This window comes from Manis javanica, chromosome 14, assembly GCF_040802235.1.
Source record: "Manis javanica isolate MJ-LG chromosome 14, MJ_LKY, whole genome shotgun sequence".
NCBI classification, from domain to species: domain Eukaryota; kingdom Metazoa; phylum Chordata; class Mammalia; order Pholidota; family Manidae; genus Manis; species Manis javanica.
The window spans coordinates 63,220,527-63,292,615 of record NC_133169.1 but is presented as its reverse complement, the minus strand read 5'-3'; the positions used below and the strand labels follow the sequence as shown (position 1 = coordinate 63,292,615).

Sequence of the window (72,089 nt, the reverse complement as noted above, 5' to 3'; positions counted from 1 at the left end):
TAAACAATTTAGAGGTGAGAAAGAATTTGCTGTATTATACATCTGAGAATTAAAGCACAGAAACTAAACAAAGCCAAGAAATGTGTCTTTCATGTTTGGTGGTATTTAGTTCATGACTAGAGGAAGAGAAAGTGTACATTTTGTTGACTCCTGGAATTTTGAGTTAGAATTCCCACAGGTTAGGAAACAGCTGAAACCATAGGTGGTTGGTCATTGCCATTAGACCCAAGCAAATGGACAAGGAAGATATTATTCTGAAAATATATAAATAATGTGTGATTGATAATAAATGCTTACTTAAAAAATCTGGCCAGTTTTAGACAAGCCACTAACTGAGACAATATTATCCTGATTTTCCCCTTCACTCACTAACGTTTAAGTGCACAAGCTGCACACATATTACCACACCCTTTGCATCCAGTGAGAATGGCGGGGACTACTGAGATGAAGCTGTTAGCAGCAATAAAATGGCCTGGTTTTATTTTCCAATTAACTGTAAATAATGTTGAGTTAAAAGAACTAACTTTTTATGGTTTTCTAAGCTACATCCATTCCCTGCTTCTGGCCAGGAACTATCTATGCTCTGTGTTTTTGCAGGAAACAGGCAGACATGAAGTCAAAGAAACCACTGACCAGTCATATCTCGGCCATAAACTGGTTATGACCTTTGGCCCTGGGGTCGGGAAAGACTTCTGGCAGCCCCTCTGTGTCTGGCTTCTTCAGCTCTGAGATTAAAATAGTGTAGGGACTTTACTCTCTTGCTTGTTGTTCTGATTACAATTAGTAATAACAACTTCAGTATCAACAACCAATGTGGTGATGAATCATCATTGCCAAAACTTTTTTTATTGAAGTACTGTTGAAATACAATCTTATATTGGTTTCAAATATACAACACAGTGGTTCACTGTTACCTATATAATTAAACCCTCAACCCGTCTATTGTCATTGATTATTGTGCCTCTTTATCCCCTTCCCTCTCCCCCACTGTAACCACCAGTCCCTTCTCAGTGTCTATGAATCTATTGTTGTTTTGTTCCTTCCATTTTGCTTAGTTCTTATAGTCCACATATAAGTGAAATGATATGGCATTTCTCTTTCTCTGTCTGGCTTATTTCACTGAGCATAAATAATACTGTGTGGATCCATCCATGTTGTTAAAAATGGCAGAATTTCTTTCCTTTCCTTGCTGAATAATATTCCCTTGTGTATATGTACCATCTCTTCTTTATCCATTCATCTATTGATGGGCACTTAGGTTCCCTCCATACTGGCTATTGCATATAGTGCACCAATAAAAATAGGGGTGCACTTATCTTCTTGAGTCAGGGATTTTGTTTTCTTCAGGTAAATTCCTAGGACTAGAATTATTGGGTAAAATGGTGTTTCTATTTTTAGGTTTTTTTTTTGAGAAATCTCCATACTGCTTTCCACAGCAGTTGCACCAATTTACATTCCGACGAACAGTGTAGGAGGACTCCCCTTCCTCCACATCCTTGCCAGCATTTATTTCTTGTTTCAAATAGGGGCCATCCTAACTGGTGTGAGGTGATACCTCACTGTGGCTTTGATTTGCATTTCCCTGATGGTTCGCCATGTGGAGCTTTTCATGTGCCTGTTGGCCATTTACTTTTTCTTTAGAGAAGTGTCTGTTCAAGTCCTCTGCCCATTTTTTAATCAAATTATTTCTTTTTTGGATGTTAAGGCAAATGAGTTCTTTGGATATTTTGAATGTTCACTCTTTATCAGGTAAGTTGCTTATGAATATATTCTCCCAAGCTGTCAGATGTCTTTTTGTTCTGCTGATGGTGTCCTTTGCTGTACAGAAGCTTTTAAGTTTGATGTAGGCCCACTTGTTTGTTGCTTTTTATGTGTCCTTTTATAGTTTTTCAAAAGTTTCTAAATGTAGATATTATTAATTTAGAACCGTCCTGCTAGAAAATGACAAAACAGCTACACAGGGTTTTAGTAACTTGACAAATGTCTGCAGCTAGTAACAACGAGAAGCTATAAACACACACACACACACACACGCACGCACAGACACACACACTGCACATTGTGAAATGGTGACTACAGATACTTCACATGTCCATCAATGTGACCAGGTGACATTTTCTTTAGTGTATATATTTGTTTACAGTACACAGTTCACTCCTGGGAACCACAATATTGGATGAAATGATCAACTATAGAGGGGTCACTGAGTTCCTTCTCCTGGGATTTTCTGATGACATTAAGATGCAAACCCTCCACGGTGTCCTGTTCCTCGTGGCTTACCTGGCAGCCCTGTTAGGAAATGGACTCATCGTCACGCTCATTACTTGGGATCCTCAGCTTCACACACCCATGTACTTCTTCCTGAAGAACCTGTCACTCATAGATCTCTGCTACATTTCTGACACTGTTCCTAAATTTGCTTTCAACTCCCTGATGAACAGGAACAAAATATCCTTCCATGGATGTGTTTTCCAGGTGTTGTTCTTTGTGAGCTCTGCTACTACTGAATTGTTCATCCTCACGGTAATGTCCTTTGACCGCTACATGGCTGTCTGCCGTCCACTGCACTATGAGACCGTCATGAACAAGGGGACCTGTGGGTGGATGGTGGTGGCTTCATATGTCAGTGTAGGTCTCTTTGGAGCCATGCACATGGCAACAACATTTTCCGTAACTTTTAGTTCCAATAAGATCCATCATTTCTTCTGCGATATCCCTCAATTTATTTTGATCTCAGACTCCAAAACGAACACAAATGAATCATCAGTGCCTGCATTTAGTACAAGTATCTCACTAGCTTGTTTCATCTCTATTTTATATTCCTATGTGCACATCTTCTCTGTTGTATCAAGGATTTCCTCCCTGGAGGGCAGGTCCAAAGCCCTCGCCACCTGCCTCCCTCATCTGGTTGTTGTGACTGTGTTTCTTTCAACAGGTGCCGTGGCCTACCTGAAGCCAGCCTCTGAATTGAAATCCATTGTAGACCTGGTTTTGTCTGTATTTTATACAGTGGTTCCTCCATCAGTAAACCCCGTCATATACAGCCTTAGAAACAAGGACATAAAAGTAGCTCTGGGAAAACTCCTTGTAGTTTTGGTAATTAAATTAAATTAAATATATTTGGGTAGTTTCTATAGAAATTTGTCCTTAGTCCTAACACATATCCCTTCCATGTATCATATCATTAATGTACTATCTTGGTCATTTGGGAACTGCAGTAGAGCTGTCAGTGCAGAAGGTTCTTCTGACAAATGGAAGACACAAAGATATCAGTGGAGCACTATTACTGTGGTATATTTTGGGCAGTGGCTAGCAAAATTTCTTTAGCAATATACGTTTTTTTTTAATCTACACTTCCTCATTATAAAATTACTTTAGGAGGGTATGAGTGATAATATAATATGCACTTTTTTTTCAAATAAACCTGGCCCTGCACAAAAATGAACCTAGAGTTTAGAAAATATGTTTCTTACATTTCCTAGATTTTTAGGGCCCTTACTGCTGTATCATTTCATGTCATGTGGATCTCACCCTGTTTTTATTGTGCCCAGAACCTCAGTTTGGACCGCCTGGCCCAGGTATGAAACCACGGCCCTTGCTGTTCAGACTGTCAGAATGAGAGATCGTTTATCCTTATAATGGAAAAGTGCAGTTTTCCTTTCTCTCTTGGGCTCACAATTAAATAGAAGATACAGATGTGTGTGGATAGACACCTACTCTCTCCTAGTATTTTTACCTTCTTCCTCTTGCCAAGAGGCTGCCCAGGTATGTCCCCCTGCAGGGCAAGGAGACCAGACCACCTGTGACCACACTGTCCCACTGCCACAGTATGTTTACAATACACATTCAGTAAGTGTCTCACGTCAACAGTGCTATTTCCCTGTGCTCTTCATGACACTTGGACATTACAAAAAAGCCTCCATTACAACTGTTTAAGAACATGTGATTTTGTTCTGGGCAGTGTCAGAGGTAAAGTGACATGAAACTTAAGGGACATGTCCTCATGTTCAGGAGCCCCTCATCCTCCCCACTGTGGTGCTCACCAGAATGCGGCTCTGGTGTGGAGTCATATGGGACCATGCCATGGACATCCACTCATCCAGGACACAGCCATCTCATGGGATCCAGCAAATGCCTACCTACATTCATGAAAAGACATGTCCAGTAATTTATGTTGCTCACACTGGAAACTAACATAATGCTGAAACCCAGTTAAACAGTTATATTATGATATACTGATGGTGACATTAGAAAAACATTGATTCAATCACAGTCATAATAAAAAGGAGAGTGACAAAAGCAAACCTCATAGGATGATTCCATTAATAACAGACATGAAGTCATGCATGCTAAATGACAGTTTGAAGTCATTCAATTGTTTCACCTTGAAAGGTCAATGACTGAAAGTGAACAAAAACTATACTGTTGGAATGGTAGTAATTTTATTCTTGATTTGTTGGGCTGTTTCAGTCCCACAGAATGTTTATAAAAATTATCAAGCTGTATGGTTTACTTTTTTGTTAATTATTCATATTATACTTTGGTATACAGTAAAAACCTATAATACAGTATCCAAAAATCAAGAGATAAGTTATCATGAGATGTAATAAAAATATTCTACAGTCTTTCTCATAGATATACCTGACTCATGATTAAGGAACAATAGTCTTGTTAAATTTTATTTATTAAAATTTTTAAAAGATGTGGAAAGAGGGTGACCATTCTAACCTCTTGGTGGGAATGTAAATTGGTGCAGTCACTGAAATGAAATCATTTGCAACTGAAAAAAAATAATACAATTTTAAAAATATTTTACCCATGAGGAAAATGACCTGTTTATTAAAAACTAAAATACATTGACAAATAAATTTAAAAATCACAAATAATTTTTATAATACTCCATGCTTATAGATTAGAAAAATTAATATTGTTAAAGTGTCCATACTACACAAAGTATCTACAGATTGAATGTAATCTCTATCAAATTTCCAATGGCATATTTCACATAAATAGGACAAATGAGCCTGACATTTTTATGGAACAAATGAATCCAGATTGTCATAGAAATCTTGAGAAAGGAGAACAAACCTGGATATAGCATGGTCCCCAGGTTCAAACTATACTGTAAGCCTATAGTAATCAAAACAGTGTAGTATTTTCCTGAAAGGAAACACATACATCAATGAAGAAACTAGAAAGCCCAGATGTAAACCCACATGTAGAGTTGATTAATATATAGCAAAAGAGCCAAGAATATACCTGGGATATACACATGGGATATTGAAAAAATGATCTTGGGAATACTGGACAGCCACAAGCAAAATAATAAAACTATTGCTGTCTTACACACTATGAAAAAATAAATCAAATTGATGTCAACATGACAATGTTAATCCTGAAATGATTAAACTCTTAGGGAAAAAGTTTATGCAGTGAACTCCTGGACATAGGTCTGGAAGATGATTTTTTTGTATATGACACCAAAACAAAGGAAAAAAATACCTAGTACACTCGATTTTTGTCTTTTATTTTAACAGGTTAATTAAAGTATGACTGAAATACAATAAACTGAATATATTTCCAGTGCACAAACTGATAATGTACACAGTCAAGTGTACATACACTTGAAATCTTTACTTCAAGTCAAAATAAACACAAACACGGTCCTCTATAGTTTCCTTAGACCCTGTGGTCATCCCTCTATTTGGCTTTCCCTGTCTCCAAACCCCCAATCTCTGATCTGCTTTCTCTGACTATATATGTGTTTGAATTCTTTAGTTATGTATAAATGAAGCAGGTGCTTGTTTTTGTTTGGCTTCATCACTTATCAGAATAATTTTGAGTGTCATCCATGAGATTTTCTGAATCAACAGTTTATTCATTTTTTGCAAAGTAGTTTTTGAATGTATGTCATATTCACACTTCATTTATCCATTTTCTGTTGATGAACATATGTATTGTTTCTAGTTTCAGCCTAGTAAAAATAAACTACTGGAAAAAATTACTGCCAGGTGTTTCTAGTTTCCCTGCATAAATACATAAGTGTGGAAGGGCTATACCATATTATTGGTTAATTTTTTAAGTTTTCTTGTGATTGTGTGATGAGAATTACACATCCATTCTTCTTTATATCTTAGATAATGTCTCTTATTTGGATATATTACTTGGAAAAAGTTTCTAAAAATCTGTGGTTTGTTTTGTAATGTGTTATTTTTTCTTTTTGCATCATGGCAAAATTTGTTTTGACTGAAAAAATTAAGAATTTCAGTAAACAACAAATATCTTACACAAGACAACAAAGGTTTAAAAATGACAAAGCATGAAACAAAAGGTTGAAATTCTTAATTCCCTTACTTTTTCAAGGAATTTAAAAATAAACTAATCAAACTATTATGAAGTATGAGGAGGGAAGAGACTCATAAATCTTATTATCTTGTAACTGTGGAGTTCAGGTATCAGTTTCTATAAAAGCCAAGTCAAATCTGGAGCCCTGAAAATATGACTGGGCTCTTTACTTGGGGACCTCAAAGCCCAGAAGATTCTATGATAATTCTGGGATCTGTGAGCTGGGCATGGAACAGTAGGAACAAAAGGGCCCCGTGGGAAAGGCTGAACTTGAACTTGACATTAGCAAGTATTTCCCTGATGATTTCTTTTTTCAGTTCCTTGAACTTACTCTACTGGACAGACATGCCAGACAACCTGAGAATTTCTTACAGAAGAGAATCTCTTTTTGATAGAGTGAAGGGGTTCTTTCTAATTCTTTGTTCTTGATTTCAGCCTTCTTGTAAATGTTACATATCTGAAAAGTATGACACATATCTACACACTTTGGGAAGCTACTTCTAGATTTCTAAACAGTGCATCCCCTCCTCAGACAATTTTCTCTGGAGTTGAATTTTATGTTCTTTATGTGGTTTTAAAGGCATCTCCTACTCATTCCATATTTGCAAATACTACTCTTGTTTTTCATCATGTTAAACAAAAGAAATAACAGAAGATAACATGTAAAATAATAATCACATCTATTTCAGCAGGAGCAAATAATAATTACATCAAATTAATCATCCCTCCAGAAAAACTAACACTAGATCCTTATTTTAAAACATAAACATCTGTTTGGGATATAAATAATATTTTAGAAAAACCTAGGTAATATAATTTTTAAGATAAAACCAAAGAAACATGCACAATGAAGACAGAAATTAGCTCAACGGATATATGTTGTATAAGATATAGAGACATTTTAAAGACTTAATATTTAACTTTCAATTATGAAAATTCTTATTCTAGGCAACAGAAAAAGTTTTGCATTTCTAGGTATTGAAAAAACGAAGTTGGTAGATCAGCACAAGGGATTTTAACTCTCTTAGAGGCTTCCTAGCTTAATGCTGAATTGCTTTGCTAAGCTGGTCTTTTTCCACCCAACCAGTGTCACAAAAGAAACACTCTTCCCTGAAGCAGACCTGTGGGTTTACTTCCTGGTCTGATTCCCCAGGTCCCTGACTGGCAGCTGCCCCTCCTGGTCTGCTCCCCCTCCTCCTCTCCTGGGAGTTTTTGGAAGGACTCAGGGGAGACCCCAGAGCCTCAGAGCTGCAACCATGTGCCTTTTCTTAGGCAGCAAGGAAGTGATCTCTCAGTGAGAGGATTACTGAGTTCCCCACAGGTCAGTTGAGATACAAGCCTAATACTATTTCCTGTTATAATAAATTGGATCAAATTTTCCTGAAGAGAATGTTAGAAGATTGGAGAGTTCAAGTCACTTGCAAAATTGCTGTAATAAGGAAACAGTCTCTTTTACAGCAAAGTTTTTCACAGATTAATGCATGGTCAAAATGTAAGTAACCTTTATTTGGCACTTTTGGATAGGATATAATACTCCTTGTCTATAGAAAGGATTATTTTTCTAACATATGATCCAATTGAAAAGTTAGGTGTAATCCTTTCACATGTAGATTTTTAGATCCTGATACAAAACCTATATGATGATCATGAGTTTTATTGAAAATTTTTATTATTTGGTCTCAGACACAGTTAAAGGAGAAATATCCTAGAACCAAAAAAAGATAGTTGTGAGCATAAGTAAAAGCAGGCACACACATATACACATGCATGCATGCTAAAGCATACTCATACATGCATAAATAGGAAAGTATAAATAGGAATGTGGTATGGATGAAACCATTTGTTAAAAAATACACATAAATACAGTAAGTAGTATTTTTTTCTGTCCCAATGAGTTCCTGAATACAACAAAAGTCATAAAGTTAAAAATCAAAATACCTTTCATTACCAACAATAATCTGTAGTTTTTGGTACCTTTCCCTATGTATTCTTAAAACCAGCTTCCAATTTCATTTTGAAAATAAATTCTGATAATGTTTTGTATTTAATTAATGAGAAGGATAGTAAACATTTTAAATTTATGTTACATATTCAAAATATATTCTGATAAGTATGTTTTTATTTACATAAAAATTAACCCTACAGTAAGCCAGAAAGGACAATGACTCATGACCTCTTGCCAGTCAAGATTAAACAATGATTAGAAACATTTATCAAAATTATAATACAGGAGAAAGGGTTTCTCTGTGATTATTTCTTTTTCCAAGGCTCTCTTTAAAATCTGACCCCAGAGTCCACATAGCCTGGGAGCGGCTCAACCTGGGAATGAGCCTGCCCACAATCTGTGACAAATTCTGCATCACTGGTCAGTCACGATCTGTTGAATTCAGAAAATTTCTTATAAATTGGAAAAAGCTGAAATTACAGGTGGAGGATCCTGTCATCTAGACCCAGGGTGAAGTAAACAAATAAACTGGAAAGAATATATCCTGAAAGTGTAAACACAAGTAGTATGTGATGCATACTTAATTCTTATTTAAACCCAGAACTGGAGGGATGTAAACATACCTCAAATTGAGACAATTTTCTTTTCCTGCCCTTTATACAAAATACTTAAGTGCAGTAGCTGCATACGTACTTAAGCACCCTTTCCATCAGGTAGAACGGCAGGATCTACTGAGACGAAATTGTTGGCACCAATTAAATGGCCTGGTTCTAGTTTTCTATACTTTAACATTCATGTTGGGCTAAAATTAAACTTATCTTCTATTGTTTTCTAAACTACATCTATGGCCTCCAGCCTGCCAAGATCTCCCTATGCTGTGTGTCTCCTCAGAGAATAGGGAGGCTGTCAGTGAGAAACCATCCTCTCCCATCTCTGCCGTTTACTGGTTATGTCCCTTTACACTGGGGCAGGAGGTGGAGGAACAGTCACCCTCTCCAAGTCTTACTATCCTCAGTAGTGAAATGACAGTAGTATTGGTACCTTACTCTCTTGTTCACTGTGTGGACTAAAATTTTTTAAAAATAACAACTTCAACATCTTCAGCAGTTCATAGTGGTGATGACCATCACCGCTGCCAAAATCATTTTATTAGTGAAGTGCTTCAGAGACTTCTAAATATGTGCTAATTTAGTACCTAAAACAGTCCTGTATCAAATTCATGACTTAGGTACACAGGGTTCAAGGAACTTGTCAAATGTCTGTAACTAGTACGGGACAACAATAAGGGATACATGATAAATTCTGGTAGCCTTGCTTTTAACCCACTACATTTAACTTTACCTGATGTGAAATAAATACTAAGTAAATGTCTATAATCAAATCTTATAATAAATTATAATAATAAGAAATGTCTAATAAAAAATTCTTATTTTAACTGTCTTATTTACCAGCTGCTTACAGACATTGATATTTACTTAATTCTAGATGTGATATAAAAATATGCCTATTCCTTTTATTAATCTCTCATGGGATTCCACATATAATCTTTTGCTAACTGTTGTAAAACTTGTTCACATATAATGTTAAGCAAATACCACAAGGTAATTCATCCGCTGCATGACAGGTTCAGACTGAAAACAAGAATTTTTCTAATCGCTGATCTGTCCTTTCTCCTTTATTGAAAAAATCTCAGAGTCCTTCTATAAAACTGTAGAGAATTCTTTTTCCCAAAATTAGCTCACTAAAATTCAGAAACGGAATGAATTATTTTATACCTTCTGCACAAATAAGAAATGTTCCAAAAAAATCTGACAAATGTTGAGAATAGACCATGTTTTTTTCTGCTGTGACTTTACAGTAAGAACTCATATTTCCTTTCTTCAAACATTCATATCACAGGAATCTTTTCTGAGTCTTAGAAACTTTGGTGCATCAGTGCTAAGTTACTTTTAGTTGTGGTAAAATATAGGTAATAATTTTTCCATTTTAACCATTATTAAGTGTACAGTCAAGTCATAGTAACTATATTCACACAGTTGGGCAACAATCTCCACCACCCACTTACAGAACTGTCTCTTCTTGCAAAGTTGAAACTGTATTCATTAGACAATGACTCCAAGTTCCTTCATCCCCCACCCTTCCCATCACCACTAGTCTCTGTCTATGGACTATTATTCCAGAGAAACCATATCCATAGAATCACACTGTATTTGTCATTTTGCAACTGGATTATTTTAATGACCATATGTACTCAAGACTAACTCATGTTTAAAGATAATAAAACCAAGAAAACATGTTAATGCATTGTTATATATGCACATAATGATAATATTTAAATAAGTTTCCAGGAAGACCTTGGTTTTGCCTCTTCCTTGGGTTTCTTGAATCTTTTTTATAGTGATAAGCTGAAGTTTCCTGCAACAGCTTGGACAGGAATTTCCAGAATTTATTCCCTCCTGTTAGTTGTGACCCATTGGAAAGCTAGCACAACCATGATGGTGATGACCCCACTGGACAGGACAAACAGTAAATGGTCACCTCATCCATCCATCACAGCTACTCATTAAACAGCTGTGCACCCATCATCACAATAGAAAATCAATGAATCCCTGCAACTTGGAATCACTAAAGTTAATTACACAGCAAAAATTACAACCCTAACATTTTAATTTTTCCTTGACACTATTCCTTTTATTTTCCACCTTTTTGACATTAAGTGGCAAATAATATATATATTTAATTAATGAGTATAACTGATATGGAGATACACATATGTGCTATGTAAATTCTTGAACAAATATTGTTAAATAATAACCAAAGAGAAGATAATTAATATATCCATTAGCACATTTAGGTACCATTTCCCTTTATTTCTATGATTTTGATTACAGAAAACAGTTAACTCCTGGAAACATGGCATTGCATGAAATGAGCAACCACACAGGTATCACTGAGTTCCTCCTCCTGGGATTCTCTGAGGACCCGATGAGGCAAACCCTCCATGGTGTCCTGTTCCTCATGGCTTACCTGGCAGCCCTGTTAGGAAATGGACTCATCATCACGCTCATTACTGTGGATCCTCAGCTTCACACACCCATGTACTTCTTCCTGAAGAACCTGTCACTCGTAGATCTCTGCTACATTTCTGACACTGTTCCTAAATTTGCTCTCAACTCCCTGATGAAACGGAATGAAATATCCTTCCTTGGATGTGTTTTCCAGGTGTTGTTCTTGGTGACTTTTGCTGCTGCTGAATTTGCCATCCTCACAGTGATGTCCTATGACCGCTACATGGCCGTCTGCCATCCACTGCACTACGAGACCATTATGACCAAGGGGGCCTGTGGGCAGATGGTGGTGGCATCATACATCACTGTGGGGGTCTATGGAGCCATGCACACTGCCACAACTTTTTCCACAACTTTTAGGTCCAATAGGATCCATCATTTCTTCTGTGACATCCCTCAGATTATTTTGATTTCAGAAACCAAAATGAATATAAATGAAGTGGCAGTGACTGCATTTGGTGCAAGTATTACACTGGTTTGTTTCATCTCTATCTTATATTCTTATGTGCACATCTTCTCTGCTGTCTTCAGGATCTCCTCCCTGGAAGGCAGATCCAAAGCCCTGTCCACCTGCCTCCCTCATGTGATCATTGTGACTGTGTTTCTTACAACAGGTGCCGTGGCCTACCTGAAGCCAACGTCTGAATTGAGGTCAGACCTAGATATCACTCTATCAGTCTTTTACACGGTGGTACCTCCATCACTGAATCCCATCATTTACAGTCTTAGAAACAAGGACATAAAATCGACTATGGGGAAAGTCCTTGGAATTGTAGAATTTAAGGCAAATTAAATATATTTGATTGTTTTAGAGAGAGGTCCCTCCTTAGTTCTGAGATACAGCATTTTCTAATTTTACCATATAAATAATGGGAATGTATCTTAAAATTATTGTAGTATTTTAGCCACTCTAGAATTTTCTTCAGACACATGGAAATAATACCTGGAGAGATCAGTGGAACACAACTATTCTGGTATGTTTTGGGTAATGGCTAACAAAATTTATTTAGCAATATTAATAAAGATAATTCAAAGTAATCTAGAATTCCTACTTGAAAAGCCAGCATAAGAGAATATTAATAATATTTTTATTTAATAAAATAGTTCTACCATGAGGGTAGAGTGAAAGCAGCAGCCAGAGGCACCAGACAGGGCTAGCAGGCTGTTAGCAAGAAAAATGGCTTCTCCCATCCTACACTGTCCCTTGAATTTTTTCCGTTTTACCAGTCTCATGGGGAATTCACCCCAAGCTGGAACACCCTTTCCCCAAGAGCCATACATAGGAAAACAACTTTATGACCTTGCAGTTAGGAAAGATTACTTCTACAAAACAAAGAAGCAATAACTATAACCTAAAAAGTAATGATGGTACTTAAAATTTTATTAATTTTGAAAAATACCACAAAAATATCAGAAAACAAGTAGCCAAGCACTGTCACTCTAAGAAAAGCTGCAAAAATGACATAAGCTTATATATTTTTCGATGGCTCTGTGGGCACAAGGTGATATATATTTGGGCATTTTCTCCAAATGTCTCTTTCCTTCATTATTAGAAATGCCTGTTAGAAACACACAAACACACAGAAGATGCACACAAACCATCTAAATCTACACAAAATATATACAATATTTTCATATCTGTTATTATGAAATCAAGGAGCTATTTGCCATGTTAAGAATGTCCAAATAAAGGAGACAAATTTTAACTATTAAAATACCCATCTTGTATTTATGTAAATTTTCAACCTGAAATCTCTAGCCTAATATTAAAAAGTAAAGTGGCTATGGCATTAGTGCATGGCTTTTTTTGATATGTTGGCTTTAGAGACCCTGCACCTTCATACACTCTACAGCTCCATGTTTATGGATACAAATCAGCCTTATGTGGAGCGCAAGGATCAGTTGCCCACATCCATTAGTGAAAAGCTCATTTTGCTTAAAACAAATAATTCTACATTCTCATGATACTTGCAAATTCCAGTGCGAGACCTTAAGCCCATACGCATTCTTCCAACTCTTTCCTGGTAAGTGGGACGCCCTGGAATAACAGTGTTTGCATCTCTTGTGTTTCCACTGAGTAAAATGCACAGAGGTGCAGTGTTGTAATAGAAAAGTATATACTGATTATTTTAATAAAAATGAACCTCATTTATCCATTCCTTAGTCCTACTTTTAGAATCAGGCTTTAATAGAATAGTCATGAAATGCTATTGATAAAAGCCTCAAATTTTAGGTCCAAGTATCAGAAAACTGAAAAACCAAAATTTCTGGTAGATTTGCTCACTCTCTTAGTATTTTATGACATTAAAAGAGAAAACTCTCCTGATATGTGCATAAGTACATAGTATCAGTGTGATCCCCTTGGGTTCACTCCATTTATAAAAGATCAGAATAAACTAACCTATTCTGGAAAAAACCCCATGGTTTTTGCTTATGTAGTGATAAATGTGTAGGTGGCTCAGTGGGGCACCAGGAATCTTATTTGAAGTCACTTCTTATCTTCTGATATGGACTTGGAATGACCATCTGCACATATTTTTGAAAACTCATTAAATGCTAGATTTCTCACATAAAAAGAAAAGAGCGATAAAATTTACTCAACATGGATCATACGCCAAATTGTAAAGCACAAAGTATAACCTCCAGGATTAGGGTTCAAGAAGACAGAGCAGGAGGACCCTGAACTCACCTCCCATAGACACAGCAAATTTATGCCTAAATATGGAATAATTATCCTCAAAAATACCTGAGAACTAAATGAATAGCACCTCTACAAGAAAAGACAAGAGACACTTTGAGAAGTTTAAAAGAGGCAGAGACACAGCTTCTCTTAGAAACTGGCAATCAAGAGGGATCCCAAAATATTGAATTCACAGAGTGAAGGGACTGCCCACATCAGACACCTGGACTATGCAGTGTCCAGACCATCACCACATGGCAGCCGCAGATTTATCTCCACCAGCGGGCATTGCCAACCATAAAGAGACACCAAAAGGGTGTCTGCCTCTTGTGAGAGGGACAGACTGCACTTCCAGGCCATACAGATGTGGCACCAAAATGTCAAGTTTGAAGATCAATAGAATGTAACGGAGAACCATAGACCTATGGGGAGTTTACCAAATGGTCATAATTTTACAGTGACTGCTCTAGAGGCAGGAATTGCAGGGACTACCCTCAAGGAGAGAAGCCCTGGTGGACATTTTTACAGTCTCATCCTAACTTGTGGGGATGGAGCTGATAGAATCCATTTCTGGTGCCCTCCTTCTGGCCTGCAAGACCCAGAAAGTGTTCTGCCCACCTTGTGCGGTAACTGGGTTAGGCTACTGCCCCACCCACCCTATGCATAACTCAAGCTTCAGCAGGGCGGGCCAGCACCAGCCCCACCCCATACCATGCAGAGACACAGCCACAACATTGGTCCTGAGGACCATCCTCCTGAATCAGCAGTGAAGGTATAAATAGGCCACATTAGTGCACCAAGCCCAGCTTCCCCATATAGTGCCTGGACTCCAACTGGATTGGCAGTCACCGTGAGCATCATCTTCACTGTACAGGCAGCAAGTTGCCCCCAGAAGGAAGAGCACCCTGAGCTCTGGCCAACTTATGCAGAGACACTACTGCAACTGGGGTGAGAAAGCAGCCCAAACCTCACTCTTTCTTTTTAGTGGCCAAGCTGCAATCAGGTGGCCAGTGCAGCAAGCCCTGCCCTGCACACACAGCAGCTGCAGTCATATCAGAACCAGCTGACTCTCCCAGGCACACAAGAGACTCCCACAGGGTTCCTGGCTCTGGTGTCCAGGGTAGAATGAGCTCTGGACCACCAAACAAAGCTTCTACAAAGACCACTTTTTCAAAACTGAAAGAGGTTGCCACTTCCCCTAATATACAAAGACAACCACGGAGAGGAAACATGAGGAGACAGAGAAATATGTGCAATATCAAAGAACAAGTCAAATCCACAGAAAAAAAACATTAATGAACAGATAAACAATCTGACAGTTCAAACCAATGGTCATGCAGATGCTCACCCAACTCAGAAGAATGGGAGAACATAATGATAATTTCAATAAAGGGAGAGAAAAAAATAAGAAAGTACCAAAGAAAAGTTATAACTGAAATGAAAAAATGTTCTAAAAGGGTTCACCAGCAGAATGGATGAACTCAAACACAAATACGTGATTTGGAAGCCAAAGCAAAGGGAAATACCCAGGCAGAGGAGCACAAGGACAAAGGAATTCTAAAAGGTGAGGCCACCGTTAGGAACCTTTGAGACACATTGAGAACAGCATTTTCATTAGAGGGGCCCCAGGAGGAGAAGAGAGAAAGAAAGGGCCAGGGAAACTGCATGAATAAATAATGGTGGAAAACTTCTGCTATATGGAGAAAGGAACAGACATCCAGGTACAGGAATAACAAGAGTTCCAAATGCCAGGAACTAAAAGAGAAACACATGGAGAAAAATTATAATTAAAATAGTAAAAGTTAGGGATAAAAAGAAAGGAATCATAAGTGCAGAAGAGAAAACCAGCATATTACCTATAAGGGAAACCACATAATACAGTAAGCAGATTTAATAGCCAGAACATAACAAGTCAGAAGGGAGACATGGCATAATTAAAATAATGAAAGGGATGAAAGATTAACAACAAAGAATTCTATAACTGGCAAGGTTATCATTCAGATTGATGAAGAGAATAAGAGTTTTCCAGATTAAAAAAAGCTAAAGGGGTTTGTCACCACTAAACTGGCCTTGCAGGAAGTATAAAAAGGAATTTTCTGAGCTAATAAGTGGAACTAGTTAAAAATAACAAGACATACAAAAGTAAATATCTAACTGGTTAAAGTAAATAATAAAGGTAGTTGATTAATCACAAATCAAGTATGAAAGATAAAAGAACAAAATTATAAATAAAAAATACAATAGTTAAGGGATACATAAAATAAAATATCAGATGTGTCATCCAAAATATAACACATGCGGCAGTGAGTAAAAATGTAATGCTTGGGAATATGTTTAAAATTATGTTACTATCAACTTAACAGAGACTGTGATATACATAAGATGTTATATGTGATCCTCACAGAAAACACAAAGATAAAGCCTATAGTAAATACACAAATGAAAAAGAGAAAGGAATCTAAACATGACACTATGAAAATGCTCAAATAACAAGGGAAACAAGAAAGAAGAAAGGAACTGAGAGAAACTACAAAAAAAGTGAGAAAAGCAATTAACAAAATGGCAGAAAGTACATGCGTGCCAATAATTCATTTGCCAATAAATGGCTAAATTCTCCAATTGAAGACATAGGTGGCTGAATGGAGGGAAAAAAAGAGGCCCTTCTATATACCACCTGCAACAGACTTACTTAAATCCTAAGGACACTCACAGACCTAAAGTGAAAGGATGGAAGAGTTACCATGCAAATGGTACCAAAGGAGGCTGGACTCATATCAGTCAAAATAGACTTCAAAACAACTATCGTAACAAAATAGTTATAACAATTATGAATATCTACGCAGCCAAGCTAAGAGCACCTAATGCTATAAAGCAACTACTGAGATATAAAGGGATAAGGAGAAGCAAAAGCAACGTGATAATAGTAGGGGACTGCAACACCTACTCACATCAATAGATAGATCACCCGGACAGAAAAATCAGTAAGGAAACTTTGACCTTTCATGACACATGAGAACAGAGGGACTTCACTATATACGTACACACACACACACACACACACACACACAGAACATTGTATTCAAGCAGCAAAATGCACATCCTTTCCAAGTGGATCTGGAACATTGTCCAGAGTAGATCAATGTTAGGCCCCAAAAAAGTCTCAGTAAATTTAAGAGGACTGACATAATATGAAGCAACTTTCTGAACACAGTGGTGTACATCAAGAAATCAATTACAAAAAGGAAACTTGAATGAACTGCAAACACATGAAGACTAAACCACATCTATTAAACAACCAAGAAAAGGTCATCCTGTGCCCACTACCAACTATTCCTTTGGATCCTTAGCTGAAGGTTTCCATATGGGGTATTGTGGTCTGAAAGACGAAGGTCTCAGCTCTGGGTAGACACTTCTGTCAACTCAGTTCAACTCTGGGTGAAACTTCCATATCAGCTTTTCTCTGGGAAGCCCTCTCAGCCAGCTCGTCCATCCCGTGGGATTCCAGCAGAAATGCCTGCCTACATTCATGAAGAGGCATGTCCAGTAAACTATGTTGCCCACACTAAAACAAAGTGTCTCTTCATTTTGTCCTTCTTTATTCTCTATATAACTTTATATTTTTACTCATGTGTAAGTTTGTGTATGGGTGGGTGCTTGTAAAATGTTATTTCCTTCTCTGTAAAATGTTCTGGCTCATCTTCATGTTGAGTTCATTATCTTGTTTTAATCTTTAAGCTTTCATTTAATTTTTAATTTAAATAATAATCTGTTTCCATTTATGTTAGTTCTAGTAAGTTTTTTCAAATCTTTACAGTCAAAAATTACTCACACTTTGTTTTATTCTTTTTAATTTTTTTAGTTTTAAAAGATATGGCATATATTAATCTTATGAGTCAACTACTGGAATGAATGGACCACTTGAATATTTATTTTTTTAGATCAATGTGTGTATGTATACACATATATGTATTTTCATGTATTATTCTTTAACACATAATTATATGAACAATAAATTATAACCCATTAAAATTATAAAAATAAATAAGTGTTAAATTATCCATTGCTCATACATCATGCAAATGCTCCAGAATATCAGTGACATTAAAACAGGAAGCTATTAGCTATACACATGATGCATATAAAGCTGAATCCAACTGAAGCATATTTGCTGAATGCTGAGGCTTAAATCACACTTCCTTGCACTTCTAGATAGAGAGAGAGGAAAATGGGTAATCAACAGAAGAAAACAAGTTGACGAAGTTCGATTACTTCCCATCATATATACAATATTGACATACATCTCTGTATTGAAAGGAGAAAATATTAGAGCTAAATATAACTATAAACAACATACTGTATTCACTTTAAAATATACATTCAAAGAAAATGAGTACATATCTGTATATTTGTAATTATAAATAGGTGTAAAGTATAATGTGAAATTCAAATTAAGTAACCAGTATTGAAGTCATAAATTTATTAACCCTTGTACATTTTTGAAGACATGATTGTAATATGCTAAACTTTTCTTCTAAAACACAAATATGTACCAATTATACTAGTGGTGAAAAATATTATACTCAATGTCAAAAACTAAGTCAATCATTTCAAAAGATGAAGATTTGGGAATGTAATAAAAGCATAAACAGACAAGGCTCACATCATTAGCTCTCACTTTTCCCCAGTAAATTCTAACACTTCTTTTCATGTAAAGATTTATTTGATGCACATTAGCTGAGATCATGAGCCAGAAAAGTATAGAAACTTACGCACATATGTGTGTATATATATATATACATATGTATATTTCAGCAATATTATCTGAGAAATTTGAGTTTGTTCTTTAGCAGATTTTAATTCCTGTAGTTATTTGATACAGAGGTTGAATTGGCAGTGCCTAAAATGAACTCTAATAAAACACACATCAAGGAATCCCATATCATTTATATTTGTGTCCTGGTCAGTTATGATGGAAGATTAATACCATTTTTAAAATGTTGTATAAGAAGTAGATTGTAAAGTGAAATTTTTTAAATAAATAAAACAACTAATTCTGCAATTAGACCACAAATTATTAATACATTCTTAGTTTTTTCCATATGTTATACAATCCAAAGTTGTTGAAATAATGTATACACATGAGTGTAGTAAATACAAAGTTTGTGGAGAGGTAGAAGAACTGCCTGTCTATGGAGAAGTGAATCTCCCAGGAAGAAGTGTCCCTCCTCTTTTATTCTCTTTATGAATTGCTTTTGAGATAGAAGCAAATGTTTTATTTGCCACTGTTCCAGGTTTTAGATTTAGATAATACAAAAGAACCACTGTAATCCGCCAGTGCATGCTAAGGAAAGATTTGTTAAACAGTATAGTGCAGGAAGAACACAGACATTTAATGCAATATTAAGGAGATTCATAACACCCAGGCTGTTTCCAGGGGCCATTCTTAGTCACAGAGGACATGTTTCCTCCAGATTGCAAACCAGAACACCTGGGAATCCACATTCCCTTTCAAGTATGAGACTTTTCTGACTATCTTCTCAAGTACCCAAAAGCAGAATGCATGATCAATAAACAAAAATCAAGACAGCCTAACAGAAACCGGGTACAAATATGAATGTGCACATTTTTTCTACCAATGCTTGAAAGCTGTAACTGTCAGACCTGAGGACAACTTCATTCTTTTCCATTAGTATACTTTATTCCAATTTGCTGCAGAATCACCACCAGGGTTCCACATAACCCTGGAGATAAGCACAGATTTGCAACTGAGCAGCTAAATTAAACTTGGACTTACACAAATCTTAAGAATAAAATGCCTTTATTCTTGGAGAAAAATGATATTCCCTTCACCCAGAGCTTCTTAGTGATCAGCTTCTCCAAAGCAGCTCTCATGGCTTTGTTTCTTAGGCTGTATATGATGGGATTAAGGGAAGGCGGCAACAAAATATAGAAAGATGATAGAACATGATCGGTGACCGATGTAGACCCTAAAATAGGTTTCAGATAAGCAATAAAAGCAGTTGAGAAAAAAAGTACAACCACTACCAGGTGTGGGAGGCAAGTGGATTAGGCTTTTGACCGTCCTTCTGTGGATGGAATCTTTCTGACAGTGGAGAAGATGTATATGTATGAGATTATGATGCAGATAAAGCAACATAAGTCCAAGACTGCATTAATAAGAATGAGCACGATTTCTGCAGTCACATTCTCTGAGCAAGTAATAGCTAACAACTGGGGAATGTCACAAAAGAATTGCTGGATTTCATTGGGCCCACAGTAAGTTAGGGAAAAGGTTCCTGCTGTATGTATAATGGATATCAAGCCACTGCTGAGCCAGGACAGAGTCACCATATGCACACACTGGCCCCTGTTCATGATGAGCTCATAGTGCAGAGGATGGCAGATGGCAGCATAGCGGTCAATGGACATCGCTGTGAGCAGGAACAGCTCTGCCACTGCCGCAAAAGGCACCAGGAAGACCTGCATGACACAGCCAGAGAATGAGATGGAATTGATGTGGGTCAAGGAGTTGGCAACAGTTTTGGGCACAGTGGAAGACATGAGGCAAACATCAGAAAGGGACAGATTCTTTAAGAAGAAGTACATGGGTGTGTGCAGGCAGGGATCCAAGGATGCTATGGTGACAATGAGGCCATTCCCCACTAGGGCCAACAGGTAGATGACTACAAAGATCCCAGATTGTAAAAACTGAAGCCTCAATGGGCCAGAAAAACCCAAGAGAAGAAATTCTGCCACCACTGAGATATTCTTCATTCTTGATGAAACGTTCTGCATTTGAAAAAAGAAAAGGTATGGTTAAAGTGGTCAAAATCCTACACCTACTTAAGTTTACTTCAGCACAGCTAAAGAAAAACTGTGTTCCTATTTAATGTTTGTCCCTTGAATGTGTGTGTCCATGTGTATTTGTGTTTGTCTGAAAGAGAAAGTGAGAAGCAGTTTTAAGAGTATATTTTCTCCAACAACATAATCCAATTAATTAGTCATGTGTTGAACATGTACCTTTCTTTTCAAAGTTTCTGTTTCTCTAGGTGTCTAAGTGTTATAATGCAATGGAAGCATATGTACAAATTGTTTACCATATTCACTGCACCATGCTATCTATCCCTCATGGAGAAAAGTCTTAATTTACATGTGAAAGGAAGTGAAGGGATAGATATGAAAAATGCAAACATTGCATGCCATGTCCTTTATCCTTGTGCTTTACAATTTTTGACTTTTAATCAATGGATTATTTGACTAAAATTAATTGTTCTCATTTTCATCTTAAATATGAACTTCACAAAACAATGGGCATTCTCTAAGGTCATTTTATACATTTTTGATATCTATATGCCTAGAAAGATGATAGAAAGATTGGCTCCCTCCAAAAGACCTCTGATTTTTTAAATAAGAGGAGTAAACAATAGCAATCATTTCAAGCAGGTATTTGTCATTTTCTTCAGTGCACAAGTTTTATTAAAATACTCCTTCACTTAACTCTCATAATACTATTAATGTATCTTTTTATTTACTAGTTTTGGTCCAGGTTTCTTTTTATTTTATTATCCCACTAATGCTATGTGTTCTCTCCCTCTACTCTTCTCTCTGCACATATATAAATAAACACACATACACACAAGTTTTAGGCACTGTATGTGTGTGTGTGTGTGTGTCCTGTTTTATACTTAATATACATAAATAATAAATACATAAATAAATAATGATTGCAATTGGATATTTGAAACACAATATATCTGCTCTCATCCTTTACTAGAAGAAAACCACTTAAAACCAACAATTTCAAAATTATATTCACTACAGATTATCAGATTTAATAGTGGAGAAGAGATTTATAACTGAATTATACAAGAATCTATGTCACACATAATCAAATGCTTGGAATTTTAAAATTATTTTTCTTATCTAACCCATAATTTAAGGCACCTTCCCATTTCATATGAATCAAAATTAAGCAATGTTTATTAAGACACTAGCTTATGATCCAAGTTATATTCTATATATTTTAGTGGTATTTATTTCCAAATTAGCTATATTTTAATTATTTCACATCATTATTTTACTTCATTCTTCATTACTTTCTGTTTATAACTGAAATAAAATGTACCTAATATCTTAACCAATTTTTATTGATTCCAGTGAACTCAGCATCCTTTTATGCTTTAAATAGTCCTGTAAATAACTGTTTCAAACTCTAATATGCATTTGGTGTATGAGCTGATGTTTTGCAACATAAATAAGTATATACATATAGTTTTCCTGTGGCCTGTTAGCAAACCCATAGTTTAGAAATCTTAAAATTAACATGTAATAACCCAAGAAACTTTTACTTTTGAAGAATTTAAGAATTTCCTAGCAGGTCTATGCTTTTCTGGCTGAAATCATTATCAACAACCAGATTAAAAGAAAATAAACTCACTAAAGTGTCTGTTCTGTAGAAGATTCAAGACATCAGCAAGCTTTGAGTATTGTTGCTGGTGAAAGTATTACCGATGATTAATCCAGAAGGACATCACTAATTCTGACTTTCAAGAATTGAGAAACTCCTTTCCTGAAAGTCACTTTGATTCTTGATGTCTCAACTTTAGCACAGTTTTTATAAAGAGCAGTCAGAACGAGTATGACGATGATATCAGTTTTCCATCTCCCAAAGGCTTGAACTCTGGAATATTCCAAAGAGAAATGATGCCACTTTCATTGTAATTGACTTACATGATCTGTCCCTCACTGTTATGAGACAAATCTTGGCACTATGCAACCTGTGAAAATAAAGTAGCACAATGGCCTTTCCTTAATTAATGAGTCACTTCCTATGTTGGCATGCAGTCAAGAATCTCCATAATTGGTAAGAAGGCACTGAAGAAATATATTTACCCAGACACCCAGTGAGCTCTTATGGAGAAGAGCCACATACCTGGCACTTTTCCAGGTGCTGGTCATCTTACTCCCAGTACAATTACACTTTTATTAACTTAGTATATTGAAATCACAAAGTCATATTTCCACTTGTAATGTTGGAGTGTCCATTCATATTGTAGAGATCTGGGCTGACAAATAAGTGATTTCAAAGGTTGATATCAGTAGCAGTAGGGGACAGCGAATATGAGAAACCGAGTCAGAATGACGTTTTAAGCAGAGGGCTTAGACTTCTTCTGGAGACTAAGCACCAAGTCAGCGCTCCCCTGCACTTTTATTGTTACAGCAAGCGAAAAGACAGGCATCGATTAATGATTATAGGATGAGTTTTTTCATCAAGCTAAACAATTGCAAGCTAATTATTTATTAAAGTTTCTCTTATGTCTCATCAAGTCATCCGGCCACGTGAGCCTCACGGTGTGATCCTCATCTGGGTTTGCCTCGGAAAGGATCCCGAGAACTGTTTGCAGTCCTCGTCACACCGCTCATGACTCGCACCAGATTCCAAGACACACCACCTATTGTTCTTCTCTCTTAGATTAGTTTCGGATACAAATCATATCGCTCTTTCTCTTAGATTAGTTTCGGCTATAGATTAAGTTTAAGCAGAAACCAAATTACAGCAAGGTTAACTGCTAGGGTGTCTACAGATATCAATCAATATCACAAACTCAAAAACATCCAGTCTATACAGGCAGTGGGGCATATGAAAGATAATTTAACCAACAATTAATTTACTTATACTTAGCATTGACTACATAATAAATTAGCTCACATTTAGAGAATGTTCAGTAATTGATAGGCCGTCATGTACACAAATTCCTTGAGACTGAGTGCAATGCAAATGCACATTACTATGATGTGTTAAATTCCAGAGTCAGTTTTAAAACTCTTGTGAGATTTTTGGAAAAAAGCTTAGTAAATACAAACTGTTTAACAATATTCAGAAAATAATATAAGGTTAGTTTAAGAAGTTCTTGAAATTTGAACTCAAAAGAAAGTTCTTTGAGAAAACAAGTTTCTTTTTCTTCAAGAAAATAAAGTTATTCAAGTTCAAGAAAGAATCTGCTTACTCAAAGAGAAGATCTTTGTAAATCCAGACAGAAGAAATTTAACAACCCAAAAGCAAATGAAGAAAGCAGCCTTCTGCATTTATGGAGCTTCATCAGAGGAGTTAATAAATGCTTTATGGGTGTCCAAGAAGGAAAACATGCAGAAAAAAGGTAGAAAAACTTACTTAAAAAATATAATGACTGAAAACTTCCAAACTCTGGGGAGAGAGATAGACATCTGTATACATGATGGATAAATGCCCCCTACAAGTTCAAATTGAAGACTTCATGGAGGCACTTTGTAATCAACAGTCAAAAGTTAAAGAATAATAGTTTTTAAAACAGCTACGAAAAAGAGGCTTCTCACATACAAGGGAATTCCCACTAGGTTAAATGGAAATATTCATTTTATTGTGTTTCACTTTACTGAAATACATAGCTAATTGCGTTTGTTCCAAAGTGAAGGCAAACCTGTATTGAGCAAATCTTTGGCAATAACCCTCATTTGTAATAATACTCATTTTTGCATTTGTCCACTTATTTCCATTTCCTGGAACTTAATAACTTTGTAAAGCATATAATTACTTTCTAGTGTCTTTTCATTTCACAACAAAAAACTCAGTTTAACATTGCTTTAGGGGATGTTTTGAAGTAATGAGTCTCTCAATGTTGATTTTCTGGGGCTGTTTTAATTTTTCCTTCATGTTTGAAGGATAGTTTTCAGATATAGCTCTCAGTTGGCGGCTTTTTTTTTTCATTGGGGCACCTTAAATATGTAATTTGGCTGCCTACTGTTCTATAGGTTTTCTGCTAACAGATTTCTTCATAGTCTTTTCTGTGTGGGCTCCCTTCAAATGTCACTCTACTCTTGCTGCTTGCAGGACTGTTTCTTTTGTCTTTCAACAGTTTGATTATAAAGCATCTCAGTGGGTGCCTATGTGAAGTTCATTGACATTGCTGGATTTGCAAATTTAAGTATTTCCTCGATTCTGGGAAGATTTCAGTTATTATTTCTTCAAATAATCTTTGTGGCCTTTTCTTTCTCTTTTATTTCTGGGATTCCCATACCACATGCATTTTTTCCGCTGGGTGTTCTCCAAAATTTTCCTTAGGCTCTGTTCACTTTTCTCGTTCTTGTGTTTTTTTTCCTCAGCCTCAAAAGTTCAAATGTCTTATCTGCAAATGCGTTCAATTATTTTTCCTGCCTGTTAATTGTAAGAATAGAAATAGGTTAGCATAAGCATAGCCATCTTAAAGGCCTAGAAGCCATTTTCTGAGTATGTGACTTAGAAAGAAAAACTGGAACTGGGTAAGGCCTTGAAAAACAAGCTAATCATGAACACCAGATGGTGGGCAGCTGTGGCCTTTAGTCAGCTAACCTTGGTCAGCTAATCCTACATACCAAGCTTATCGTGCAGAACCTCCCTGACAATTGAGGAGTGGTCTTATCTTGCTCCTGCCTAACCCCAGGATGTATGTCTTGCAAGAATAATGTGCAGCTGTGGAAAATTACTATGAGTTAAGTGTTTTGAAAATGCTATATAAACCCTTAGCTTTGAGTGCTCGGGGTCCTTGTTGAGACCCACTGCGTCGGGCTGACATTGGACCCCAGCTAGCTGGCTGAATAAAGACTTTGCTTGAATTTACATCTCTATGCCTGTGTAGTTTGTTCTCTGGAGAGGCCTCAGAAGCCCGGACCCTAACATTAATGAATGTATGCTGTTGGAAACCTTTACTGATTTTGTTTCAACACAGTTAATATTTAATATTAGAGAAAATTCTGTTTAGCTCTTTTGTACAATTATTATGTCTTTGTTAATATTCTTTGTCCATATTATTTTCCTTCAGTTGATTTTCCGTGTCTTTCCCTTAGGTTTTTAACATATGTAAGGCAATTTAAAAAATCATTGTCTTACATCTACTGCCTGTGTTCCTTCATGGGCAGGTTCAGCTGTTATTCCTATCTAGGTTCAGCTGTTATTCCTATCATAATACATAATTTTGATTCCTTGCATAACTTGTGATTTTGGTTGAAAATTGGACGTAAAAAAGAGCAACCTCTCCCAAAGAATCCAATATATATATTATAAACCTACTGTAATCAAAACGGTATGGTCATGGAATTAAGAGTTATGGACAGATGGAAAAGAATAAAGTGTTGCATGTGTTAACAACTAATCTTTGACAAGGACTCAAAGAGAAAACAATAGAGAAAATCTCTTCAATAAATTGTACAGAGAAAGCTGGATAGTCAAATGCAAAAGAATGAAATTTGACATAATCTATTCTTACATAAGAAGTAACTAAAAGTGAAAGAAAGACTTAAATGCAAGACCTGAAAATAGAAAACACTTCAAGTAAAATATTGGGAAAACTTATATTGACATGGGCAAGGATTTTTGAATATGACAGCAAATGTGCTGAAGAAAAAAACCAAAAATAAACATTGAGACTAAAGCAAACTAAAAATACTCTGCACATAAAAGGAATGAATAAAAAAAACTATAGTGGAAAATTAAGGAAGGGAACATTATATATACAAATCACATATCTGATAAGGTGTTAAATCTAGAATATAGAAGGAAGTCCTATAACTCAGGGGCAAAAATACCTCACAAAACTTGATTTAAAAATGGGCAGTAAACCTGAGTAGAAATTTTTTCAGTGAAGATATACAAAAGGCCAGCAGGTATATGAAAAAAAAGGTCAATATCAGTAATCATCATAGATATAAAAACCAAACAGCAATGAAATAATAGGATGATTATTAACAAAACAACAAAAGATAACAGTTGTCAAGGATCTGGAGATTAGGGATTTCTTGTATGCTGTCAGAAATGTAAATTGGTGCAGTATTTATTGAAAATTGTATTTAAGTTCCTCAAAAAATAAAAACAACTACCATATGATACATCAACTCCTCTCCTAAGTATATATCTAAAAATAATATATCCACTCTCCCTTGTTTATTGTAGCATCATTCACAATGTCCAAGACATGAAAAAACCTACTTGTCCAATATTCTATAAGGAGAAAAAGGAAATGGGATATAGATGTCCACACACACACATACACACACACACACACACACACACACACACACACACACACACACACACACACACATATACAGGGACTATTCAGGGACTAAAAGAAATTTTGCCATTGGGACAACATGTATGAATCTGGAGGACATTATGGCTGTTAATTCAGACACAGTATGATAAATACTGTATGATTTTACTGATAAGAGGAATCTCAAAATGTCTAGCTAATGGAAGCAGTTAGAATGGTGACTGCCAGGGCCTATGGGATGAGGAAAATGGGGAGATGATACACAAAGGGTGAAAACATTCATTTATAAGGTGAAAAAATTGGGGCATCCAATGTACAGCTTTGTGATTTTAGTTAACAATACTATAGTGTATACTGAAATTTGCTAAGTGAATGCACAAAATAGTGGTAACTGTGTAAGATGATGGGTGTGATAATTATCTTGATTGTGGCAGTCATTTCACAGAATATAATGATATCAAATTACCAAATTGTGCACCTTAAATATATATAATATTTGTGAATTATATACCAATAAAGCTGGAAAATTTAACATATGGCCATCTCAATAGACACAGTAACAGCATTTGACAAAGGACAACATATATTTATCATAAGAATTCTCAAAAAATTAAAAGGATCTTATCTCAGTGCAATTAAGGCCACCTATGAGGATACTAAAGCTCAAACCATAATTAAGAGGGACAATAGAAAGTTTCCCCTATAAGATCTGGTGCAGACAATGTTGCCAACTCTCACCACTTCTTTTCTGAATAATAGTGAAAGTCCAACACAGCAGTTAGACAAGAAAAATAAATAATAGACATCCAAATAGGAAAAAGAAGAAAATAAATTGTGTTTTTCCAGATGATGTATCATATATAAATATGTAACACCAAGAAACTCAATTTAGAAAAGAGTACTAATAAATTCACTAATGTTGCTGAACACAAAATCAACATACACAATATGGTATGTTTCTATAACAAACAATAAACTATCAAAAATTAGAAAACAATCCCATTCACAATGCAAAAAAAAAAAATGAAATACTGAGGAAGATATTTACCAAAAGAAGTTTGGTTTTATTTCAATATTTTTAAATATGCTAAGACTCACTTTTGTTACCCATGTATGATAGCTTTACACTGGAGCGTGTTCTGTGTGTGCTTAGGAAGAATGTATATTAAGGGGCTGTTGGATGGCATATTCTATATGATGTCTGTTAGGTCTGTTTGGTCTAAACTATAATTAAAGTCTAATGATTCCTTACTGTCCAAAGGATCAATCCAATGTTGAAAGTGGGAAAACAACTGTTTCCTGTTTCAAGGACTGAAGTTTTAACTATGCTAGTGTAAATCTGGTATTTATTCTCTCTTCTGTGACCTGTTAATTTCATACTTTAAAAGAAGCCCATAAAATAGGATGAATCCTGCATAGTATGGTTGATGAAATAGAAGTATATTTAGATAATGTCATGAAGACCAAGAACTTCTTTCCTGAGAGTATCATAAAACTCGGTAGTTGTGTCCAGGGATAGCTCCTTTGGATGTGAGTGGCTCTTGGAGAGGAAATATGTGCTATTTTAGGAAAAGAATGTTATACTTATATCAGTTCTTCAGTTTTTCAAAAGTATCTAGGACATAGTCCAAGAACACATACAATTGGATAATTTGGCTAATAACAACATATCTGATCACATGGTCTGTTCAGATTGGGGATGATTTTTGGCCTATTGCTTTAATCTAGGATCTATGGCTCCTGGCAATAGATTCAATTCTGTCTTACCAGCAGCTTTACTGATGATGTTTGTAAAGTCAGATTTTAGAGGCCAATTTGATGCCTGATATTTTGTATTGTGTCATTTGTCTTCATGTATGTTTTGTTTCTCTGACTACAATGTAAGTTTAAGTGTTATTTTGGATAATTTAACATGTTCAGTAAGTAAATAACCCAGTGGTTAATTTTCTCTGATGAGTGTGATCTTCTTCATATTGGAGAGACTTCTATTAACATTCTAAATAGTCCCTAACCTTTTATTTTATATACAATGGCTCTTTTAGAAATTGTGCTGTTTTCTCTCAGGTGCGTCTTATTCTTTCTCTTAAATTCTTAAAATAAATTAAGAATTTATTTTAATTTAGTTAATCTAATTTCCTTTACCTGCATTTTAAATGTTTCCTGCTTAATATGGATTATATTTCTGAAGAGTGGTGGAATTTGGTATTTTGTGTATTCAATAATATGGTATTTGTATTTATAAATATTATATTTTGCTGTTATTTGTTCTCCCCAAATAAGTAAACTGACTACAAGTTCCAATAAAGTTTGGAGGTTATCCACTTGTAAATTTCACCATTGTGTACATGGTGCAGGGCAGATAAATAAGTGATACACCCTTTTAATTACATAAAAACTGGGCAAAATTCTTGGGAACCAGAAATTACTCTAGGATTCCAAGAATTTCATACACAGATTGTTGACCTTTAATGGAATATTCATGTAATGCTGATTAGGGAAATGCCATAATGTATAAGGGCTAGAAACAATGTCCAATACTAGAGGAATTGAAATTATATGCAATAATTCATCAACATAGACAGACAAATAAAAACCTCTCTTTGCCCTGGCATCAAATACAATTAAATAAAAACAATTAAGCCAAAAAACAATGTATATACTATATTTGATCTTTGTGTAGGAGGTATTGTAAATTCATTTTTATTTTATATGACTGTACCCATGACCTACCCAAGATAAAATTGAGAAGAATGTCAGGTAAAATTGACCTATATAAAAGAAAACACTTTGAAGTTTTGTCCATGTAAACAAATAAGAACAGGATAGAAAAGTATAGGTAAAATGTCAGTATTTCCAGAATCTCTCACTTGGCCTTATTGCATCTCCATATCAATAGGTGTTTCCAGAGGGTGGAGAGAAGTAGTCCATCTCCATATGAATAGGTGATTACTTGGTGGAGTGAGGACATATCTGGACCAGAGAGGTTGGATGGGGCCTCTTTTGGCAGATGGGTCATGAGAGACGTGGGCGAGCAAAAGTGGATGACTGCTTGCCCATAAATGGCAATAAATGGATTCTCCCCCTTTATTTCTCCCTTTGACTGATTTTTGGTTTCACAGGTAATTTGCCCTGTGTTGGGAACAGGTTTCCTCCAGAGTTAAAGTAAAATGAAGCATTATGATTTCTGAATATTTATCATTCATATAGCTTTGATTTTTTTTAAAACAAATGACAACTTAGAAGGGAAATGAAATAAGATGAATTATATCCCATGATCTTATAACTGTGGATTATGTGAAAATACAGTTGAGCATAGTCTGACTGGCATGATGATTCCAAGCCTACATGTGGTTCTGCAGGAGTGAGTAGGGCCAGAAGCCCTTTCCATTTGCTTTTTCTTCTGGCTCAGCAGTTAAAGAAGCAAAGAGAGGTACAGTATGGAGGCAGAGGTGATAACCGTTTTTCTAACTGTTTATCTTTGGCAAGATGAGTGAGGAAATGAGGAAAGAAATAAAAATGCCATATAGGACTTTCAGTTCAGGGTGAATGGTTTAGTTTATATTGTTAGAGCAGTACAAAGATATTTATCCATCTTATAAGGAAGTAAATGTGTTCACATGCAGGTTATATTGGATGACATCCTTAAAGGCAAGTGTCAGACCCGTGAAGAGAACACTGCTGTGTTCAAACAAAGACATGTCTAATGCAGATTCTGCTAGTGTCTAAGGAAATCAAAATATGTTAGTGCATATGAAAATAACTTGGCAACAAAAGTACAAATTTGTGATGATTAACTATGAATAGTTATGAATCAGGGGATGGCAGGGAAAATGCTGAGGTGCCAGGTTTCTGATAAAAATAATGAGGGGCCACTACACAATGTAGCTGTTTTATTTTTTCCTTGAGGATAGTGCCATAGATCTGACTTCAGTGTTCTATGTTTAAAGATAATCCATAATTCAACCCTCTATTAACAAGGAAATATGAAGCAGATATATTTTATGTGCAATTCAGTGCACCTCCATTTCAAGGGAACACATGAGTATAAACTTAATATTCAAAGTATAAATGGGTTTTATAAACGTTTTTTAGCAAATTTAAGACACAGGAAAAGGTACAGTCAAATAAATAACATGTTTACAATTTTCTAAGTCAGGGAGTGGCTTACTTATACAGATTACCTTATATACATTGTCATTCCCATTCATAAAATGATGTCTATAAATACACTGTCAAAATTTAGAAAACAACTTACAAGTATGTATTATTCTCTATATAAAACATTCTTCATGTTCTGTCTAATTTCATCAACTAGCCTTCTAGTGTTATAATCAAAATAAAATTAAATACTATTTGAATTAAATTTTTTTTATTGGGATTTCTTATATTGACTCATGTTCACATTTTGTTTTATGCTGTTACAATGCTTTATGAAGACCATTACCAAAACAGATTCTGAAATTTCATAATAGTCTGATTTAATACATCCTTCTATAAAGTCATACTTACTTTACTTCCAAGTTCTCTTATTTCCAGCGAAACCATTATTGAAGCTTTTGAAAGTAAGACCAGACTTGACAAAAATATAAGAATGATATAAAAATGAATACATGAATCAAGCAGGCTTCTTTAGTATGTCTTTAAATTGTACTTGGTGTAGACAGCATACTCTCTCCTTTATGAATATTTCAACATCATGCACTGTTTCTGACTTGCCCTAGAAAAAATCCCATTTATAATTTTGGAATAAGTGGAATAATTAAAGGAGGAAGAATTATATGTACATTCTGCCAAGGAATTGGACTTGAATGACACCACCATTACTGAGATAAGTCTCTCCTTAGTTGTGAGTGGTTAAGAACATGGAACATAAAATATTCTGCTTTGGCACACTGAATATTTTGAGCTGAAGCACTTGAGAAAAAGTGGATGCAGTCAGGACCCCCTGACCTGCCCAGGTCTGTCCAAAAGTAGATCATAACACTTGTTATTGGAAAGTGCTCTCCCTGCGAATCTTATCATTGCAAACTGGGAGTTGATGCCAAAATGGGCCAGTACAACTTATCTTATCTTTTTATTTAATTTTCTCTTTATATTTTTCTATTTCTTAGGTACTTTCCTATAATTTCCCACCCTGATCTCAAGCTCCTTTACTTATTACACACCCACAGCTTATTATTCTTTGTTAAAAGTATATAAGATTATGGTTATAACAGCTTCTTCATGTTCATTTTCCTTATGAAGCCACCTATGGGCACATACAAAATAAAATAAAATGTGCGTGCTTTTCTCCTGTTAATCTGTCTTATGTTAGTCCAATACCTAGTTGAGGCATACAACCTAAGACAGTAGAAGCAATTTGGCCTCCCCTACACGGGGATGGCACACAGAAATTCCTGTGTGAGGACACAGAATTTTTCCCTGTTATTGTGAGAGTTTGCATATGGCTTTTGATATTCTGATGGAAAAGGAAGGGTTGGAAAAAAAGGGTAAGGTGCAGTATGTTTTCCATTCAGATGTACAGGTATTTTTATGATAATTTCCATGATGTGTACTATTAAAAAAAACTAATTGAACATTTGAGAGAAAATTTAGATTTAATTTATCCTAGAAAATGATGTGATGAAGTTAAACTAAGAAAAATTTCAAGTATTGGCATGTGCAAGAAACTCCTGATTTCATTATGTCCTTTTGCAATTACAGTAGGCAATTTAAAGCTTTGGTTGTCTAAAATGGTGCTTTTAGTGACTTTATCTGCCTACGAGGCAACTGGGGATCTTGTTGCCATGCTTAGTATCTTTCAAGATGTCTGGGTGTGGATATGCATTTCTAACAAGCTCCACATTACTCTGCTGCTTCTAGAACACTGCTTATGCTTTGAATAGCAAGATTTCAGGAGGCAATCGAGTGGAGAACATTCATCCTAAAAAGCTTGGATACGAGTTTTTTCTTCCAGCACCCTCGTCATCTGTTTTTGTTACACACTGTGCTGAAAACCTGAAAATTATTGGTTGTTAATTAACATAGAAAGTGAACATAGCAATGGAAAAACCATTTTCTTTTCTTTCATTTTTATTCTCCACTGGTAAATGGAAATGAGTGCTTGAACATTTTTGTACTGTTTGTTCTAAGTTTTTCCTTTTAGTCTCCCTTTATGAATATTCAAAGTATTTAACTTTGAATTTAACTTCTGGTTCTTAAAATCTATATATGTTGAAGATCAGTTATATTATCCAGAAAAAAATCCTAATTATCTAATACTTTCCTACTATTTTGTAAGAAAATCTCCATTTATGTTAATATTCACTATTAAACACATACATGTATAGAACACATGGCTGATCATATACATTTAATACTTTTATTGAATAAACTTTGAAAAACAAAATGTTTATTTAATCAACTATATAAAACTATTTTATATATGTTAATAGTCAACTACCAGATTCCATGACTCTGCTCCATTTAGCAGAAATAATTTTTGTCCCATGATTACTGATAAGGTTAAAATATTAAAACATTCAACTGAAACATTGTATGAGACTAAGCCAGTCTATTTCTGACTGGGGACGGCTGAAGGGCAGTGAGCTTGTGGTATCTACATCTTTATCACTGAGCCATTACACTGTAATAACGTTGAAACAAGATATTTATAGAAAATCTACTTTAAAATAATTCAAACCAAAATGTAAAGTGCAGAGAGATGTCCGTATCAGGTGGTATCAATCTCATAATTTTCAATATTTACTATTTCCAAATGTGGTATGAGAATCCATTCTAAATTGCTTCATAGAGTTGATCCCTCAAATCTTATGTATGTTTCTGACCAAGAGGAACCTCTTTTGTGTTACAACTTTGCTGAAAGCTTTCTTCACATCTTTGTTTGTCAGGGTGTATATGAGAAGATTTACCAACAGGGTGACCACACAGTAGAACATGGAGACCACTTTACCAATGGTGAAGTTGTACTTGGCTGGAGGCAGACATTGGCAAAGATGATGGTGCCATAGCAGATGGTGACAACAGTGAGGTGGGAGGCACAGGTGGAGACAGCTTTCTTCTGAGCCTCCAAGGAAGACAGTCTGATTATTGTTACCACCATGTGTTCATAGGATGACATGGTGAGGAGAAAAGAACTGAGAATCACAACGGAGCTACATGTGTAGCTCAAGGCCTCCACCTAGCAAGAGAGTTTATAGATGGGGTCTGAATCACAAAAGAAATGGTTGACCTTCCGGGGGCCACAGAAGTTCAGATGAGAGATTAGTATGGTAGATAGAAGAGGGGCAGTGAAGCCCCCAATCCAAGACCAAGCAGAGAACTTCAGGCACACTGGAATACTCATGAGCACTGAGTATTGTAGAGGGTTGCAGATGGCCAGGTACCGGTCATAGGCCATCACTACCAGGAGGATGCACTCAGTAGCTCCCACGGAGAAAAAGAAATCGTACTGCGCTATACAGCCAGACACAGAGATGGTGACACCCTGTGACAGGCAGGTGGCCAGCAGTTTAGGTACTGTGACTGTGGTGTACCAGATCGCCAGGAAGGACAGATTTCCTAAGAAAATGTACATCGGCATCTGGAGTGTGGGCTCCATCACAAGTGAGTATGATGATGGTGTTTGCCAGAAGGGACAGCAGATACACAGTGAGAAACATCACAAACAATGTGAGTCTCAGGTAGAAAATACCAGGAAACCCAAGAAAAATGAACTTGATCACTGTGGTCTGGTCTGTCACCTCCATAGCTCATCCTCTCTGATCTGGAACCAACAAAGCCCGGATGATAGATGAGCCAGAATGGGATATTTTAATATTCATTTACTTCATGATGATAAAGGACCGCCAAACATATTATAATTAATGGCTTCCAAAAACATAATTGCTGTCTTTATAAACAGTTTGCATGAATTAGCTCATTTAATTTAAATAATACACCTCCAAGGTAAATAACCTAATAATTTACTCTGCAAATGAAGATATTAAGGGAGGAAGCAGTTTTCCCTCAGTTACATCACTTTAAGTGTTGGGGTAGAATTTGTATCTACGTAGGGGAATATGAATGTTCACAATCTGAGCTAATCCTTGCAGAAATGTGGTTACTAGAAGAACATGGCATTCTCCATCCCAGAGGAATACACACCCTAGACATTAGATGCTGAATACATCCACAGCAATGCTAGTCAGAGACCTGTAGATCCAGGAAAGAAGGCTTCAGAACAGAGCTCCTAAGCCATGCCGGTTTCCTCATGAAGACAGAGGGCTGCTTTGGTTTTAACATTGTGACCCTCATTATATGCCATCATTCAGAACTTAGGGGGAAATTTATACATGAATAAACTGTATATCTAGTAAACAGAATAGTAGTCAACATGTACATGAAAAATATTTTGTTAAAAAGAAATACAAGGAATCCAGATTGGTAAAGAAGAAGTTAAATTGTCACTATTTGCAGATGACATGATATTGTATATAAAAAACCCTAAAGACTCCACTCCAAAATTACTAGAACAAATATCAAAATTCAGCAAAGTTGCAGGATACAATATTAACACACAGAAATCTGTGGCTTTCCTATACACTAACAATGAACCAATAGAAAGAGAAATCAGGAAAACAACTCCATTCACAATTGCATCAAAAAAAATACCTAGGAATAAACCTAACCAAAGAAGTGAAAGACTTATACTCTGAAAACTACAAGTCACTCTTAAGAGAAATTAAAGGGGACACTAACAGATGGAAACTTATCCCATGCTCATGGCTAGGAAGAATTAATATTGTCAAAATGGCCACCCTGCCCAAACAATATACAAATTTGATGCAATCCCTATCAAATTACCAGCAACATTCTTCAATGAACTGGAACAAACAATTCAAAAATTCATATGGAAACACCAAAGACCCCGAATAGCCAAAGCAATCTTGAGAAAGAAAAATAAAGTGGGGGATCATATTCCCCAACTTCAAGCTCTACTACAAAGCCACAGTAATCAAGACAATGTGGAACTGGCACAAGAACAGAGCCAAAGACCAATTGAACAGAATAGAGACCCCAAACATTAACCCAAACATATATGGTCAACTAATATTCGAAAAAGTAGCCATGGACATACAATGGGGAAATGAGAGTCTCTTCAACAGATTGTGCTGGCAAAACTGGACAGCTACATGTAAGAGAATGAAACTGGATCACTGTCTAACCCCATACACAAAAGTAAACTCCAAATAGATCAAAGACCTGAATGTAAGTCATGAAACCATAAAATTCTTGGAAAAAACATAGGCAAAAATCTCTTAGACATAAACATGGGTGACCTCTTCTTGAACATATCTCCCCAGGCAAGGGAAACACAGGCAAAAATGAACAAGTGGGACTTTATCAAGCTGAAAAGCTTCTGTATAGCAAAGTACACCATGAATAGAACAAAAAGGTATCCTACAGTATGGGAGAATATATTCATAAATGACAGATCCGATAAAGGGTTGACATCCAAAATATATAAAGAGCTCACGCACCTCAGCAAACAAAAAGCAAACAATCCAATTAAAAAATGGGCAGAGGAGCTGAATAGACAGTTCTTTAAAGAAGAAATTCAGATGGCCAACAGACACATGAAATGATGCTCCACATCGCTTGTTCTCAGAGAAATGCAAATTAAAACCACAATTAGATATCACCTCACACCAGCAAGGATGGCTACCATTCAAAAGACAAACAACAACAAATGTTGGAGAGGTTGTGGAGAAAGGGGAACCCTACTACACTGGTGGTAGGAATGTAAATTAGTTCAACCATTGTGGAAAGCAGTATGGAGGTTCCTCAGAATGCTCAAAATAGACTTACCATGTGACCCAGGAATTCCACTCCTAGGAATATACCTTATGAATGCAGCACTCCAGTTTGAAAAAGACAGATGCACCCCTATGTTTATAGCTGCACTGTTTACAATAGCCAAGAAATGGAAGCAACCTAAGTGTCCACCAGTAGATGAATGGATAAAGAAGATGTGGTACATATACACAATTGAATATTACTCAGCTATAAGAAAAATACATATCCTACCATTTGCAACAACATGGATGGAGCTAGAGCGTATTATGCTCAGTGAAATAAGCCAGGTGGAGAAAGGCAAGTACCAAATGATTTCACTCATATGTGGAGTATAAGAAAAAAGGAAAACTGAAGGAACAAAACAGCAGCAGAATCACAGAACCCAAGAATGGACTAACAATTACCAAAGGGAAAGGGACTGGAGAGGATGGATGGGAAGGGAGGGATAAGGGCAGGGAAAAAGAAAGGGGCATTATGATTAGCATGTATAGTGTGGGTGGGCACGGGGAGGGCTGTGCAACACAGAGAAGATAAGTAGTGATTTTACAGCATCTTACTATGCTGATGGATAGTGACTGTGAAGAGGTATGTGGGGGGGGACTTGGTGAAGGGGGGAGCCTAGTAAACATAATGTCTTTCATGTAATTGTATATTAATGATACCAAAATAAAAAAATATATATATGTATATATACATATATATACATATATATATATACATACATACACATATACATACACATATACATATATATGTGTATAATTATGTATGTATAATGTATGTATATATATGTATATATAATTATATAATTATGTATATATAATTATGTATATATAATTATGTATATATATGTATATACATATATATATATACATACATACACATATACATACACATATACATATATATGTGTATAATTATGTGCATGTAAGAAAATAAAATAAAAATATTTTTTAAAAGCTTACTATTCTTAGATACTTGTTTTTTAAGTCAGTGTATCCACCAGTTTTTCTACACTGGTTAGAAACAATCAACCATAAAATTTTCTTTTTTTAAATTGGAAACTACAATACTATATTTGTTTCTCATGTACAACATAGTGACAAATGTACATTACCAAATGCTCACCATGCTAGATATAGTTATACCCTGCTACGACACCAAAATATTTCAGTATTATTAGTTATATTATCTATGCTGTGCTTCCATTCCTATGACTACTTTATTTTATAATTTGAAGTTTGTGCAGAAGAGGATGAAGGGGTGGTTGATAAAGGTGAAGGGGATAAAGAGACACAAACTCCAAGCTAATAATTTTAAATTCAAAAGTCCATTAATCCTTTAGTGGACATAGAGTTTCTTTCCATAGCATAAGAACACTTTACATGAGACATAGAGTCATACCAAATATAAGAATACAATATGCTAGTTATAATTATGTTGCATTTTTATCAAAATAAAAAATAGATAAGTATCATTTTCATAAAAACAATTTTTCCAATGGATACATGTGCTTTAGGGCCAAAACATCCAGATGATAGCTGTAAAGTATAGTGGTAACATATTAGTAGCAATAATAAAAACTTTTATATATATATGTATTACTTTCATATATAAAATATTTCATATGCAATATAATAATGTTAGGGGGCTTGAGTTTGCTCTCCTCGGTTCTTGTTCCCATGGCAACAGAGAACTGAAGGGCAGAGACGCAGCAGTGAAGCAGAGAAGAAGTTTTATTTGAATACAGTCCAAAGGAGGAGCAGACTAGAGTCAAGGTAGATGAAGACAGATTTATCATAGGGATTTTTATATATAATAATTTTTTATTACAGGGATTAACTCTATCTTTTCTGGCTCTCTAGTTTTATCTTGTTAACTCTTTGAGTCCCTTTTAGTGGGCTTTACTGGCCTATTTTCCCTCCACCAGCTCATATCTGTTTCTTCCACGTAACAATAATATATATTTTTTACCATTTTTTTTTTAATTCCTATAATAAAGATACAGACTTACTACCTCATATCATAATGAAAAACTGGCTGAAAAAATGTGAAGACGATTGGATTCATATTCACATATTTCTGAATTAAACTTTTATGGAGATTTTGAATCTCAAAATACTATTGAAAAATGTGTACAGATTTTATGCAATAATAATAATGGTCTCTGAGGTGCCCTGTTGACACCATAGAAGTTTTCAAAATATACATTATAAAAATTTTAGATACATCTGGTTAAAATTTAAATTATACTAGTATGGCCAAGGGATATTTTATTTGTCTCAGAAACCCAATCTGTAGATCTTAATACTATAAAAATCCTGACTTTTTTGTAAAACTAAAATTTTGTTTCTTGCAGGCTATATCACTATTCAAAATCTTTGCAAAGTATTATGACTGGCAACCAACCTAGAATTTTAAATTCAAGAAAATTTCAAGGAAAGAACTTAGACTTATTTTTTAAAAACCTTTCCCTGATTTTGTTTCTGGTTCCATTTGAAAATTATTAGCAGTTATATTATCAATTTACCATCAAGATTCCAAAGTATTTCTTACTCCTATTATGAAAAGAATATTACATAACTCTTCTTCTCCTACCTTTAATCACTTATTAACTATTTGGAAATTATATAAGTAGAGGTTTAGAACAGAATCAAGGAAACATCATCACAAAGAGAAATCTATTTTCTTTTGTAAAAGATGTGATGGTTATCTAACTCTGCCTACAGCAAAAATTAGGGTTATACACTCTCTATCTATATAGAATCTTAGGAGGAAACTGGATGATGGGGACATTTAATTTTAAAAAAATAAACACTTTTGTAAATATTAAATAACTTTTACTTATAAAAAGTATCTTACATATAATTTTTATTTATTTGATATTTTAATTTTTAAACTATAGTCACTCATCCCACATGCTAAATGAATGCCTGAGAAAGTATATTGCCTCAGATTACACATTATAAAAGTTATAAAAGAATTGCTACAGAACTCTATTACTCTAGACAAATGAGGAATAACTCAGATCAACCCCCACAGATATACTCACAGCATATATTCTGTTTGAAGTATTTTTCAGGACTGGGATGTTATTAGTTAAATTTCTTTTAAACCCTCCCTTTCACCACGGCTGTGCATCGGAGTCCACCACGCTCAACTGGGTCTCAGTGGAATGAGCCGTGGAAGCTCCTCCCTGCTGTGCCTTTGGCTGTGGGGCACCATCTGTGCTCTAGATAAACACCAAATTTCTTTATTTTCTTTCTTTTTCTCCTCTGCGGTCAAGCTGCAAAGAAAGGCATTACCTCAGATCCCATTGTGAGAAGAATTAGGATTTCATCAATCTTGAGTTTCATTAATCAGCTCTCTTTTGGGACATCCACATAGATTCCCTGAATATTTTCGTCTGGTGAGGGTCAGAGAACTTTCCCCTTAGGATCAAAGGAAGAATAAAGCAACTTTGGGAACCATTAGAAATGCCTTCATGGGAGTGGAAAGAATGTCTCCCCAACTGGCGGCATTAGACGCCACTGCCTCTGGTATTAACCCTTCAAAATATGATTGTAGAATGGCATCTCTCAGTTTTTCAGTCACCACAAGTCATGACCAGAATGTAGCATTCTCCAACATCCAAAGTACAACATACATCAGAAATAGTCTTCTTTTCCAATAATAAAGCCACAAAACAAAATCAAAACTAGACAAGCAAAAACGTCTCTCATTGCTTGACATCTCTTTATAACAAATAACAAAACTAAAAAGCACTTGCTGACTGAATGTGGAAATTGTCACCCACTCTAGCAGATGGAGCCATTTCATGTAACAGTTATGTTCTAGGGCCTTAGTGAATATGTGTAGAGGGTATAAACGTCTGAAAAATCTTGGTATTAGAGGAGAACAAAACAGCTACCTATAAGACTGAATAAAACAAATCTAGATGCTATCTATATGTCTATTAAAGAAAGTATCAACTAGTGGCTGTCAGGAAGTGTAAGTCACCAGGAGATATTTGAAAATGTGTGTAGGTGGTGTGTTTGCAATAACATGGAATGTCAGTTTCATGTATTGGCATGGGCATGAAGAAAATTGTCCTGAAAATACCAAAAGCCCTCTGAAGGTATTAAAAGAGATCCCACTAAGAATCACTATGCTAAGGGTATAGAGGATAATTTTTAAATGAACTTTTAGAGCTGTAATTGGCATATGATAAAATATACCTATTACACATATAGGTTTGATGATTTTTGGCAAATTTATGTAATTACAACTGCTATCAAGGAAGATACATTCTTATTCATTCCAGAAAGTCTCCTCGTGCCTCATGCACTCATTCAATTTTCCCATTAGGCCCAACCAACCAAGGCTCTCATTTTTGTTACTATAGCTGAGCCGTGCTTACTCCAGATTTTTACACATACAGAAGCATAGATCATGTATTCTTTTGTGTCAGGCTTCCTGCAACATCATAATTTAGAGATTTTTCCATACTGAGGTGTTTTGTAAGTCTGTTCAATTGCTGAGTTGCATCCCTTTGAACAAGCACACAATAATTTAAGCATCTGTTTACCTTTTGGTATATATTTAGACTGCTTCCAATGTGGAATTAATAAGAAAAAAGCCACTGAATTTTCATGTACAAATCCTTGTCACAGTCATTCGCCCTTCCATTTGATTAAATAGCTAGGAGTGCCACTGCTGAGGTGTAGTAAGTGCCTATTTTTCTTACTAAGAAATTACCATGGCTTTTGTTGCAAAATTTTACATTTACATATTCTCACCCACCCTTGATATTGCCCCATTTAAATTTTAGCTGTTCTAGTGTGTGTGCAGTGTATCTCATTTCTCACTTTTCATTTCTGATGACTAATGATACATCTTTTCAGGTGTTCACTGGCCATTTATTATGAAATTTTGTCAAGTGCCCAAAAGTGGGCATTTATAATTGATTATTTTACCCCATTATTTAATCGTTCTAGTTCCATTTATAGGTATATTTGTGTGATGTGTTTGTGTATATTTTTCTTTCAGTTTTTATTTTGCTTTTTCATTTCCTTGGCAATGTTTCCTAAAGAGCAAAGTTTTAATTTTCATGAAGTCAATATTACCATTTTTATCTTTTATGATTTATTCTTGGTGGTGTGGGTCATATATGACTTATACTACTACAAGTTTATGATGTTTTTGATATTTCTTCTAGAAAATTGTAATTTCAAATCTTACATTTAGGTAATGAGTCTTTTCTAGTGAATTTTGTGCATGGCATAAAGGGAAATTTCAGATTTTATATTTCCAGAATGGATTTTCTATGCTATTTTAACAAGTACAATACTTTATTCACTGAATTTATGCTTTTTTTGGAAAATTATGAAACAGTGGGTCTATTTCATGACTCTATATGAAGCATTTGGTTATATTTATGCAAATAGCAGTGTTTACTAACAGCACTTTATATTTCTTCTGGAAATCAGATAGTAAAAATCCTACAACTTTATGTTCTCAAAATAGTTTTTCTAGTCTAAACATTTCAGAAACATCTCATAAATTTACACACACACACACACACACACACACACACTGGAATTTTGAGTGATCTGATGCATGAATATGGTATATCTTACCATTTATTTGGCTGTTTGAATTTTTCTTAGCACTATTTTATACCTGTAAGCACAAAGCTCCTCCATATATATTTAAAATTAAAGACCTTCTATACACTTTGCTAAATGAGTTCTATTAAAGTAGTGTTTTTCAAATTTCACTTTCTAATTTTTGTTATAAAAATACAGTTGATTTTTGTTTAATGTCCTTATTATCTTTGATCTAACTAAATCCATTTTCTAGTTCTGGTAGTTTTTAAATACATTACTTATGATTTTATATGTAAGCAATATTATTTACAAATAAGCCTATCTCCTTTCTTTCCAATCAATATTCCTACTTATAAGAATGGGTATATTAAATTAACTTGCCATATTATACTTCCCAGGGCCTCTAGTAAAATATGGGGATTAGATATTGCTCTCTTGTCCTTAATCAGAAAAGAAGGGATTTAGTGGTCAACTATTAATTATTGTATTAGGTACAGGTGTTTTGTTTCTTTTTTAACAAATAGGATGTCTTTCTTAAATTCATGAAAACCATTTTTATTATAGTTTGATAAGTGTGCTTTTTGCTGTTAAAACACAAGAGGTTTGAATTTTTCAAATAATAACCAAAGTGTCTGTCAATACATCTACTGGCTATAAATAAGGAAGATCTGGCTCATATATGCAGTGGTATATTGTTCAGCCATAAAACAGAAAGAAATCCTGCCATTTGTGACAACATGGATGGACTTACAGGGTATTATGCTGAGTGAAATAAGCCAGGCAGAAAAAGACAAATAACTGGTGATTTCATTTGTTTGTGGAATCTAAAAATAAAACAAAAGAAAATGAGCAGAAGAGCAGTAGTCATAGACATTGAGATGTAGCCATTGGTTACCATAGGGGATGGGTTGGGGTGGGAGGGTGAATCAGATGAAGGGGATAAAGAGGCACAAAATCTCAAAACACAATACAAATTAGTCATGGGGCTGAAAGTACAGCATAAGGAATATAATCAGTTCTGTAACATCTTTATATGTTGACAGGAACTATGTTAATTGGGGTGAGGATTTAATAACATATATAACTGCTGAGTACTTGAAACCAATATGATATTGTAGGTCAACTATATTCAAAAAAATTTTTTTAATTATACACATACCCAACTTTGGAGCACCAAATGATATTAAGCAAGTACTAACATCTGAGGGTAGAATAAGGCAACAATAAATAGTAAGGGGAGACCACACTCTCAGCTATAGACCGATCAGACAGAAAATCAGAAAAGGAAACATTGAAATGAAGCCACACTTTAGACCAAATAAACTTAACAGATGTATGTATAGAAATCCCACCCAACAACAGTACAATACACACTATTGAAACATTTACCCTTGGGTATAGAACTTGGCTCCTTAAATAATTATAATTACTCGTGCCCATACCCATACATGCCACCAACATTCCATATCACTGAAAACAGATTGTTCCACACATTTTCAAGTATTTCATGGTGACTTCCACTGCCTCATTTATAACCACTGGTTTACAATTTCTTTCCCTAATGGGTAAATGTTTGATGTACTTGGCATTTATGACTAAGAATTGAATTTTTATTTGATTTTATACAGGGGCTAACTAATGTCCACAAAACATGCTACACAACATATTCTTTTTCTTGAACTATTTAAGCAAGCTTAAAGTTATACTGTAAATTCCCTTATCACTATACATATGTGGATATCATCTAGACTAATTCTATTCAGTCTTCTAGGTTGGTGTTCTCTTCTGCTAACAAATTTCATCAGGTTTTTTTTTTACCATTTGCATATAGGCACTGTGCTCTCATACATAAATGTCTCATGAAGTGGCTCAATCTTGGTATCTACTCTAGTAAGAAGCATAATTTTCCCAAGCATCTGATTAATGCTTTCTCCATTGAATCATTTGCTGTAGAGATGCAAGCCAGGGTTGTTTTTTGCACTGTATTACTGTAAAATGAGATATCCAGGCTAATCTCTTAATTAGCTTTGTAGCTAGATAATATGATTTTCTGGCTGTGTTTATGGTGTCTGAAATATTGAGGAATACAATTCTGCAATCAAAAATGAAGGGTGGATAAGATGGGTAATGGGAGCTAAAGAAACCACGTAGGATGTTATTCCTTCAATTCCTGCGAAGTCATTTTTAATAGTTTCCAGACTTTCTTCTTCCTTTGGTCCCTAAGGAAGAGGACACTGACCGTCTTCAAAGGAAAGTCCTCTGGGAATCTATACGAATGTCTCAAGGTGCAGGGCAAACTTCTGAGGCTCAAAGCTGATGTGACCCCATTCATCCCCACAGGGGGAGATCTCAGAGCAGGCTTTTCTGGGTATCTTGGCCAGAGAGAGGACAACTCAGAAAAAAAAACTGAGGAATTTGGTGTTCATTTATACCATAGATGGGGTGACACAGCCAATGATGCAGCAGGGCATAATTAATTAGCTTTCTTCCCTTATGAACAAATTGAAAGTAGTGTGCTCTACTACAGAGCTTGGTGAAAAGGAGAGTTTAAACAAAATTTTCCCATAATATTCCATTTCTGAAAATAACCAAATGGAATAAAGTCTTGTGAGTATACCTGGGGACACATAAACAATGCCATTTTTTAATTTCCAAGAGAGTAATGGATTTACATAACAGAATATTTATAATTTTGGATATTCTGTAATCTGAGGCACTGTTCTTTCTCAGACATTCCTTTGTCATGTAAAATACATAACTAACTTACATATGAACTACAGCTTATGTCATATGACTATACCTTATAAGCTATAGTTCCACTTTATATGTAATTTTATATATTATAATACATCAATAGTGCACAATAGGAAACAGTAATGGTGTGGCATAAAGCCTTTCACATCTTTCAATAAAGTTTTATGATTGGGAGTTTCCTAAGTGTTTAACACAGAAATGTGTAGACATGAACATAATTGCCATCATGTTTCATTTTCCTGATCTTTTCACTGTGATATAGGAGCTATCAAGTCTGCACCTTTATGGCAAGGAATTTTAAAAATAGTAAAAATTGTATATATACCACAAGTTCTTACTATAGAAACAAATAATTTTTTCTACTGTACACTTATCATGTGGATTATTTGGTCTGACAGGCCATTTCCCCCCCTAGTTTGGGGAAGTTTTCAGCAATTATTTCTTCAAAGAGACTTTCTATCCCTTTTTTCTCTCTCTTTTTCTTCTGGTACCCCTATAATGCGGATTTTGTTCCATTTCGATTGGTCATACAGTTCTCTTAATATTCTTTCATTCCTGGAGATCCTTTTATCTCTCTCTCTGCATCAGCTTCTCTGCATTCCTGTTCTCTGTTTTCTAGTCCATTAATGGTCTCTTGCATCTCATCCATTCTGCTTTGAATTCCTTCCAGAGATTGTTTTATTTCTGTATTCTCCCTCCTTAGTTCTTGCATATTTCTCTGCAAGTCCATCAGCATGGTTATGACTTTTGTTTTGAATTCTTTTTCATGAAGATTGTTTAAATCTATCTCTCCAGGTTCCTTCTCAGGGGAAGATGTAGAAGATCTCAAAGCTGTCTGGGTTAGTCTTGTCTGGATCAAATTTTTTTGCCTTTTCATGTTGATAGGAGCAGTGGTATGCTATTGACTTGTCTGTCAGCTGGGAGAGGTAAGACTCTTTCCACTTGCTACTGGCCTTTCTTTACTGGGGCAACTGCAACCCGAGTGGCTTGTGTTGGGCAACTGCATGTAGACTGGGTCTCTGTATCTTGCCCAGCCAGTGTGGAAGAAGCTCCCTTGCTGTGGGTGTAGCCAGCCTTAGGCAGTTGCACTGCTATGGTGGGGCCCCGGAGGGGTAATGGAAGGGGGGCTGTTTGGCTGTTTACCTCCGTGAGGAGTCTCAGAGCTGTTGCCCAGGGGGTTAGTGTGTCTGGAGTTCCCTGGAATTTCCAGCTGTTGTACTGTGACCCGGGATGCTTCCGTCCAGCTGTGGGGTCCCTGTCCCTTTAAGACTTTCAAAAATCACTCGCTTTTCTTTGTCCCAGGGGCGCCGGCTGTAGGACCTGCTCACAGTTCTTACTGTCCTGCTTCCGTAGTTTCCAGCACCCCACACATGCACTGTACATCTGGGCTCTGGTGCGGATGGCTGGGGCTGGTTGTTCAGCAGTCCTGGGCTCCCTCTCCCTCCCTGCTCCGACTCCTCTCCTCCTACTGGGAGCTGGGGGTGAGGGGCGCTCAGGTCCCGCCCTGCTGAGGCTTGTATCTTACCCCTTTCACCAGGTGCTGGGTTCTTGCAGGTGTGGATGTAGTCTGGCTGTTGTCCTGTGTCTTCTGGTCTCTCTTTAGGGATAGTTGTATTTGTTGTATTTTCAAAAATATATATATGTTTTGGGAGGGGATTCCCACTGTCCTACTCACGCCACCATCTTGGCTCCCTGCCTCATGTGGATTATTTGGAGCTAAAGAACATGTGTACATTACATTCATTGGAAAACTGTTTCTCTACAAAAAGGATTTCTGTATTTTTTTTATTTTAGAAAGAACACTTAAGTATAGTTATAAAATCTGTATCATACATTTAAAAATTCATAAATGGATATATCTCATATTAAATGTTCCTTCATAATAGCCAAGATATAGAAAAAAAATGTATGTCTTTTGAAGATACAATAGAATTTTGACTTTAAAGTTATTTGATTGACTGTTCCCAACCAGTGTAGAAAAATTGGTGGTTGAACTGATTCTGAAACAAAACAAGCCAAGAATAGAATTTAGAAAAATATTTATGAAAAAATCATTTTTGTATAGATGTTGAATCTTACTTTCTGCATTGTTTATTGGTGGTGACATTTCCTCCAGTTCCTGTCTTGCACCCAGACCTGAGAGATGACCTGGGATAGGGGCCATAATGTCCATACTGCAGCAACGCCTTGGGTTCCTAAGGCAATAGGTGTGGCCCAGGAGCTCCATCTGAGATCCAGCCATGGTCACTGGCCTTTGATATTCATGGTGCTGATTTCTTCACCATTTTAAATGTCTGGAATGAGACATACTTGCTGATGGAACAATGTCATGTTCTTGCAACAGCCACTAATTTTATGAATTAATTTGCACTGTAGTATTCTAAAATGCCCCACCTGAGTACAATGTGTCCCACCATATAAAGTGATGTAACTGAGGGAAAATAATGTCTTTCCTTAGTATCTTCATTGGTAAAATATGTTGGTCAAGTATTTACTATTAACCTTCAAAATTAATTTTTTAAATTAAATGACCTATTCCATGTAAAAATGTTTATAAAGACACCAATTATGTTTTTGGAAGCTATTAATTTTAATATGTTTAGAGGTCCTTTATCATCATGAAGTGAATGAATATTAAAATATCACATTCTTGCTCATCCATCATCTGGGCTTTGTTGGTTCCAGATCAGAGAGGATGAGCTACGGAGGTGACAGTAACCAAGTTCGTTTTTCTTGGGTTTCCTGATTTCTTGACCTGCAACTCACATTGTTTGTGATGTTCCTCACTGTGTATCTGCTGTCCCTCATGGCAAACACGCTCATCATATTCACTGTTGTGATGGAGCCCACACTCCAGATGCCCATGTCCATTTTCTTAGGAAATCTGTCCTTCCTGGAGATCTGGTACACCACAGCCACAGTACCCAAACTGCTGGCCACCTGCCTGTCACAGGGTGTCACCATCTCTGTGTCTGGCTGTGTAGCCCAGTACTACTTCTTTTTCTCCATGGGAGCTACTGAGTGCATCCTCCTGGCAGTGATGGCCTGTGACCGGTACCTGGCCATCTGCAACCCTCTAAGATACTCACTGCTCATGAGGATCCCAGTGTGCCTGCAGTTCTCTGCTGGATCTTGGATTGGCGGCTTCATCACCTCTCGTGTCTACCATACTCGTTTCCCATTTAAACTTTTGTGGTCCACAGAAGATCAACCATTTCTTTTGTGACTCAGATCCCATTTTTAAACTCTTTTGCTCAGACACATTCTAGGGGAAGGCCTTCAGCTACACATGTAGGTCTGTTGTGATTCTCAGTTCTTTTCTTCTCACCTTGTCCTCCTATGAACACACTGTGGTAAAAATAACCAGACTGTCTTCCTTGGAGGCTCGAAGAAAGCTTTCTTCACCTGTGCCTCCAACCTCACTGTGATCACCATCTACTATGGCACCATCATCTTTGCCAATGTCTGCCTCCAGCCAAGTACAACTTCACCATTGGTAAAGTGGTCTCTGTGTTCTACTGCGTGGTCATGCCATTGGTAAATCCTCTCATATATACCCTGACAATCAAAGATGTGAAGGTAGCTTTCATCTAAGTTGTAGCACAGAAGAGGTTCTTCTTGGTCAGAAACATAACATAAGACTTGAGGAACTAACTCTATGAAGCAATTTAGAATGGATTCTCATACCACATTTGGAAATAGTAAGTATTGAAAATTACATTATGTAATTGATACCACCTGATATGGATGTCCCTCTGAACTGTACATATTTGCATTGAATTATACTAAAATAGATATTTTACAATGTCTAATTTTGTTTTTAAGAATCTTTTCATACAACACATAGTGATAAAATGATAGCATAAGATTATTTATTGCCCACAAGGTATTCCCAATCAGAAAATGGGCTGGTTCAATCCCATATAGTATTTCTGTTAAATGTTTTCATAATTTATAACTCAATAGTTGCCCTAGGCCAAAAATTGAGACTGTTAAATGGAACAGTGTTAGGCCATGTGGTACAAGGGCTCTTACAATAGTATCTCTCTGTACCTCAAAATAATTCACTCAATAAACATTTACTGAACACATATAAGCCAGGTATTGCTCTTAATTATGGATGTTAATTTAATTATGAATATGGCAGAACTGGGACGTTTTTAGAAAACACAGACATTTAACATTTTTCTCAATAGTAGGAATAAAAAGGAAAATGATAAATAAGATTTTTGTGTTTCTGATTTTGTTTATTTTTATCTTATGTTGCTTTGAAAAGTATGGCTGGGTGTTTGTCTACTTTGCCTATCTTTGCAAAGAACCAGCTCTTCGTTTCACTGATTATTTTTCTATTGTTTTCTTATTTTCCATTTTATTTATTTATGGCATGATATTTATTATGTCCCTCCTTCTACTAACTTTGTTGTTCGTTTTCTTTTTTTTCAGTTCCTTTAGTTTTGAGGTCATATTATTTATTTGGGATTATTCTGGTTTTTTGAGTTAGGCCTGTATTACTGTTTTTCCATCTTAGAACCATTTTTGCTGCATATCCCAAACTAAACTATTTTTTTTTCTGTTTTCATTTGTCTCCAGGTATTGCTTTATTTTCTCTTTGATTTGTTCATTGATTATTTTGAAGCATGTTGTTTAGTCTTCATATATATATATATATATATATATATATATATATATATATATATATATATATATATTCATGTAATTAGTTTTGGTTTTCTTCATGAAATTAGTTTAATCTTTCATAGCACTGTAATGAAAAGATGCTTAATACAGTTTTAATCTTGAGTTTATTGTGCTTTTTTGTATCCTAATATGTGATCTGTTTTTGAGGATGTTACATATGAACTTGAGAGGAGTGTGAACTGTGCTGCTTTGGGATGGAATATTCTTTATATGTCCATTAAATCCATCGATAGTAATGTGGCATTCAGTGCCACTGTTCATTTAGTTTCTTTCTGAAAGTTCTTTCCATTGATATAAATGGGGTGTTACAATCCCCTGTTATTTTTGTGTTGTTGTTTATTTTTCACTATAGGTCTGTTAGTATTTGTTTTGATATTTAGCTGATCCTTTATTGGGGTGCAGAGATACTTATATTTGTCATATATTCTTCTTGGACTGATCTATTTATAATTTTATGTCTCTTTTTACATCCTGTTCATTTTGTTGTTTTGAAACCCATTTTTCATGATATAAGTAATGCTACTCCTTTTTTTTCTCTCTTCTATTTGTATGAGATATCTTTCTTCATCCCTTCAATTTCAGTCTATGTATGTCTTTATGTTGATATTAATATCTTTTACTAGCATATAAATGGGTCTTGTTTCTTTATCTTGTTTTGATTGGTGCATTTAGTCCATTCACATTTAACATAATTACTGATAGGTATGTATTTATGGCACTTTGTTAATTATTTTTGGTTGTTTTTGTAATTCCTGTCTCTGCCTTTCTTCTTTGTGTTATATTTGCATCCTTCCTCTGTAACATGCTTCCCTTGTGATTTGATGATTTTTAGTGTTTTGCGTGGATTCCTTTCTTCTCATTTTTTGTTTATCTATTATAGGCTTTAGGTTTATGGTTACCATATTATTCATAGACAGTTTATTAAATATATAACAGTCTATAATAAGTTGGTAGTCGCTTGATTTCAAACATACTCCAAACATAGTACATTTTTATTCTTATTCCTCCTCCACAGTTTATGTATATGTTATATCCTGCATTTTTTTATTTCATTATAGTAGCTTTTCCTACTTTTGTGTTTTGAACTTCATACTTGTTTTGTAAGTAATTGGTATACTACTTTTACTGTAAGTTTGTTTTCATTGATGAAAAATATTTTGACAAAATATTTCCATCTAAAGTTCCTTTAACATATCCTGTAAGGCTGTTTTAATAGTCATGAATTCTTTTAACCTTTGTTTATCTTGGAAACTTTTAATCTTTCCTTCAGTTCTAAATGACAGCCTTGCTGGGTAGAGCATACTTGGTTGTAGATTTTTCCCTTTCAGTAGTTTGAATAGTTCATACCACACCCTTCTGGTTTGTAAACTTTCTGCTAATAAATCTGATAGCTTTATGAAGTTCCACTTGTAAGTAACTGTCTTCCTTTCTCCTGAGGCTTTTAAGATTCTCTCTTTATCTTCAATCTTTGCCATTTCAGTTACTATTCTTCTTTGTATTGTCTTCCTGACGTTCATTGTATTAAGGGCTCTCTGCATTCTAGGACCAGGATGTCTGTTTTATTCCCCAGACTGTGGAAGTTTTCAGCTATTATTTATTCCAATAGATTTTCTATCCCTTTGTCTCTCTCTCTTCTCCTTCTGGGAGAAGGATATTTAATATCCTCCTGGGGAAAATATAGTTTCATTTGAAATTGTTGCAGAGCTTTCTTAGCATCTTCTCATTTTTAAATATTGTTATTTCCACTGTTCCTTAGCTTGGTTACTCTGCACTTGCCAATTTCTATCTCACTGATGCTTTCCTCACCTGCTGCTGTTTTCTATTCATTCCCTCTAGTGTATTTTTCATTACAGTTATTGCAATTTTTTTATCTCTGAATGGGTCTTTTTCATATTTTCTATCTCATTGAAATTTTCATTGAGATCCTCAATTCTTGTCCCTATTCAGCTGCATATCCCTATGGCTGCTACTTTTAATTCTTTATCAGGAAGATTGTTTATCTTTGTTGCACGTACATGTGTCTATCTTGTCTTTTGTTTGAGACATATTCCACTGAGCCCTAATTTTGTCTAGGTTTTTTTTCTTCCTTTGTGTCAGATAGATCAGCAATGCTGCCTGGTGTTGGACATAGTGTCTGTGTATAGTAGGTGGCCTGTGGTGCCCAGAAACTCAAATGCTCTGCTAGACAGAGACCAGTTTTCTGCTGTGGTTGATTGGTGGCCAGGAGAGTCAGCCATTGGAGGTCTGTGGATGGGGCTTGCCTTTCAACTTCTCTGCCAGTAATGGTGGATCCACAACTAGCCTCTTCTTGTTCTTTGTCTGAAGTGAGGGATTTATTGTGGGAATGCCTGTTATTAATGACAGACCTCTACTGGGCCTAGAGTTGTAGGTGGGGCAGGTCTCCAGGGGAAAGCTGGAGATGAACCAGAGGGGCAGGTGTAGAATATCAGAACTGGTTTCTGAAAACATCTGTCCGTTGGTCTGAGGGCAGCTGGGAATGTGTTCCTCTCTCTAGAGATTGCTCCCTCAGACCCTGCCACTGTAGCACACTTCCAACATCTAGCACATCTTTCAGGTTGCCGCCTCTGTTTTGGGTCCCAGCAGGACTGACAGAGCACACTGGTCCTCCACAAGTGAGAGGAGCCTTGCTCTCCCTCCCAGAGCTCCCGCTCTCCCTGACATCTGGTCCTGCTGATCATCAAGCCTCAATTCAATGTGTAACCTTCTTCATGGAGCTTATCTCCAGGGCCATGTATGTCACATTCCTGATTGGTTAAGCCTCTTTATTCCATTTCTCTCCCTCCTGATTGTCGACTTTTATAAGGGGATGGCTTGGGTCGCAAATGATAATGGCTACGCCCCCTTACCCTTCTCAGTGCGGTCTTCCCTTCCTTGCCAGTTATAGATGGTTTACTATGATGTCTGCAGGTCATTTTCAGGGTTATAGTCAATGTAGTTTCTTCCTTGGTGTACAGGTATAACAGGCGATTGAGTTGACCTCAATTCCACCATTTTTCTCCAAGACTGATTTACTTTTAAAAAATTGTTCTGCCCTATTTAAACGAATAGATTTCCATAAATATTTCACAAGAAGCTTATCAATTTAAACACACACACACAAAAAAATCTTCTGGAGTTTTGAGCCTTCTGAATATGAACATGGCATATTTTACCATTTATTTGACCTTCTTTAATTTATTTTAGCAATATTTTGTAAGGTATTCCTCATGCTTTTTTTTTTTTTTGAGAGGGCATCTCTCATATTTATTGATCAAATAGTTGTTAACAACAATAAAATTCAGTATAGGGGGGTCAACGCTCAATGTACAATCATTAATCCATCTCCAGCCTAATTCTCGTCAGTCTCCAATCTTCTGAAGCATAACGAACAAGTTCTTACATGGTGAATGAATTCTTACATAGTGAATAAATTCTTACATGGTGAACAGTACAAGGGCATTCATCACAGAAACTTTCGGTTTTGATCATGCATTACGACCTATAAACAATCAGGTCAAATATGAATATTCGTTTGATTTTTGTACTTGATTTATATGTTGATCCCACATTTCTCCTATTATTATTATTTTTATTTTTAATAAAATGCTGAAGTGGTAGGTAGATGCAAGATAAAGGTAGAAAACATAGTTTAGTGCTGTAAGAAGGCAAATGTAGATGATCAGATGATCAGGTGTGTGCCTATGGACTAAGTATTAATCCAGGCTAGACAAGGGCAGCAAGACATCCACGGATGCAGAAGATTTCTCTCAAAGCAGGGGGGGTGAGGTTCTGAGCCTCACCTCTGTTGATCCCCAAATTCTCACCTGATGGCCCCCCTGCGACTGTGCCTGTCTTAGGTTGTTCCTCCCGTGAGGAATCTCTGGCTAACCAGTCATTTTCCGGGGCCATACAGGGAAATGTAAAGTTGGTAAGTGAGAGAGAAGCCATATTGTTTGAAAAGGTTAGCTTTTTACTTCTTTGCAGATTTATGCCCTGTGGCTTCTATGCCCAGCACTTGACTCGAGGTATCTTTACCACCTGGAGGAATTATGATACTCGGTAAATTCGATATGAGGCACGAATTCTATTGAAGGGTTGTAATTAGGAAGGAAGAAGTAAAGCTATAGATGTAGCATATGGAAGGAAACATGGGAGGTTTGATTATTTGTTTGACATATCTTCTTGTATAGTACCTTAAGTATGTATAGGTTTTAAACTACTAACTAATTTGCACACACATATTAACATAATAGGAATACGGTGACATAAACAAAGCAAATCTATAATTACCATCCATCTCCAGTGAAGCCAAGAAAACCTTTTAGGCACCCTAGGCATTTGTGAAAATTTATCTATGATATGATGGATATTGTCCAACTGTACTTGAACCATCAGACAAATTAAAGCAGCCCATTTCTGGGATCTGTTCACATCCCATATGTTCTTTTAACCATAGATAGTCTATAGTCATGAGATTTTGGAGTGCTACAACTTGCACCCCTCCCAACTCCTGGTTGAGTTCCAACAGTACAGATCCGGTCAAATTGGTTGTCTCACTGTATGCACATGCCAGCCTAGACATCTCCCTCCTCATTCCTATGGCAAGTCCAGGAGACGGTGGCTGGATGCAGCCACAACCACAGCATCGTCCGGATCCCTGTGGAGGCTTTTTGATGATCATACACCGGCACAAGTCCTCCAGAGAGTGCTGATGCCGGAAGCTCCTCTTCATATCGTATCTTAGTTCATTTTCTGGGTATCCAAGCTAGGCCTTGATCTTCTGCATAGAAACAAACAGACCCTTTGCCCACACTTTGACATGCCCTCTATACCACTGTGCAGAACTCATTGGAGGTCAGCACATAGTAACTCCTTTTTTTTTTTTTTAATTAAGAGAAAGGAATATGATCAGAAAAGAGTACCTCCATAGCTGATCATCTGACACCCTTTAAGTGATCAACATTAAGGATATTTAAAGCATGCGTTGATTTTTGATTTACCAATAGATTTATCCTGTTAAGGAGTAATCCCCCTTTTCTTTCTTTCTTTTTTTTTTTTTTTAATTTTTAATCTACCCTTACATGAAGAATACTATGTTTACTATGCTCTCCCTTATATCAGGTCCCCCCTAACAACCACATTACGCTTACTGTCCATCAGCTTAGCAAAATGTGGTAGAGTCACTACTTGTCCTCTCTGTGTTGTGCAGCCCACCCTCCCCTTTCTCCCTCCCCCCCATGCATGCTAATCTTAATACCCCCCTTCTTCTTCCCCCCCCTTATCCCTCCCTGCCCACCCATCCTCCCCAGTTCCTTTCCCTTTGGTACCTGTTAGTCCATTTTTGGGTTCTGTAATTCCACTGCTGTTTTGTTCCTTCAGTTTTTCCTTTGTTCCTATATTCCTTAGATGAGTGAAATCATTTTGTATTTCTCTTTCTCCACTTGGCTTATTTCACTGAGGATAATACTCTCCAGCTCCATCCATGTTGCTGCAAATGGTTGGATTTTTCCACTTCTTATGGCTGAGTAGTATTCCATTGTGTATATGTACCACATCTTCTTTATCCATTCATCTACCGATGGACATTTAGGTTGCTTCCAATTCTTGGCTATTGTAAATAGAGCTGCAATAAACATAGGAGTGCATCTGTCTTTCTCAAACTTGATTGCTGCGTTCTTACGGTAAATTCCTAGAAGTGGAATTCCTGGGTCAAATGGTAGGTCTGTTTTGAGCATTTTGATGCACCTCCATACTGCTTTCCACAATGGTTGAACTAATTTACATTCCCACCAGCAGTGTAGGAGGGAATTTCTCCACAGCCTCGACAACATTTGTTGTTGTTTGTCTTTTGGATGGCAGTTATCCTTCCTGGTGTGAGGTGATACCTCATTGTAGTCTTAATTTGCATTTCTCTGATAATTAGCGATGTGGAGCATCTTTTCATGTGTCTCTTGGCCATCTGTATTTCTTTTTTAGAGAACTGTCTGTTCAGTTCCTCTGCCCATTTTTTAATTGGGTTATTTGTTTTTTGTTTGTTGAGGTGTGTGAGCTCTTTATATATTCTGGACGTCAAGCCTTTATTGGATCTGTCATTTTCAAATATATTCTCCCATACTGTAGGGTTCCTTTTTGTTCTATTGATGTCTTTCGCTGTACAGAAGCTTTTCAGCTTAATGTAGTCCCACTTGCTCATTTTTGCTGTTGTTTTCCTTGCCCGGGGAGATATGTTCAAGAAGAGATCACTCATGTTTATGTCTAAGAGGTTTTTGCCTATGTTTTTTTCCAGGAGTTTAATGGTTTCATGACTTACATTCAGGTCTTTGATCCATTTTGAGTTTACCTTTGTATATGGGGTTAGACAATGGTCCAGTTTCATTCTCCTACATGTAGCTGTCCAGTTTTGCCAGCACCATCTGTTGAAGAGACTGTCATTTTGCCATTGTATGTCCATGGCTCCTTTATCAAATATTAATTGACCACATATGTTTGGGTTAATTTCTGGGGTCTTTAATCTGTTCCACTGGTCTGTGGCTCTGTTCTTGTGCCAGAACCAAATTGTCTTGATTACTATGGCTTTGTAGTAGAGCTTGAAGTTGGGGAGTGAGATCCCCCCTACTTTATTCTTCTTTTTCAGGATTGCTTTGGCTATTCGGGGTCTTTGGTGTTTCCATATGAATTATTGAATTATTTGTTCCAATTCATTGAAGAATGTTGCTGGTAATTTGAGAGAGATTGCATCAAATCTGTATATTGCTTTGGGCAGGATGGCCATTTTGACGATATTAATTCTTCCTAGCCATGAGCATGGGATGAGTTTCCATTTATTAGTGTCCCCTTTAATTTCTCTTAAGAGTGACTTGTAGTTTTCAGAGTATAAGTCTTTCACTTCTTTGATTAGGTTTATTCCTAGGTATTTTATTCTTTTTGATGCAATGGTGAATGGAATTGTTTTCCTGATTTCTCTTTCTATTGATTTGTTGTTAGTGTATAGGAAAGCTACAGATTTCTGTGTGTTAATTTTGTATCCTGCAACTTTGCTGTATTCCGATATCAGTTCTAGTAGTTTTAAAGTGGAGTCTTTAGGGTTTTTATGTACAGTATCATATCATCTGCAAATAGTGACAGTTTAACTTCTTCTTTACCAATCTGGATTCCTTGTATTTCTTTGTTTTGTCCGATTGCCGTGGCTAGGACCTCCAGTACTATGTTAAATAACACTGGGGAGAGTGGGCATCCCTGTCTGGTTCCCGATCTCAGAGGAAATGCTTTCAGCTTCTCGCTGTTCAGTATAACGCTGGCTGTGGGTTTATCATATATGGCCTTTATTATGTTGAGGTACTTGCCCTATATTCCCATTTTGCTGGGAGTTTTTATCATGAATGGATGTTGAATTTTGTCAAATGCTTTTTCAGCATCTATGGAGATGATCATGTGGTTTTTGTCTTTCTTTTTGTTGATGTGGTGGATGATGTTGATGGATTTTCGAGTGTTGTACCATCCTTGCATCCCTGGGATGAACCCCACTTGGTCATGTTGTGTGATCCTTTTGATATACTGTTGAATTCTGTTTGCTAATATTTTATTGAGTATTTTTGCATCTACATTCATCAGGGATATTGGTCTGTAATTTTCTTTTTTGGTGGGGTCTTTGCCTGGTTTTGGTACTAGGGTGATGTTGGCCTCATAGAATGAGTTTGGGAGTATTCCCTCTTCTTCTATTTTGTGGAACACTTTAAGGAGAATGGGTATTATGTCTTCTCTGTGTGTCTGATAAAATTCCGAGGTAAATCCGTCCGGCCCCGGGGTTTTGTTCTTGGGTAGTTTTTTGATTACTGTTTCAATTTCTTTGCTTGTAATTGGTTTGTTTAACTTTTGTGTTTCTTCCTTGGTCAGTCTTGGGAGGTTGTATTTTTCTAGGAAGTTGTCCATTTCTTCCAGGTTTTCCAGCTTGTTGGCATATAGGTTTTCATAGTAGTCTTTAATAATTCTTTGTATTTCTGTGGAGTCTGTCGTGATTTTTCCATTCTCATTTCTGATTATGTTGATTTGTGTTGACTCTCTTTTTCTCTTAATAAGTTGGGCTAGAGGCTTATCTATTTTGTTTATTTTCTCAAAGAACCAACTCTTGGTTTCATTGATTTTTGCTATTGTTTTATTCTTCTCAATTTTGTGTATTTCTTCTCTGATCTTTATTATGTCCCTCCTTCTGCTGACTTTAGGCCTCATTTGTTCTTCTTTTTCCAGTTTTAATAATTGTGATGTTAGACTCTTCATTTGGGATTGTTCTTCCTTCTTCAAGTGTGCCTGGATTGCTATATACTTTCCTCTTAAGACTGCTTTCGCTGCATCCCACAGAAGTTGGGGCTTAGTGTTGTTGTTGTCATTTGTTTCTATATATTCCTTGATCTCTATTTTGATTTGTTCATTGATCCATTGATTATTTAGTAGCATGTTGTTAAGCCTCCATGTGTTTGTGAGCCTTTTTGTTTTCTTTGTAGAATTTATTTCTACTTTCATACCTTTGTGGTCTGAAAAATTGGTTGGTAGAATTTCAATCTTTTGGAATTTACTGAGGCTCTTTTTGTGAGCTAGTATGTGGTCTATTCTGGAGAATGTTCCATGTGCACTTGAGAAGAATGTATATCCTGTTACTTTTGGATGTAGAGTTCTATAGATGTCTATTAGGTCCATCTGTTCTAGTGTGTTGTTCAGTGCCTTTGTGTCTTTACTTATTTTCTGCGCAGTGGATCTATCCTTTGGGGTGAGTGGTGTGTGGAAGTCTCCTACAATGAATGCATTGCAGTCTATTTCCCTCTTTAGTTCTGTTAGTATTTGCTTCACATATGCTGGTGCTCCTGTATTGGGTGCATATATATTTAGAATGGTTATATCCTCTTGTTGGACTGAGCCCTTTATCATTATGTAGTATCCTTCTTTATCTCTTGTTACATTCTTTGTTTTAAAGTCTATTTTGTCTGATATTAGTACTGCAACCCCTGCTTTCTTCTCACTGTTGTTTGCCTGAAATATGTTTTTCCATCCCTTGACTTTTAGTCTATGCTTATCTTTGGGTTTAAGGTGAGTTTCTTGTAAGCAGCATATAGATGGGTCTTGCTTTTTTATCCATTCTATGACTCTATGTCTTTTGATTGGTGCATTAAGTCCATTTACATTTAGGGTGACTATTGAGAGATATGTACTTATTGCCATTGCAGGCTTTAGATTCGTGGTTACCAAAGGTTCAAGGTTAGCCTCTTTAGTATCTTACTGCCTAACTTAGCTCGCTTATTGAGCTGTTATATACACTGTCTGGAGATTCTTTTCTTCTCTCCCTTCTTATTCCTCCTCCATTCTTCATATGTTGTGTGTTTTGTTCTGTGCTCTTTTTAGGGGTGCTCCCATCTAGAGCAGTCCCTGTAGGATGCCCTGTAGAGGTGGTTTGTGGGAAGCAAATTCCCTCAGCTTTTGCTTGTCTGGGAATTGTTAAATCCCACCATCATATTTAAATGATAGTCATGCTGGATACAGTATCCTTGGTTCAAGGCCCTTCTGTTTCATTGCATTAAATATATCATGCCATTCTCTTCTGGCCTGTAGGGTTTCTGTCGAGAAGTCTGATGTTAGCCTGATTGGTTTTCCTTTATAGGTGACCTTTTTCTCTCTAGCTGCCTTTAAAACTCTTTCCTTGTCCTTGATCCTTGCCATTTTAATTACTATGTGTCTTAGTGTTGTCCTCCTTGTATCCTTTCTGTTGGGAGTTCTGTGTAATTCCATTGTCTGTTCGATTATTTTCTCCCCCATTTTGGGGAAGTTTTCAGCAATTATTTCTTCAAGGAGACTTTCTATCCCTTTTCCTCTTTCTTCTTCTTCTGGTATCCCTATAATACGAATATTATTCCTTTTGTATTGTTCACATATTTCTCTTAGTGTTGTTTTATTCCTGGAGATCCTTTTATCTCTCTCTATGTCAGCTTCTATACGTTCCTGTTCTCTGGCTTCTATTCCTTCAATGGCATCTTATCCATTCTGCTTATAAATCCTTCCAGGGATTGTTTCACTTCTGTGATCTCCTTCCTGACATCTGTGATCTCCTTCCGGACTTCATCTCACTGCTCTTGCATTTTTCTCTGCATCTCATCCCACTGCTCTTGCATTTTTCTCTGCATCTCATCCCATTGCTCTTGCATTTTTCTCTGCATCTCTGTCAGCATGTTCATGATTTTTATTTTGAATTCTTTTTCAGGAGGACTAGTTAGGTCTGTCTCCCTCTCAGGTGTTGTCTCTGTGATCTTTGTCTGCCTGTAGTTTTGCCTTTTCATGGTGATAGAGATAGTTTGCAGAGCTGGTACAAGTGACCGCTGGAAGTGCTTCCCTTCTTGTTGGTTTGTGGCCTTTTCATGGGAGAATAGCGACCTCTAGTGGCTTGTGCTGGGCAGCTGTGTGCAGACAGGGCTTCTGCTTCCTGCCCAGTTGCTTTGGGGTTTATCTCTGCTGTTGCTGTGGGCTTGGCCTGGCTGGGGCTGTTCCTCCAAAATGGTGGAGCCCCGTTGGAGGGGGAGCGGCTGGGGGGCTATTTATCTACGTAAGGGGCCTCTGTGTTCCCTGCTGCCCAGGGGGTTAGAGTGCCCAGAGATCCCCAGATTCCCTTCCTCTGGTCTAAGTGACCTGTCCTGCCCCTTTAAGACTTCCCAAAAGCACTCTCCAAACCAAAACAACAACAGCAACAATGAGAGAGGGAACAGAAAGAAAAAAAAAGGAAAAAACACGCGATTTTTTTTTTTTTTTTTGTCCTCAGGTGCCGGTCCCAGGCACCCGCTCACTGGTCCTGCTGCCCTGTCTCCCTAGCACCAGGGTCCCTGTCCTTTCAAGGCTTCCAAAAAGCACCCACCCACCGGTCCTGCAGGGAAGGAATGCTCGATATTCTTTGTCCTCAGGCGCTGGTCCCAGCACCCGCTCACCAGTCCCGCTGCCCTGCCTCCCTAGCACCGGGGTCCCTGTCCCTTTAAGGCTTCCAAAAAGCACTCGTCAAAAAGAGAGAAAAAAAGGGGAAAAACGCGTGATTTCCTCCGTCCTCAGGTGTTGGTCTCAGGCACCCATCCACCGGTCCCACAGGGAAAAACGCGCGATATTCATTGTCCTCAGGCGCCGGTCCCAGGCACCCGCTCACCAGTCCCACCGCCCTGCCTCCCTAGCACCGGGGTCCCTGTTCCTTTTAGGCTTCCAAAAAGCACTCGCAAAAAAGAGAAACAAAAAAGGGGAAAAACGCACGATTTCCTCCGTCCTCAGGCACCGGTCTCAGGCACCCGCCCGCCGGTCCGGCAGGGAGAAACGCGGGATATTCTTTGTCCTCAGGCGCCGGTCCCAGGCACCTGCTCACCGGTCCCGCCACCCTGCCTCCCTAGCACCGGGGCTCGTCCCTTTAAGGCTTCCAAAAAGCACTCGCCAAAAAAAAACCGGACCGGTTTCTTTCCACCCGCCGGGAGCCGGGGGGAGGGGTGCTCGTGTCCCACTGGGCCGGGGCTTGTATCTTACCCCCTTCGCAAGGCGCTGGGTTCTTGCATGTGTGGATGTGGTCTGGATGTTGTCCTGTGCTCTGTGGTCTCTATTTCAGGAAGATTTTTCTTTGTTATATTTTCATAGCTCTATGTGTTTTTGGGAGGAGATTTCCACTGCTCTACTCACGCCGCCATCCTGGCTCCGCCCTTATCTATCTTATTTCTCCTCATGCTTTTTAAAAATTATCCTTTACATTTAATATTTCATTGTTATTAAAAGTATTTTCCAAATATCAGTTTCTACTTTTTGTTGTTGGAATGTAAAAATACATTTGATTTTGTATAATGACCTTGTAATCTGTGATTTGTATAAATTAATTTTCTGCTTCTAATAAATTTTTAAAACATAGTCTGTATGATTTCATATATACACAATAATTTTATTTACAAATAAACTTTTCTTCATTCTCTCAACTCAATATGCTGACTTTTACCTGTGCCTTCATCATTCATCTTCCCTTATTGTGAGGGTCTCTAGTGGAAATACTGAGTTTGGACGTACCTTGTGCCTATTCTTGAAAGAAGGATTTCAATTTTCCACTATTAGCTAAGATGTTAGGTACAGAGTTTTTTTTTAATAGAAGCTCTTTGAAGGATTATCAAAACCTCTTTCTGTTATAGTTTGCTGACAGTGTTTTTGCTGTGACTGCTGTTATTGAAAATCAGAACATTGCTGAAATTTTCATATCTTATAATGCTTCTTTCTATTGAGACATTCTTATCATTTTTAACACTTATTTTCATATGAAAAGTAGCATTGTCTGTTTTCAAATGTTAAACCAGCTTCACATTTCTTGAATATATTTCATCTGGTCATGTTGTATTATCTTTGAATACTTTGGAGTATTTGATATGCTTATGTGTCCATGAGGGATTTATTTCTTCACAAAAGTTATTAATGAAGGGTTCTATATTATTTATTTTTGATAAATTCACATGACAGTCTGCTCAATAAAATGATTTGGAAGGATATTTTATTATTCAGTGTATTTCCAAAATATGACTGATCAGGTTTGGTATTTCTTATAGAGGAAATTGTCATGATTTGTGTCTGTTAAGATACTTGTAAATGTCATTTATGTTGTTGCAATTATTGGCAGAGCATACTGTAATATTTTTATCTTTTTACTGCCTGACATATCTTCCTTAATTCCTGATACTGAAAGTGGTTTTTTTTCTTGATTAGCTAGGAAAGAGACTTCCATATTTTGATTTTAATATTTTTAGTACCAATTTTTTATTTCATTGACATTCTCTATGTTTCTCCTTTATATTTCATTGATTTCTGTTCTTATAATTATTTCTTTATATTACCCTACTCTGCCTTGATCTGTCCTTATTTCTCTAGTTCCTAAAGTAGAAGATTCATCTTATAAATTTCATTTCCCTGTATCAGCATTTAAAACTGTATTTCTCTTTTGATAATACATTTGACAAAAAGTACAAAATATTTATTATGTGTCTGTCATTTCTTCATCTTTATTCATTTTTAAATTTTTCAAAATATTTGAAGATTTTTTGACATACATTTCTCTTATGACCTCTGATTTGATTCAATTATAGCACAGAAAATGCACCACAGGTTGTCATTTGCACTTACTGAATGTTTGTTTTGTACTGAAAAACACTGAAAAAATAATGTTTATGAATGTAAACTGGGTAAATATAGAGGATTCCTTATTTCAAGTCTTCAATTTTTTTCTTCTAACCATACTTATGACTGAGATTTCAGTGTCACAATACTTAAACTATATATTTTTCTATTTTTTCTTATTTTTTCAGATTGTTTCATAGCATAAGTAGTTTAACATTAATTTATTTTTAATTGGTGATCACTTCAGTATATCTTAATAAGTGTATTTAAAAAGTAACTTTATCACCTGTAACGTTTTATTGGTTATAAAACAAGAGGCACCCCTTTTAAAAACTTTCACAGGGGTAACATACAAGTTCAGCAGAAAAACAAAAATTAAAATTATACGACACTATGTTCAGTAACACTGACAAAACAATCAAACCAGCCATAAAATTAAACAAAGACAAAGTATGTGTTGTAATATCTAAAAATGAAACACTGGTGTAACTTTTAAAAATAAGCCATCATTATTGATTATATTAACTGTTGAAGAAACAAAAATATACTAAAATTTATGGAGTTTATAAAGTATAAAATTCAATTCTAAAGAGAGAAAACATTAGAAGTTAAAAACTAAAATCTTACAATCACATATTTAAAGCTACAAAAAACCTAAAGTGTGATGTCAGCAAGGTGGCAGATTAAGCATCTCCAAGAGTTTTTTCCTTTAAGAAATATTGAAAATTGAGCAGAAACTCTCAGATCAAATGTGATCATAACTCCAGAAAAATGTCCAGCATTTCCCAGTAACCTAAGAAATGCTGAAATTAAAAAAAAGGCAACTTGCACAGAGTAGGATTATGTATGTTATTTTAAAATTCCCTTATCCCAGCCTCCTCCATGGTACAGTGGTGAATTATTAAATCACCAACAGTCCAAAGTGGTGACAGACCACATTCCCAATAGGTACCCTAATCACTAGTTAGGGAAGGAACAGAGCAGCTCCAACTCACATATTATCTGTGTGTGTGTGTATTCAAACCAGCATGGGAACTATATGAAAGTGTACCATAAGGGGCTTACCTGTTTTGTCTAACATGGAATGCAGACTGGAAGACTGGTAAATGTTACTCAAAAATATTGCAATGAACACTGAATAGACCATAGAAAACCAGGAAAATATTACTGGTAAAACAGAATTAACTGCTGAAGGCTCAGGCAAGAAAGCTCTGGAAATTCATTGGAAATCTTGGACATTCACAAATAGTCATGCATACAGGGCACTATAGAAATCCATATGAATGGTCATGTCAACATGTGTTGAGAAAAGATTGGAGAAGATGTAAAGCTTTTAACATAGGCTGGTACCAGTGAGCAGTGCAATGCTGCCCTGAGTGGAGGATGTGTCCAATAGAAAGCCAGTGTGCATAGACCAGCAGTGTGCAGCTGTGTGTTTTGCTTTTCTTCTCTTTTTCTCTTCTTCCTGGAATTTAACAGAATGTCTGTTAAAATATGTGCTAAAGTATATTACAGGGCAGTATATACACAGAAGAAAGTATATTACAAGGCAGACTTCAGTGACTTCACACAGGGAAAATTATTTAAAAATAGATTGGAATGGTTCCTAAAAAAATGAACTATTAGAGACTTCAACAATTTTTTTAAATCAGTCATTTTTGAGGGAAGGTGGGAGAATATGACTTCCAGAGTACCACATCATAACAAGAAAATGTCCAATAGTCATAAAAACACAGACATACACACACACAAACCTAGGAACTATACAAAAATAATAGGAAATTATGTCCAAAAGAATAAAATAAATAACAAATATCATTGCTGATGAAGCTCAGTGTTTAAAACGACTGAAGAGAGATTTACAACAGAGGCAAAAATATGCTCAACTTGTTAAAAGAAGCCCTAGACCAAAAATAAAGAAAAACAGGAAAAATGATGTGTTAACAAAATATTATTAATGAAATTATTTAAAGTATGGAAATGAACCAAATAAAATTCTATAGCTGAAAAACACAATCAGTGAAAACTTTAGTTGGAAAGTTTAACAATAGATATGAACAGAGAAATAAAAGAGCAAACAAACTTGAATATACAACCATTGAAATTACTGAATCTCATGACAAGAAAGAAAAAAAAAATGAAGAAAAATGACTAGAGCCTAAGGATACTCTGCCACCAAGGAGGCCAGTACACAGAGTGCAAGGTTCTAAGAAGAAAAGAGAATGTGACAATGTTTTAATGAATATTGTACAAAATTCCCTATATTTGATGAAAGACACAACTTTACTCGTGAAGCTCAAATAACTTTGAATAGGAAAAACTTAAAGAGATTGACAACTGAGACTACAAGAAAAGGGCTGGAGGCTAAAACAGAGACCCCAGGACAAAGGCTGATTCTAGAAGCAGCCAGTACCACACGGATCCTCACAGACCGGGGACCCTCTGTGGACTGCACTCAGTTGCTCATCAGAAAGCAGACAGACTGGATGGAAGGTGGATGATATTTTCAAAATGCTGAAGGAAAAACAAATCCTGTCAAACTAGAATTTTATATCCAGTAACACTGTTCTTTAAACATGAGGAGAAAATAAGCCATTCACAGAAAAATAAAACATGAAAGATGTCACTTGTTGGCTTGCCCTATAAGAAATGCTAAAGTGAATAATTCCAACTGAAATGAAAGGAAACTAGAGAATAAATTAATGCCCTGTGAAGAAATTAAAGATTTGATACTGTTAAATATTTGGGAAAAATGTAAATTCAGAATTATTGTTACTTTAGAGAGTAATTGCATTTTAATTTTCTACATAATTTCAAAAACAAATGTTAAATTAATGTCAATGGCCTCACAACTTAAAAAGATGTAATTTGCAACAGCAATAACACAGAAACAGAGCATATAAACAGCTTTATGTTATTGAAATTAAGTTCTCATAAGTTCAAATTTGATTGCTGTAAATTCATAATGGGAAAAATAAACTTCAATGTAACAGTAAATATGTATTAAAATATACAAAAAAGGATATAGCAAAAGAAAATAAAACAATTCATTACAAAGGCAAAAAGAAATGGAATCAGTGATGGAGGATATAAAAAGTAAAAAAGACATACAAAAAGAATAGCAATTGTCAGGCCTAAGTCCTTTATCAATAATCACTAAAAGTGTAAGTAGTAAACTAATCAAATGTCAAAATTAGTAGAATAAGTGAAACAATGTGATCCTGTTATGGGTCGTCCACTGGATACTTGTTTTAGATACAATTGACTGAAAATGAAAGGACAGAAAAATATATTTAATGCAAATGGTAACCAACATGGAGTTAGGTTTACTAAACTAACCTTGGAAAAAATAAGCTTATAAGACAAAAAAGTTTAAAAAGTACAAAACGTCTCTATGCTTTGATAGACTATTAATTCATGAAGATGTAGCAATTATATAAATATTTGCACTATACGACAGAACCCCAAAACATATAATGCAACTTTTGCCAGAATTGAGAAAGAGTTTTATAGTATATTTGGTAAATTCAATATTTCATTTTCAATAATATATAGAACATCTAACCATAAAAAATATTAGAGGGCTTGTATAGCACAATAAAACAGATACCTTATAAACATATATAGTGCAGTCTAGCAACAGTGATATAATTCATATTCTTCTCTAGTTCACATGGAATATTCCCTAGGAAAACTATGTGGTAAACACAAAACAAGCCTCGATATATTGAAAATTTTCTGGCACTACATTAATACTTTCTCCAGCCACAAAGAATGAAGATGGAAATTAAAAACAGAAGGAAACTAGAAAGTACACAAATCCATGGCAATTTAACAACACATTCTAAAAAACCATGTTGTAAAAAAAAGAAACACAAGGGAAATTATGAGATATTTGGGGGTGAATAAATGAAAACAGAGCATCTCAAAACTTACAGGGCACAGTGAAGGCAGTCTTCAGTGGGAAATACATAGCTGTCAATGCCTACGTCAAGACGAAAGATCTCAAATCAACATCATCTATGTCCTCAAATAGAGGATGTTTTTCTCCATCCCTTCAATATGGATTACTTTGCCTTTTTTTTTGTCTTGACTGCTCTACATCTTTTGGATTCATGTAGCTATAGTACTTATGCTAAAGTTCATTTACGATGCCCACTGTTTGCCCACAACAAATCTGAACCTTTTACTTCTTAAGAATTTTCTAATTTAGTTACCTTTGCTGCTTTTCTTCTCATAAAAAACATTAAGTAATAATAGAAATACAATTAATATGCATAAATATACTTGATAGGAATAAATTACATTTGATCACACTAATACATATAAGGCTGTACTATGTAGTATTCAATATCAATTTATAATACAGATTTAGTATATAACAGATATTTCCCTATTTTAATTATAGAACCTCAATTTCCAAATGTGAATATTTTTCTCATAGTTTACCATTCCTTACAATGAATAGAAAATAGAAAATTAAAAATAGCATAATGTATTCAAATTTCTTTAAAAAGCTGACTACCTTAAGAAGAATGGTAAGCTTTTGAGTGGTGGAACGATGCTAAATGCAATAATCTAGCACTTTGATCCCTCACACCAGTCCAGTACTTACAGGGGTTTTCCCAAAACTTCTTTCAATAAGATGGCAAATTCCTACTAATATTTAACAAAACCTCCAAGTCTGGAAATAAATCACAGAGAGTGAACACTTTGACATGATTATTTGGGTTTTGGCTACCAATGAATAATCATCTTGCACTTTTCCCTTGTCCTATCACTCACAGTATTTAAGGTACAGGATCCTAATTGCAGTGCCCAGACATCACAAAAAATCCAAGTTTTCGAGCTTGCTTTTCTCTCTGCTTAGAATGCCATTCCTCAGACTTTTCCCTGCATAACATAGCAGTAATGAAATCAATAATTGTGGGAGGGATAGGGGGAGGGAAGAATGGAATGAAGCATGCTTATCAAAATGCTAATAAAATATAAGCATCCTACTAACTGTTTGAAATTCAGTTTATGAGTATGTTTTGTAATTCGGACAATATCAATAAAGTTATTCACAAGAAAAAGTGATCCTTTGGGATCATGATTCATAAATGCTCCAAACCAGACAATTAATCATAATTGCTGATTTTTTGAATTTCTTGGGAGTAAATCTCTGGAGCACTTGCTTTCATGTGACATAATCTGCTTTCCTGGGTGAGGCCCGTGCCTACTCTGGTAAGGGAGGGAGCTGGCAAACCTTTAAAAGCTGCTGAAGGAACAAAGAGGTGATCTAATACATTACTTTGGACATACTATCCAGAAGAAAAAAGGAAAATATATGTCTTTGGAATTGAATTTCTTTTCAGCCAACAGTGGATTTCTTCATTCATGTAGTAGCTTAACCAAAATTGATGGGCAAGTTTATCAAGTGAGTTTATCCTTTTGTCAAGTAAAAGTATAGTCTTGAAGAAAATAGCCAGAACAAATCACAAGCCTACCAAGTTGCAAGTTATTCACTCTAAGTTCTCTGAGAATTTATTATAACATTGAGTGTTAATTAAATTTACTATATTGACATTTGAGGTAATACTCATATTCCTGAATTAACAAGCTTGAAACAATTTCAGGGATAAAGTACCATAGACATTGAGTAAGACCACTTATTTACAGGAAAACATGGTGATGATACATTTTATAGAAAATTACTATTTTGACATACTATTAATAAATGCTAATTTTAGTATTGACAATAAAAAGTGTAAGATTGTTTAGTTTTGGAAAAATACCCTCAGTGTACCTTATGTCTGTCTGCTTATATGAAAGGGAGAATGATATAGTGAAGGCGTAATGGAAAGTAAGATATTCTAAAGAATTTGAAATGTGTCAGAGTTCAAGAAAATTTTCATGTTGGAATTTCTGAGAAATGAATAAGGATGTGGAAGGTTTAGAACACCCCATACTAAAAAGTACAATGAAGAAATTTAGACTTGACGTAGTAAGTAACAGTCACTTAATGGCAGAGATAAGCTGTATTATCAGGCTTTCAGAAATTCTAGAGGTAATTGTGAACATGGCAACTCCTGGAAAGGGAAATGTTTTAAGATTTCAGAATACGTTAATGACAGAACTTGATTAAAGCATGATTTATTGCAGCAATAACAGAAACATAATGCTATTATACTCTCAAATTATTCCCATTTCCCATTTTTCTATCTATAAGAGATGACTTCCTATGTTTTGCTAGATATTAATTTGAATGTTCGTGAAATTAATTAAATATTCTAAGAAGAGTAGATATATCCCATATTGAAATATATCAGTTATTTTATAGAAATTGAACTAAGTTTGCTTTAGAAAAAACTCACTTTCTTTGCTCTTATTCATCCTTCTTACCTCTTTGATATTTCAGGCTGCCTATAAATGATGGCTTCATTTTGACTTATTCTGTTGCTCTACCTTATACTCATTATATAGAGAATTGATCCAGAACTAGAGTTCAGATGATAACATTGACATTATTTTAATGTGGCCCAAGATTGTTTTTATAATCTTGTTGCATATTTTATGGCATTGTTCATTCACAGCGTTTAGTTCATTTTCAGTGCTTATGTCATATTCTCAACATATATTGAATTCTAACGGTCCCAGCATCTTACCTTCAAAAACATGTATGTAAATAAATTTTTAAAAGTAACTATTGGGCAAAAAAGACAGGAAAGAAAATATTAGTCATCATGATACCTATTTCCATGTCATTATGTGAGTTATATATTATGCAAAAAAGAAATTAGCCTTATTTAGAAATGCAGTACCCTTAAATTAAGCCTAAATAGGTAAAATAAATTTGGTGATGAGACTCCAAAGGACTGATCCTCTGGTCTCTTTGTTTTCTTAGGACTTTGATCTTAGTGAATTTACTGTCCTAATTCAGCAAAACTCACAGAGCAGAACCAGTGGCTTACCACCTGAGATCCGTATACCACCCTGACTGTCTGTCTTTGATCATATTTGTAAATAAACTGGTTATCATTCTTGCTCACTGTAATTAAGTACAAGGAAATGTAAGGCAAAAGCTGAATCCAAGTAAAAAGAATGTAAAAGTATACATTCCAAGTTGATTATTTAGATATTTCTGAATAGATATTTTGCACAGTATACAAAGGTTTTCCATCTACATGTACATTCACAAGAGCAGAATTGCAGAAAGATTAAAATATATAAGTGGGGATATGATAGGTATTGCATGTAATATATGACCTTTCTTTGCAAGGACTAATGAAAGCACATTTAAATTTTGAGTTATCTAAATATGTCATTGATTATTCTGTATAAGGGTGTCTTTTATTTTCTCAATAAACACATAAAACATGTTTATCTAACAATAGAAAGATATGTAAGAATAAATGTGAAATTACTGGTTGTTAAAGCAAACACGTCTGTGTAATTAAGATTATATATAATTGATATCATAAGTGAGATGTTGGGTTACCTTACTAGAACCATGTTTCTCTTTCCTAACACTGACCTTTCTTTCACCAGCTGGAGGAACCTACACATAGGAAATGGCCAACCTCACTCGTATGACAGACTGCATCCTCATGGGGTTCTCAGAGATTCATGAGATTCAAACCTTACATGCTATCCTATTCTTACTGGTCTACATGACCCATCTCCTGGGTAATATCCTCATCATCACCCTCACCTCGGTGGACCAGCGCCTTTCTACTCCTATGTACTTTTTCCTGAAGCACCTCTCCCTCTTAGATTCTTTATTCATCTCAGTCACTGTACCCAAATCTATCATCAATTCATTAACACACACCAGGACCATCTCTTTCCTAGGCTGTGCCACACAGCTGTTATTCGTCCTCTACCTGGCATTTTCGGAGCTGGTCTTACTCACAGTGATGGCCTATGACCGCTATGTGGCCATTTGCCGTCCCTTACACTATGAAGCCATCATGAACAGGAAGGTCTGTGTGTACCTAGCAACAGCTTCTTGGTTCAGTGGGCGCATAGGTGGGGCCATGTACACTTCTAGCACCTTCTCATTAACCTTCTGCAGCTTCCTCATACAACAATTTTTCTGTGAAGTTCCTTCCTTACTGAAGATCTCATGCATTGGTACACATATTGCAAAGAATGTCATAACTGCCATAATTTTTCTTGGCTTTGGGGTGCTTTGCTTCCATCATAGTATCCTACACTTACATATTTCATACTGTACTGAGAATCCTTTCAGCAAAGGGCAGATCAAAGTCCTTCTCCACCTGCCTACCTCACCTCTTTGTCATAATCTTATTTTTCTCAAATGGCACTACTCCCTATTTGGTGTCCACATCAGATATCTCATCACTGGTGGATGTTCTATTTTCTGTCTTCTATACTGTGATGCCTCCAACTCTGAATCCCATGATCTATAGCTTGAGGAATAAAGACATCAAAGATGCCTTAAGAAAGGTAGTTTTTGGCAAAATATCTTTCCATTGTTAATTCTTTCACATGATCTCTCTCACCTATAGGATATTACAGGGAGAGGGGTAGGTTTTAAACAACATATGTTTGGGGAAATATTGGGTAATTTTAACTGGTTATCTAGCAAGGAAGGGATAGAAATTTTTAAAAAAGTACTTCCGAGGGATGTTCTCAGAGAGGCTCTGAGAAATCAATAGTTGAGTTTTCTCTAGGGAGCTTCTGAAGCCATGTGTTCACTAGAGAGACTGCTCAGAGTGCTCTGTAAACTGATGGCACAGAACAAGATAGTTTTGAATTAAACAAATGATGGAGATAGAGCCTTCTGGTGGTGCTGAATGATACGGAACAGTACCTTCCAATAGCCGTCCTTCAGGGTGAAAATATGCCTAACGTGTTAAAGAAAGTGAGATTTGAATTTCATTTTAATTAATTTTAATGTAGGCTGCTACCTGTGGCAGGTGGCTGCCATATGGACATTCACAGGTTTAGAGTTTAAGT

At 35.9% G+C, this 72,089-nt stretch overlaps 3 pseudogenes; 1 reads left to right on the top strand and 2 right to left on the bottom strand.

Annotated features, from left to right (window-relative positions):
* Positions 1-19,828: 19,828 nt before the first annotated feature.
* LOC108405904 (olfactory receptor 14A16-like) lies at positions 19,829-20,812 on the bottom strand (annotated as a pseudogene).
* A 13,090-nt stretch (positions 20,813-33,902) lies between these two features.
* Positions 33,903-34,847, bottom strand: LOC140846098 (olfactory receptor 11L1-like; annotated as a pseudogene).
* Positions 34,848-44,644: 9,797 nt separating this feature from the next.
* On the top strand, positions 44,645-48,917 carry LOC118970389 (olfactory receptor 6P1-like; annotated as a pseudogene).
* The last annotated feature ends 23,172 nt before the right edge of the window (positions 48,918-72,089 follow it).